Source organism: Triturus cristatus, chromosome 2_2, assembly GCF_964204655.1.
Source record: "Triturus cristatus chromosome 2_2, aTriCri1.1, whole genome shotgun sequence".
NCBI lineage: Eukaryota > Metazoa > Chordata > Amphibia > Caudata > Salamandridae > Triturus > Triturus cristatus.
Window position 1 is genome coordinate 962,405,455 of NC_140582.1, and position 72,089 is coordinate 962,477,543.

The 72,089-nt window shown below is 44.8% G+C and overlaps 1 protein-coding gene and 1 long non-coding RNA gene across 2 annotated transcripts; one reads left to right on the plus strand and one right to left on the minus strand.

Moving 5' to 3' along the window:
* Positions 1–8,653: 8,653 nt before the first annotated feature.
* On the minus strand, positions 8,654–9,799 carry LOC146863001 (lamina-associated polypeptide 2, isoforms alpha/zeta-like). Its single transcript, XM_085643136.1, has one exon. It carries the CDS (start codon positions 9,797–9,799, stop codon positions 8,654–8,656), a length of 1,146 nt encoding a protein of 381 aa, XP_085499262.1.
* A 22,266-nt stretch (positions 9,800–32,065) lies between these two features.
* Positions 32,066–34,254, plus strand: LOC146863002 (uncharacterized). The gene is made up of 4 exons (XR_014978542.1): positions 32,066–32,128; positions 32,221–32,303; positions 32,384–32,486; positions 34,130–34,254. It is a non-coding gene; the product is annotated as an uncharacterized LOC146863002 (long non-coding RNA).
* Positions 34,255–72,089: the final 37,835 nt, after the last annotated feature.

Below are 72,089 nucleotides of genomic sequence, written 5' to 3' on the forward strand. Positions count from 1 at the left end.
CAGTCACCCTGTGTGAAGTAGATTTGCAGCAGAGCCCTGGAATTCATGGATGCAGTCACCATCGACAGAGATACTGCCATAGGGTATCTAGTAGTAGATCTTCAACCACCAGCATAAACAGTTTCCTCAGAAATCCCTCAGGACTAGGCTCTGATAATTTGTATCCCCTTCTCTTAAAAGTATCTCTACCATTGGCAGTGGGGCAGAGGTTCAATTGTTTTCCAATTGACTTCCCTCTGGCCTGATAGGTCTTACAGGAGTGGCAGACCACCTTCACCATGGCTCCCATCTGAGGCCATTAGAAGATGCTCCACAGCAGGTTGTGGTAATTGGTCATATCAACATGCCTAGCCATGGGTATATCATGTGACATCTTCAACAAGAAAGCTCTGAGGCAGTGATGCACTGCTAACCTCCTAGAGGTCCCAGTATCAGGGTCTTTTAGCTCAAATATAGGGCAGCATTCTCTCTCTCCGTTCTCTCTCTTAGCTTGTGCCTCATAACTGTACTGAAGAAGATAGAGGTTCTAGACTTCAAAACTCTCTTTGCACTTTGTAAAAGTAGCCTGGGTCGATCTATCCTGCAGCTTTCAAATCTGTGAGCACAGGTAGATCCTCCATAGCTTGCTTAAAATCCCCCTCGCTCAGGCCGCCCTCCAAGTTAGACTGCTTCTGAACCAGAGAAACTTGGGAATATGGACTGGTTTCTCATGCTACCTTGTACCTTCTTTTTCTCACTCAACATTGGCCTTGTTTTCAGGCTCCACGCTCACCTGACTCCCATGATGGGTTGCTAAAGGTCTTGGGTCTCAAGCACCCACTCAGGGTGTTCCATCATAACTGCATGGGTCATTTCTCAACCTTTGTTTGTGCAGAGTTTTCCAGACTATTTTCTAGTAAACATTACACTTGAACTTTAGGTGTAAAACATCTTTTTAGGCCCCATCAATCCCAATTCTCACTCAAGTGTAAGCATTGTAATGGAATTGAACTATAGCTCATTGTTTGTGCAATCACATAAGGCCCGACGTGCAATGGTAAATATACAAATGTGTATTTACTCCCATGTATACACCCATTTGTAAATCTTCACTTTTTTGATGTTCGCCAGTTTTGAATGGCGATTAAGACTTAGGTGTAGACTTACATTTCTCCTATGAATGTATTTATGACTGTAAAGTTACTACAAGAAACTCTACAACTGTATTTTTATCATTCCGCTTAGTTGGCAGACGTGTTTGGCGGAGACCTCTGCCATGGGTAGATGGAGTCTTCCGCCACGGAGATGGAGACCCCCATCACTCAGGTGGAGATCTCCTTACGAAAAAGTACAGGAAACAATATTAAAGGCTATTATTCTTTAAAAAAATAATAAAACATATCTTAATATATAATAATGTAAATTAATGTAAAATGTTTATCATTAACATGTAACTAATAAAAAAATAAGCAATAAAAATCTATCTTAAATCACATCTATCTATCTATCTATCTATCTATCTATCTATCTATCTATCTATCTATCTATCTATCTATCTATCTATCTATCTATCTATCTATCTATCTATCTATCTATCTGTATAAATATAGGTATAGACACCTGTTTTGATACCTTTAGGGCTGTAGTGTATTTTGTCAATTATAATTGCGTTACCATTTTGTGAGTGTGTGTTTTGTAATAGCATGTTCCTACAAACCTCCATATTTAGTACTAGGGGGCCTATTACGAGGTCTGTTGGAAAGCCTCCGGCCACATGCCGGAGGCTTTCTGACCGACATCACCGGTTTCAATTCTGACCGCCTAATTACAATGTAGGCGGTCGGATTTGAAACCAACTGGTCAATTTGGCTGGATTCCAACGGGCTCAGGGAGCCCGTCTGCCAGTCGGAGACCAGCCTTAATCCCAATGGACACCGTTTCCAGTGTTAGGATTACGATGCTCGGTTTCCGACAGGCTTTCCATGCCAGGCTTTCCGACATGGAAAGCCTGTCAGAAAGGGAGTATGGGGCCCCTAGTAGGGCCCTCTTCTCTTTGCAGCCTCTGTTTGAGGCCACGGGGGCACCTATGGTGTTTCTCTGTTGATCTTTGTACCGTTTGGTGCACGGATGAACACAAACTCCCTTTTCCCTATTTGAGCTTGTGCTCTGGCAGGTTTATGCCACAGCACAGGCTCCCATAGGGAAACGTGAGTATGTGACCACACCATGCACGGTCACATTGTAATTAGGTGGTCGGGACAGTTAACCGGAGGTGGGTTGGTGGTCCTGATTTCACGATGAGGTTGGTCGGAGACAACTCCGACCGACATCATAATCCGCCCTCATTTTCCAGCAACTCCCCCTTGTACCTCCCTCATTTACTACTAAAACATATACCTGCATGTGCAGAGATTTCTCTACAAATATATCGGAGAGCTCCTCGCAGGAATGATAAGAGAAGCGGAGATCTGCAGCTGTAGGTTTGTGAACTGCATTTTGTAGTATGTGAGCAGTAGTAATATTAGTATTACTTTATGTATTACAAAATGCAGTTTGTGAATCAGGCTATGGTGTTGTAAATCAGGGATAATCTACACTGACCGTATCTGACCTTTGTGTCAGTGGTACTTATTCCATACTATAGGTTGTTACTAAAACATTAGATATGACAGGTATAATTCACCATTTTTGCTCTGCTCTACACATGCTCTAGGAGGTGGTTATCAACCTTCTCATGCCCCTAGTCAAATATATTACTCGTCAGAAAATATGGGGGGACGTTTCAAAAACATGCATTTTCTCACATCAAGGGGGTCATTATGATAGGGGGCCCACCAAAATGTACAGTCCGCATAACTTTTTCCCCCGGCCACATTATGATGGCAGGGGGGACCCCGACGGACGGGAAGACCATCCGCCGGTTTTCCACCGGTAGGCAATCCGCCCAATTGCCTACCGGGCGGAAAAGCCATCCATATTATCATCATGGCGGTGAATTGCCTTTCCATGGCGGATACTCCGCCATGGAAAGGCATGCGTTTTTTTGCAACGGGCCCCCTGTGTGTTTGGGGGTGGGGGGTGCACATGGGGGGTACCTATGGTACCCGCCTGCATTTGCAAGCACAAGGCGGCAGGCACCGCGCGGTGCCTGTCACGTTGTGCATTCAAATGCACAACATGCATTTTTCACATTGCGGCGGGTGCTGCTTGCAGCACTGCCCGTCGCAATGTTTAAAATGCAGGATGTGCCCGCCAGCCTGGTGGGCGCATCCTAATGCCACTTTCGGGACCGCAGCGACAATGGCGGGCGGTCCCGTTTCCCGATACAGTGCGCCATCGTAATAGGCTCCTTAGAGTATGAGGTTCAAAGATTTGTACAGGGCAGTGCTCTTGCGTTGGAACTCTAATAGCTTATGCAGCCAAGAAACAAATGGGAGCATTAAATGTGTTTTCTTCCTTCTGGACATCTTTAGAAAGGTCTGGAGCTCTATTCTGGAATCTTCCTGAAAAAGATCACGGTAGCTAGGCATGGCTAAATTATTTCTTTATTACAGTGCCTCCTATCACCTTGGAGCATTCATCTTCTTTACTTGCTTACAGCATTTGTTGGGTGCCCCTTTAGAAATCTAGCTTTTAGCTCATGTTTCCCTTCCAAAGGAGCAAAAGATCTCGTGACATTGGTGGGATAAGTATTGGGCATTACAATCCAGAGATTCTGGGAATCCTGGTGATCCTGAAGAGCTGCAGTCCATGGCTCTTTGTTTATGGTTGTGCCCAATTTGCACTCTGATCTTTTCATTATTGCTCAATTGGGGTGAACATTAAAGGCGGGCGAAGTTCTGCACAGTCCCTCTCACAGTGAAAGGAACAACAGCGTGCTGCAGCACTTTAAGGCCACGGTGCCCTTCGCTTACACTGTTGTGCTGAGGCATTGCAGCCCTGTGATTGTATTCATAACATTACAATTGCTTAAAAAATAAACAAAGGGCAGAAGGTCATAAGAGTGAGACAGGGAGAGGTGGGGACATGTGCGGGAGATGATAGAAGGTACAGAGTAGAGAAGTAGGATGGAAAAGAGAAGTAAGGCGTCTGGTATTTCATTTATTCTACTCTCTTACCAGACATCTGTTCAATACTGTGATGTGTGACATGTGAGGAAGTGTATGAAGGAGCCACGAACCTCCAGCGTTGCAAGAGTGAACCGTTTACCTGCAACGCCACTCTTCAGGCTACCAGTACGTGGAGGCACCAGACAGGCAGGTGATGGACTGCTGCTACCGTTGTGTAGCAATTCACCCGTAATGTTACTTGCCCTTGTTGTTTTATGCTAAATTGTGACTTGCCAGTTGCTTGACACCTAACATACTGTTGCTAGCGTGGAGGAAGGCACAGTGCGAGGTGCGTAATTGTTTCATGAAAGTGTTTTGCGTCCATTTAAAATGTATTCCAAACATAAAATACATGGAAGGCACTACAGCTATATGGGACAGTGTTGTAAAATAAATTGAGAGATGAACTGTAAGAACGTGCTCATTTGGCATCACCAATACAGTCAGCTGCCTTTTCATCAACTCAGTATCAAGGAACGGCAAACTATTGGGAGGTGGGAATAATGGGTAAACCGGACGGTTTATTTATAAAATGTAGTGAAATAATGTTTGGTACAGAAACAGCACGTCTTTTTCCAAATATGAACTATGTGAAAAGTATTAGACAACCCATAAAAATATGATCAGAAAACTTCAAAATGGAAAGAACCTCAAAGAGAGAACGACATGGAAGAACAACTGGGACAGTGGAGAGAAAAGAAAAAAAGACAGGCAAAGAATGGGTCACATAATCAAAAGAAAAACGTGCGTCGTGGACTGCAATGGTATTACCCCACAGACAATCTTTATCCAAGACCAAAGATGCCATAAATCAAAAGAAGAGGGGTAAAATCAATCAATGATGAAATCTTTGTGCCATCTGGGTGGAACTCTAACATTATTCTGGGACTCTTTTCTGGAAGGGCCTTGGATGCAATTTATATCTGGCAGGTCACCCATGGTACTCTGAGACACAAAATTATGTTTGGATACTCTGTCTACATTCCAAATGTGTCTATTACTCAGTTTGACCACATTGCGACCTAGCTGAATAATTCTATGAGGACAGGAGAACTAGCTGCCTTTATTCTTGCAGGTACCAGGCAACTTTATCTTCACTCTATCCCCTACAGCTATAGAGGGATACTTTGCGTAGTTCAAACGGTCATATCACCATTTAAATCTCTCTTGATGCCAATGGATTCTTCTTTTCTGAATCATCTCTCTGTCTATGTCAACTAAGCTTTAATTTTTGCTCCAGGATGGTGTAATGACCGGTTACTCACCGGTAATATTCATTACTCCAAGTCGTAGCCCTCCCCGTCCCAGTCCTAACCAGATGAGCATAGCTCCTCCCACCAGACACTCCCAAGCAACTTGAAACCCATCCATTCCCTCCAGGCCACACCCATACCCTGAGGCATATAACACCGTGACCCGCCACTCCACATCCTGTATCAAACAAGCACAAGAAGCCGAACAGGGATGGAGGGATGGGAACCTGGACTGGGACGGGGAGGGCTACGACTCGGAGTAATGAATATTACCGGTGAGTAACCGGTCATTACCTCCTCGTCAGCCCTCCCCGTCCCAGTCCTAACCAGATGAGCAGATACCAAAGCAATAATCGGCTTCACTCAGTTGAAAATATATACTTCAATAAGCATAGAAAGTCACACCACCGGAGCAGAACGCAACACAGCATCCCCAAACCCAGCAGAATCAGTCCCCCCAACCACCAAACGATAATGGGACATAAACATGTGAGGAGAATTCCAGGTAGCAGCTCTGCAGATCTCGGCCATGGAAGCCCCCTGAAAACAAGCCCAGGAAGCCGCCACCCCCCGAGTCGACCTCCCCTGAACAGAACCAGGAGCCAACGCCCCACAGGCCTCATACGCAGCACCCACTGCCCACCGTAGCCAACGACTGAGAGTAGCCCCAGAAGGCTTCAGACCTTGACCAGCCAGCCCAAAGGTCACAAAAAGGGATTCCACCTTACGAAAAGGTGCAGTACGCAACAAATAGACCTCCAGAGCCCTATGAACGTCCAAACAGTGCAGCCGCACCTCCACCTCCGAAAGAGGATCAGGACAGAAAACAGGCAACACCAGATCCGAAGAGCAGTGAAAAGAGGAAGGGATCTTGGGAACAAAAGAAGGATCAGGCCGCAGAACCACCCGATCAGGAAAAAAACGTAAAAAAGGGGCCGAACAAAGCAAGGAGCCCAACTCCCCAATCCTCCGAGCCGAGGTAATAGCCACAAGGAACAGAACCTTGATAGTCAGAAACCTCAAAGACACCTCATGCAGAGGCTCAAAGGGAGCCACCTGCAAAGCCCCCAAAACCAGAGGCAGATCTCAACTAGGAGCAAAGGCCCGAATGACAGGCTTCTGAAGGAAACAACTCCGCAACAAGCAGGACACCGGGGGAACCACCGGGTCACAGACCGAACCCCGAAAGGCCCGGACAGCAGCCCACAGAGCCCTCAGGGAGGACACAGCGAGACCCAAGTCAAACCCATCCTTCAAAAACTCCAAGACACGCACCGGATCCACCTCCAACGCGGACCACCCACGCGCCTCACACCAAGACCCAAAAGAAACCCAATGCCGGGCATAGGACTTGAGAGTCGAAGGGCGCCTGGACCTCTGAATACATTCCGCCACAGAAGGAGAACACCCCAAAGCCACAAGGTTCACCCTTTCAACAGCCAACCTGCCAATCGCAGGCGGACCAGACACTCCCGAGACAGAGGGGGAAATGACAAGGGACAAGGGACCACCGGCAACCTCCAGCAGGGCCCCACCGCCAACTTCAATAACAGAGGGAACCAAGGCCTCCTGGACCAAACCGGAGCCACCAGGATCACCGAAGCCCAATCCAGCTTGACCTTCAGGAGAACACGCGGAAGCAGAGCAATAGGGGGAAAGGCATACATCAGACCCCCCTCCCACCGGAAGGACAGGGCATCCACCCTCCAAACCGCCGCAGATCGAACCAGAGAACAATACTTCTCCCTCAAGGCGTTCCCCGGAGCGGCAAACAGGTCCACCACCGGGATCCCGAACCGAGCCATTAGGCAACCAAACACCTCCTGAGTCAGGCACATGTCCGACAGGGAGGGAAACACCCTGCTCAGGCGATCCGCCTCCGTGTTCAAAATCCCCGGTAGATGCAAAGCCCTTAGAGACAGCAAGTGAGACTCCGCCCAAAGGCCGATACTTCGCGCCAACAAATTGAGGGAAGCCACCTTCGCGCTCCCCTGGCGGTTGATATAACACACCACCACTGTATTGTCCGACCGCACCATCACATCCCTCTGGAGGATAAAAGGCAGAAAATGAGACAACGCCAACAGAACCGCCTTTAACTCCCTCCAATTCGAGGACATGCCCGCCTCCGGCACAGACCAGAGACCCTGTACCTACTCCTGACCCAAGACCGCACCCCAACCTACTTCGCTGGCATCGGTCGTCAGGACCAACCTCTCCTGGGACACAAATGGCGAGCCCTGTACGAGGTTCCAATCCACCAGCCACCAGGACAACTCTCGGGCGATGGACACACCCCCCGGTATCAATTGTTCGTAATTCAGAGAGGCCGGATCCCAATGCCCCAGAAGATGATTCACCAGGGGGTACAAGTGTAGACGGGTCCAAGGAACAATCATAACAGTAGCTGACATCAGCCCCTGAACACGCAACCACTGGCGAGCCGTGGAAGACTGAGCCCCCAACACCTTCCTCAGCTCGTGCATAAGAGTCAATCTGCGAGGTTCCGACAGGAAGACCTTTCCCAACCGGGTGTTGAACACCCCCCCAATGAACAGTAGATCCTGAGTGGGGTGAAGATGGGATTTCTCCAAGTTCAGAATCCACCCGAACCGTTGAAGGAGACTGCAAACCTCCATGGACTGAGCCTGAGCCTGAAGGAAAGAAGAGGAAGAAATCAACCAATCGTCCAAGTAAGGGAACACCTGAATACCCCGAGCATGCAACAAACCCACCAAGGGAGCTAACACCTTAGTAAACACCCTAGGGGAAGCAGACAGGCCAAACGGTAATACCTGGAACAGGAAATGATCCACCCCCACACAGAAACGCCGGAACCTCTGCGATTCCGCGTGCACAGGCACATGAAAATAAGCGTCCCGGAGATCGAGCGAAGTCAGGAAATCCCCCACCGACAGGAAGGGAAGAATCAACTGAAGAGTCACCATTTTGAAAAACCGATGAGGGATACATAAGTTCACTGCCTTCAGATCCAGCACACGACGGAAGTCCCCATTTGGCTTCTGGATCAAGAACAGGATTGAGTAAACCCCCCGACCCCTTTGACTCACAGGCACCTTCACCACAGCCCTCTTGGACACCAAGTCCCGAACTCCGTCCAACAGAGCACGGCATTTCGCCGGAGACCTGGGAACAGGGGTAGACCTGAACACATCCACCGGAGGAGTTCCAAATTCTATTCTGTAGCCCAGCCGGACCACCTGCAGGACCCACTGGTCCCGAACGAACTCCTCCCAGACAGGAAAAAAAGAAGTGAGGCGACCCCCAACCGGCAACCCCATCATCACATAGTCACGACTTGGAGGGACCTGCAGAAGAGGAAGCACCCTGTTGACCCTGGGACTTGTGGAAGGAAGGGACACCCCGGCCACGTCCCCTACCCCGAAAGGGCTGGGCCGCCATTTTTGACTGAAACGCCTGCCCAAAAGCCCGCTTATAACCCGCAAACTTCCCTTTCTGAGAAGAGCGGACCGGAGCCAACAATTTCTTGTCCTCCGCAGTCTTTTTAATCAAAGCCTCCAACGGCTCACCAAACAGTTTAGAGCCCGTGAAGGGAATCTTCATCACGGCAGCCTTCTGAGTAGCCTCCGCCTTCCAAGACTTAAGCCACAACTGCCTCCTAGCAGCAACCGAGGCACCCGCAGCCGCCGCTGCAGCGCTAAGGGAGTCAAAGTACAAATCTGCCAAGAAACGCAACTGCTGTTCCAACATGGATAAAGACTCCGAGGGATCCTCATCCTGCATGAGCTGCGCAGAAATACCCTGACAGTCCTTAAGAAGTGACTGCACAAGATAGCTGGTGTAAGCCGCGGACCGAACTGCAAGATTAGAGGCAGCAAAGGACTGCTTCAAGGCCCCTTCAACACGCTTGTCCCCAGGATCAGAGGGAACCGCATCCTCAGACACCACCAGGCTCTGAGACGCCATACCAGCAAGCAGGGAATCCACCTTTACCACAGCTGGAAATTCCTCCGTGAAACCCTGCAAGGGATACCTCCTAGCCAGAAACCGGGGAAAGGCATGTTTGTCCACATCCTTCCATTCCCCTTCCAGCACCCTCCGCACAGAAGCATGAATGGGGAGGCTTTCAGGTTCCTTCTTTAGGTAATTAGCGAAGAAGTCTTCAGACTCTCCACCCGCCACGGGATCAGGGAACCCCAAATTGTCCTGAACATGCTGCAGAACACAACGAAGGTCCGACCCCTGGACAAAACGACCCTTCACCTCCTCATCAGAGTCCATGTCTGGATCGACCTCCGCTGAGGCATCCAATTTCTGTTTCTTAGGCCCAATGGGATCACGAGCCACAAAGGCAGCCGCCACCGCCGCCTCAATCATTTTCTGAATATCCATCAAGGAAGGAGCAGTGGAAGACCCAGCGACCACACCCTCATCCACACAGCCGAGCTCACGTACGTCCGCACCTCTACCCTCCATGTTGTGAACATGAGAACAGAGAAACAGACCCCAATAAATACCGAGCCCAACAAGGAGGAAAAAAAAAAAAATTTAGTAAAGGCCAATCAGGGAAAGTTCCACCGATCCCCAGCCAATCCCCCACAGGACTGAAGGCCGGCCCATCAACCGGCCAATCAGAGACTTCCACCCATCCCATAAAAGGAAAGGACAGGACAGGGCCCAACCGTAAGGAAACTAAGAAACCCAGAAGCCCTCGCACCAGGAACCAGTGAACAAGGTAAGAAACACCCCCAAAGCCCACTCAAGAAATCGGTTCTGAACAGAATCAAAGGGTATTTAACCTGTAACCTTGAGAGTCAGAGCTTCAGACATAAATCAAAAGGCCACAGTGACTATTTAGAGCAGCAGGAGATAAGAGCCACAAAAAACCCCATACGACCCCCACCGAATAGAGACAGACATGAGGACAGGGTAAACTCCTCCCCAGGGCTCCCACAACGCAGCATCCCCCAAACAGCAGGAGTATAACACCCAACTCCAAGATCCGAGGAAGCGCGAGCGGACAGCCTTGCAGCAAAACGGTAATTAGTAAACCAAACTGCATATATCACAATCGCCAAACAAACAGGAGACATGCCCCCACTGACGAAAAACAGAGAAGCCAAAACCGCCACACCCTCGGCGCACAGAAAGGCAAGCCGCGCCTCACACACCTCCCCTCCCCCCCGGGGCGATCCCGCTAGAGCAGGGAACAAACCCGGAAGAGAGGAGGCCGCAGCAGGGAGTCACCACCCCACACCAGGTAGTCCTGACCCCCCAACCCCACGGTCCCGCTACAGCAGGGACTCAAAGTAAATGCCTCAATAATTTAAAACGGCACATAAGGGGTTTAAACGGGCGCTAAAACATCCCGTTTCACACTCACCTGACAGGAGGCTTGAAGTCCCAGCACCTCCTGTCCCGTCGAAGTCCACCCGGAAGTGATTCCGCAGAAAAAACAAACAGGATGTGGAGTGGCAGGTCACGGTGTTATATGCCTCAGGGTATGGGTGTGGCCTGGAGGGAAGGGATGGGTTTCAAGTTGCTTGGGAGTGTCTGGTGGGAGGAGCTATGCTCATCTGGTTAGGACTGGGACGGGGAGGGCTGACGAGGAGGTAATAGTTGTTTTGGTATGTCAATCGTTTAGGGATACAAAAGGCGAGAGACCTGTAATCCTATTGGGAGTGGTAAGTTATGCCCAAACAGGTTCTTGTAGAGCTTCTTTAGCAGGGTTTTCCATTACTTCCGCCCGCTGCAAACATTCTTCGAGCATCCTATTGATTCTTTCTACTAACCCACTAGAGCATGGACAATATAAAGCTGTTTTGAGGTGGGGAATGGATGACTTTTTAAAGAAATCTTGCATGGGTCATAAAGTCAATTGAATTTCTGGGGGACCTTCCTCACAGAAAATCTCCCGTAAGAACATTATCAGGACAGCAGTAGTTATATTTGGACACATTTTGTCACCACTTTGTTGAATGGGTCCGATGATATACAATCCTAAATGAAGACAGGGTTCATCAGGGGTTTCAATGGGTGATAAGGAGCCTTTCAGCACAGGCTACACAACTTTTCACTATGCTGTCTATGAACCTATCTATATATACTACATAAAGGTAGGGTGCCTGCAAAAGAGATCAGAGAATCACGAAGAAGACCATGGACTGAGTTATGGGAAAGGTTAGTCAACTACCACTATACTAAGCAGGGTCAGTTTAGAGCGTAAAGGCCATCCTTAATGGAAGAGGATGCCTCACACACATAATAGTGTAATGCTTCATCATCTGCATCCTCTCCCCACCCTGGTAAGATGGTACTATTAGGGTCTTCTACCACCAAAGACTTGGTGGTAGAAGGGAGTTCTTTAATAAAACTACTGGACAAGGCGGGATCTAGAAAATCAAAAAATACCTTAGAGTTCCTTTAGTTATCACTTTTATTAGTGAGGACCCTAGGTATATCTAAAACACTTATATTGATGGGTAACAAGAGTGCAATGGCTTTGACCCGTCTACTATTCGCCAACATGTTTCTGCCATCATTAGTTTTCATGCCTGGTCTGGGGCATTCGTCAGGACTAATGGATCCCTATAGCACTAGCTTAAAAGCCTAGTCTATCCTAAATGGTAATTAAAGTGCATCACCAACCAGTACATGCACCTAGGTGAACCCTACCGAGGCTTCTTATCAAACAAATTTTATATGAAAAACCTATTAGACGAGAAGTTATTAGAGAAAAGATAATACACACATGCGTATGAATACTGGATTCAGTGTAATCCCTCTTACACAATGACTATAGAGGGAGAGGAATTATCAAAGATGACTTCCCAGAACCACCCAACATGTGCATGAGGGCAAAAACGTCTCATTGCATAATGCCATCAGTCAATTAGTGTGGTGGGTGAAAATATGAGTGGGAGGAGCCAATGACTCCACATGTAAACATTAAACGTTATTACAACTGATACTTTTTTTCTTTTCAGCAACTCATTAAGTTGTTTCTATGAGCCAATCAATGCTTGGCCACCAGTACTCAGAACAGACTTTGCTTTTAGTTAAACTGCGACAAGCATACACCTTTGTGCATGATATCATTACGCTACATAAATAAAGGCAAAGTATTTCTGGGGCCGCAATCTTTATACTTCCACGCTTTACCTGGGCTGGCTTCGTTTATCTACAAGCACATGTCCGATAAGCATGCTGGATTTTTATGCGGGTGGTCCTGTAAATTCACAAATTATTTGAGGCCATGCGCTGGTGACCAGCGGAGTTCGCTCGATTGGACCCTACAAACATTCTCTTGTTAGTCTGGATGAGAGATGTGAAAATGCTTGAATGTATGAATGTGAGAGACAGTACACAAAAATCTAGTATATTCATTATATTGTTAATTATATCAAGTGATCATGTATTTTGTACAAAATAATATAATATAGATAGAGTGATATCTCTACCGTTGGATAAAAATAAACAAGATTATTTTTCTATTTTGTGTACCCTTATGTCTCTTTGTTCATCTTAGTATGTGCCTCTTATCTTGTTGTATTAAGTCATAGTTGCCCTAGTTTTTTCTTACATTCACTTCCCAAAATTTCAGTACGGAATTTGGTAGATCACAACATGAACTGGGCCAACACTCTAAAATGTAAGTCTTCAAAGATTCCAATTCTTTGTCTTTCTTCATGTGTTTTTCCCCATTCCTCTTTATTCACCCCAGCCCTACTTATTGCTAGGACAAACTCATCTAAGCCCCCTTTGTCAGCGCACATGTCTTTGTTGAACGGCCTCCTTGATAAACAATTGTCAACAACATTCTTATTGCCTGGCACATTGGTTAAAGAGCAACGATTAGAGGTTTATGGTCAGTACGTATCATGAATGGTATGCCCCATAGAAAGAGCGTAAAGTGTTTTGCCACCCAAAAAGATCCTAAAGCTTCATGCTCCACAACCGAATATTGCAGTACATGACCTTTAAGGGAGCGAGAGGCATAATCAACAACGTGTTCACTTTCACCCAATTGATTGAGAGCTGTGCCTTAAACCAACACTGCTTGCATCAGTGGCAAGGAACGTGGGTTTGTTGGTATCCAATTTCCCTAAGGAAATGGCTTTACTGATGGATGATTTTATCAATTTAAAGACCGCCTGACATTTTGGTTCCCATGTGAAATATTTCTGTTCTTTAAGAGAGAGCACAAAGGTTCATTAATGCTGGCAAAACTTCTAACGAACTTTGAATAGAACTCTGTGAGTCCTAAAAAGGACTTGAGTTCATCTTTGTTCGAGGGTACAGGTGCTTTGACAATGGCTTCCACCAGATCTAATTTAGGTTTATTGCCATTGTGAAAGATGGTATATCCAAGGTATTCTACAGACTCCACACCTATGCTATATTTCTCTCTCTTGATGGTGAACCCAGCTTGTCTAAGTCTTCTCAATGCTTCTCCCAATGCACAGTTGTGGTTTTCTTCCTCTTTTCCAAATACAAGAATATCGTTCTGGAAGCATAGGACATTGCCTAACCCATTAAAAATGTATTGCATGATGCATTGAAATGCCGTTGCCATGGAGGCTAGCCCGAACAGCATTCTGACATAAAAGTATGTTCCTAAAGGTGTAACAAATGACATAAAATGACATGAAGATGGGTGTAACTCTACCTGATAATAGGCCGACGATAAGTCAAGCAAGCTGAATAAGGATGTATCACTGATCAAAGGTAGGATTCTGTGAATACAGGGAAGTGTGTGCCTTTCAACCCAAATATTGGCATTTAAATTGTGTAGATCAACGCTTAGTCAAATAACTTTCTCCCCGCTTTAGTGGCTATGACTACTGGTGCTAGTCACTCAGAATGTTCTATGTGCTCTATTATATCTTGTTCCAACAATTTAGCTATTCCTTTCCTTAGCGGGGTCTGTATTAGTTGTGGAATGGGTCATAATTTGTGGATTACCAGTTTGGCATTGGTTTTTCATTTGATTCAATGTTGATAATCTATTAAGAGACCTAATTTATTGGTAAAGACTCCAGGGAACTTTTGGCACACTTTTTCTTTGCAAAGTGAGGGGTCAACTAGTAGACTAGGGTCCTTACTATTGGGTCAAGCTTGATGCCCAATTCTTTTTGATGCCTCCAGCTAAGTAAATTGAAGACCTTTTTTGTAATGTACACCTTACCTACTGTAGATCTGCCTTTAATGTTGATGTGTATTCTCACCATGCCCCCCCAATGCAATTATGTCACCACCATGATCCCCAGGTTTGATGACAACATTGTTTTTTTCTGAGAAAAGTATCTATAAGGATGCAAGGGGAACATGAATCTGCAAAAACGGTGACAGGTACGTCATCCAATAAGATTTCACATTCAGGAGAATTAAGGTCATTGTTTCACTCAGATAGTGGAGTGATTATTTTTAATCCACAGTATTAACTAAATTCTTAGAAGTTTCCTGGCAAAATCTAGAGTAGCATCCCTTTTTCCCATAATTGCGGCATGTGACACATCTTGCTTAGCATTTTACAGTTGGCTAGATGACCATTATTTCCACAATAATGGGGCAGTTCAACCTTTCATTAGAAAATGGCAACACTGTCTGTCCTGGAGTTCAGGTCTTTGTTCTTTTTGTTGTTTCATTCTTAGTAATGATGTTGACTTCAGTTTGTGACTCCATTGTACCTTTCGTTTCATTAAAACAATCAGCAGCATGTTCACTGTCATTGATATGGCATCTTTCAAATCAGAGTTCTCAGGTAATAGTCTTTCCTGAATTTTAAGATTCTTTGATAACGTATCAGGGAGTCCGAGAGACCCAAAATCATGTGTTTGAGAGGCCCCTTAAAGCTGCAATATATGCAGTAATTTTTTCCCCCTGAAAAATGTGTGCATACCGTTCAGAAATGGCAGAGGATGTGATACACTGGCTGCAGCCATATTTCCACTACATACAAATGTTTGAATAAATATGGAAAGGAATCTAGTAGAAGGTGAATGCGGTCAATGCAAATAGGATTACTTTATTAAAGATGCACAGTCCAGTTTTTTATTGGTTGAGGTGTGTACTTAGGGAAAGTCCTGTTTTTTTGTCTGGTGAAGATGTCCTGCAGAGGAGGGAACCACCCCCTGCAATGCAAGTTGGCAGGCGAACCGCCTCATCGGAGGAGAATGATGGATTAATCAAGCAGATGAGGACCCAGGGAAAGACTAATGCCAAAGTATCTGAAACACTCCACCACTTGTGCCGGCAGAGTGCCATGGAATACCGCAGACCGCTGTTAGGCTGCAGAGCAACTCTGGTTCTGGGTGGGCGAAGGAGGGGCATTTACACCATGCTGTGCAATGTATGTAGTTCTCAGCGTTGCACCATAGAGCCTTCTCACAGTTCCTGTGATATTAGAAATTAAATGTGGGCGCATCACTCAGAGCGGGCAGCAGGAGCGTCTCCTATTCAAGCAGCAAAGAAAGGAGAATATGGAAATGTCACGTTTCTGCACAAAGGTGTAGCGAAGGGGCCCATGGTTTCACAGCGGCTAGTCAGTATACCAATGAATTACCAGAGAAGAATCTGCTGGCTGGACACTCAGTGGTGGGTGATGCCTCCTCCATTGTCACACGGATAATCACAATTGTTGTAAAATAAAATACGAGATGAATAGTATGTAAGAACTTGTTTATTTGGAATTAGCTGCTATTTCATCAACTCTAATACAATGTTCCAGGTGACAGTGACAGTTGACAGCTGTCTGTAACGTATCTGGGAACGGCAAGATGAGGGAGTTGAAAATAACGATGCATGGGAATAACGGGTACCCCCTACTGTATACCAAGCTGAGACTTTTCAAATTCTTAGAGTTCCCACCTTGTTTAAGGGTTCAGGGTGACTTATGTATGCTCCCAACCACCCAATGTATTGTCCAAACGTTGAGGGTAATAATAATTTCACACAAGGACAATAAAATGCTGCCATGGTGCCAAACATGGCTAAGGGTGGGGACAGTTGCCATGCCATGCCCAAAGGTGTATATAAAAACCTTATGTCTCAAAGGGTCGAGCCTACAGCGCAAAGAAGACAGAGGAGTATCCCTAAGCACCACATCAGAACATCCCAACCACAGATTACCAACAATACATTATATGTATTGTATGCTGCTCCAGGGGCTATGAAACTGAGGTGGAGTCCAGTGCGAAGCTGGGCTCACAGACAGAGGTGCACCAACAGGACCCTGTGGGGCAAGAGACCCGAGTAGAACATCGGGTCTCAGACAGCAGCCAAACTGCATTCCATGGCAGCACTACGAGAGACTGGCAGTTTTTGAATGTCACAATACTCTGCTCCCTGGAGGCGGTGACCAGAACAGGAGGGCAGGCGATGAGGAAAGTGCTCCAGATGGCAGGGACTTAATGAAGACTGCCACAACCAACAGGCAGTAAAAAAAGGTGAATATAGAATTGAATGGTGCAGTGAGTATATTGGTAGTGATGGTCATCAAAGACAAAGCAATGAGCACTCAAACTATTGCAGCCCCTGTGGACAAATTAAGGAGAGTATAAAAGAGGCAATAACTATTGTGTGAGAGCTTCTGAATGCTTGTATGTAAGGCCTCTTCAACACATAAAGTCCTAAACCTAATTGTCAAATGGCATCTCCTAGAGGTGTTTAGAGGTATATAACCTCAACTATACTGAATACAGGAAATGCAGGAGTGAATAAAAGGAAATGCACATGAAATTCTTGAACCCTATTAGTAATTACTAGTGGTGTGCAAGAACTAAATTGGAAAGAAGTACCATTATAACCACCTGTACTCTAATGGATAAATAAGGCTGGCCAACTGAGATCGTACATACTCACCTAACTAGATAAAGTGTTAGTAGAGATAAACTGTTAGCAGACGGATGAGCCCACAGTCCAATGAATAGTGCAGAATCCTGAAGCAGGATACCCCAAGATGAGCACTTGTTGGTAACATCACCTTAGTCCTCCTGTGACTCTAATGCATAGAGTTTCATTATCTAATGAAAGCACATTAGGGCATTATCCTTTTCGAGATCTCCACTGATATCCAAACCAGTGAGACAATTACTGTTTACAGGAGTAAAAACTGGTTGACCGAACAAACCTGCAAAATCTCCTAACTCCATGACACAAGACAGAACTCTGGAGACGATCCTGAAAGAGCTCACAGCACTCAAGACCTCTGTGTTCACTATAGTGGAAAACACATTGAAAACTTTGTCTGAAATTGTGTCTCTCAGGATGGCTATAGATACCTTTAACTTCTGTCTGAAGGCAAAAGAGGACAGACTGGGAAAGGTAGAACAAATGTGTGCCATAGCAGTTGACTGGGAGCATGACCACTGGAATATGCGAGCTAAACTCATGGACATGTAGGAAAGAAATCAAAGATAAAATCGGTGCTTCTCAAGGGTCTCTGAAAAATCTGAAAAAGCAGAATACGATACCCTTTCAGAAAAAGGTTCTTGCCCAAAATACACACAAAAGATGATGGGAGAAATGCTTGCAATAAGTCTAACTACTGGCAATTATAGGGGCCAACAATCCAATCTATAATTTTTTTACCCAACATGCCATCTTAGTTTGACCCAGTTAGTCAGGTTAGCTAGTCAGTTAGTGTCAGGCTTGACACTACTCAGCTGGACAGTAGGAAAAGTCCCTCTGGAACTGCCAGGCCAAGTGCTCCCTGAACCAGATTACAAGCAACCCAAGACTAGTTGCACCCTGATTGGAGCTCTTCAGTTGGGTGTGGCTTGATTTCAGTGGCACAGTGAGCTTGGGCCCCATGTCTGCACATACCCCTGCCCATTTATGGTTTTACATCAAACACACAGAAGGTGATGAGTGGAATGCTTGCAATAAGGGACCAACCACTGGCAAATGTTTGTACCGGAAGTCTTGGAAGCACATTGGGTGACCTGGAGAAGCTGTTCCAAAGAGTAGAAAAAGTTGGAAGTTAGAAAATGTTTGACCTCCAAAGGTCTTGGACCAACTGCCAAGACCATTTGAAATAGAGTAGCTGTTTTGGGAAAGTAAACCAGGTTTGGGCCACTTGGAGTTTTTTGCTCCCCAGATAAAGGCATCATCGGATCCTTGCTGCAAAGGTACTGGGTTTTGATGCATCCTATCTGGCTATGGCTCCCTAGCAGCTGAGGTTGAGTTAAAAAAAAAAGACAAAGTGTCTGATTTAGAGATTGGCAGATATCCCATCCTCCTTATTACAAGTCCCTTATACCCTAAGGCACTTGAAGTAAGATGGGAAAGATATCTGTCACTCTGAGATAGAGTAACCCATCTGTCAATATGTAAATCTGTCCCTAAGTTCTAATGTAGAGATTAAGACCAAGGGATGCAGATCCAGAGATCCGACTGGGGAGAGGACTTTATTGGCACAACATTTTAATTTTCTCGCTCTTAGCTTTTTCTGCCAAAACCAACAGATTCATAAAGACCTCATCTGGCATGTATCTGACTTGGAGAGAACTATATTAGATACAGCCTTGCCCCACTGGTGGATTTTTAGCTCCAGGAAAATGACTATGGCCCTCATTTATAAAAAGTTTGTGCTGTCTCAGGCTGATGTAAAGTCACACAAATTGACGCAAATTGACATGTTGGTATTTACTGTCCATTGCCAAAGATATTTTGTGCTGTAAAATGCCCTTTTTCAGCTCTGACACCCCTTTGAGTTGCTTTGTGTCACTTTGTGTCAAGGCGGCATAACCGTGGTGTTAGCGCAAAGCCTCACCGGTTTTGACACAAAGCCATTTCAACTAATATACCACCCGGACTGGAATGTCCGCACTCAGGACGGCCGAACACAACGCAGTGAAATAACAGAGCAAACATTGATATATGTTGTAACACATATGCCTAGATTCCCACATCATGAGATATAAACAACATCTAGTCATTCAACCAACGTAGTATAAAATGCCTCACTTAAAATTGAAAACAGCTATATGTAGGCACTGTGCTGTTACATATGTGTATGTGCATGTAGGTAACAATAGTGTATGACAACATATTACTTAACATTTGATTTCACATTAAGTGATGGACACGTTACTTGGAGATGAAAAAATATTACCTTGTGATAGTTTGTATCGGAATTGATAACAATCCCAGTGACCAAAAAAAATTCAAATGTGATTTGGTACAACATCAAGCACTGCACGTTTTACGGATGACAAATTGAAGTACCGCCCACAAAAAGGTTGTGTTATAGAGCTTGTGGTATCACAGACACTAATATTATTAATGAATGAAAGGGCTGCATTTTAAAATAGCGTAGCATTGTAAAGAGGTCAAAATGGACTGAGCCACATTAGAAAGTAGCATCCAGGAAGAACTACAACAGTTTGACTAAATTGTGGGCAGTGTTCCCACTGTGGTATTTATTTAACCCATGTGTTTGCTGCCTCATTAGTATGAGGCTGCACGTTTATACCTCTGCCTTTTGCACTGAACCTAAGTGATAGGGGAAACCCTGTCTGACAGGGACATTACAACATAGAAAGGTATAAGTCAGTTAGAAAGGGTTGAGTAAACGGCCATGTCAGGACACTGTCAGGTGAATGAGGCTTGAGCTCCAGTATTTGCCACTGTGATTAAAAACCTATTGGACAACACAAGTGCTGTTTCACTATAGTGACAGAAAACGAAATGTACTATGACTGCATGTGGAATACGTCCTTGTTATTTACAAATGTGTTAACTTAAAGTAGGAGTGGGTAGGCTGTTCAGCAGACCACGTCAGGTACCCCTTTACATGTCTAAAAATGGATAAGCCAGGTTAAAAAAAAAAAAGATATTAAGACTGAGTTTAAGGTCTTTTGTGTGTGGAGGGAGACAACAATGTTTCTAATGGAGCATTGTATATTCATTTTTTTCTATTAATTTTGCTGTTTTTATTTTTAGTCTTGTGGGCATGTGTTTCATGCAGAATAGCAATGTGTGGGCAGAAGCTTTATCTCTTCTGAGACTGAAGCGAAGATTTAACAACATCTTCTGTTGGTTCTGACAGAGGACTTATATTTACACAATCTTTTCAAATCAGATTTAGAAAATGGGCCATTTTTCACAAATCTCGGTGAACTAGCCAAATGTGTATCAAATACCTATGCATGAGAGAAACTTTTCCCCAATTGACCTAATCACTAAGGGTGTGATTTACAAAGGTAATGTTAGACCAAAAGTCTAACTTAGACCTTTACTACTTTCAGTATTTATAAAGGGACTTACGAGTGGTATCTTTATGCCTGCTGAGGTTCTGGACTCAGGAAGGAGGTTCCGCATTCGAAGTGGAATCTCCATCCTGAGTGTTTAATCTCTGGACTTGTGGCAGAATCTCCACACTCTGGGAGGTACACAACACAGTGGAAAAATAGGGCAAACATGGATGTATGCCGCAAAATATATTCCTAGATTCACACAGCATGAGATATACGACATCTAGTTGTACAGTCAAAATAGCACATAATGCCTCACTTAAAATTGGAAACAGCAATATCTAGACAATGGGCTGTTACATATGTGTAGGACATGGGCATGTACAACATGTTACTATACATTGGATTACACAATGAGTGAGGGACATGCATTACTTCGAGGTGAATAAAAAAATGCTTTTGAACAAATGTGTTGGGAGAAGGACCAGTTATCTCTTACGGGGAGAAAAGAAGGAAATTCAAACCTGGGTTATATGGGTGTAAATGTCCCACAGTGGTTGGACATACACAAAGGTGTTTAAATACCCCTCACACACCAAGAATGACCAGTGGTGTCATGCTTCATCATAGGGGTCTTCCCGCCCCGCTGCGGGACGGGGCGTGCTACGACCTACGAATACGTGGGAGCACTGATAATAAAGTGCTATGTGTAGTGCAGTGGGAGGGTCTGGGATAGGTGTGAATGTGAGTTAAAAAGGACCTGGCCCCTAGGACAAAAATTTTTTAATAAGTCGGAGGGGGCTGGTACTAGTAAAAGGGTGGTGCGGAGACTTCCTACTCAATGTGTGGTGTTCTCCTAGTATGTTGTCGACATGTTTCGATGCTAGGCATCTTCTTCAGGACAGGGTTAAGATCCCTCCTATGTGCGCATATTGGTACTCATGATAAGTTTATCAATGTAAGAGAAAACATGCGTGAGTATACAGTACCTAATGGTATTCGTATTTAATTTTAAGTGTATGTGAGGTATTGCCTCATGGACCTTAGGGTTGATGGAAAAACAATAAGGAGCCTCAATGGTATCCTTTAGCAGCCAATCGCTACATGTGCATCCATCCCGATGTCCGGTCGTACATCGGGATGGATGCACATGTAGCGATTGGCTGCTAAAGGATACCATTGAGGCTCCTTATTGTTTTTCCATCAACCCTAAGGTCCATGAGGCAATACCTCACATACACTTAAAATTAAATACGAATACCATTAGGTACTGTATACTCACGCATGTTTTCTCTTACATTGATAAACTTATCATGAGTACCAATATGCGCACATAGGAGGGATCTTAACCCTGTCCTGAAGAAGATGCCTAGCATCGAAACATGTCGACAACATACTAGGAGAACACCACACATTGAGTAGGAAGTCTCCGCACCACCCTTTTACTAGTACCAGCCCCCTCCGACTTATTAAAAATTTTTTGTCCTAGGGGCCAGGTCCTTTTTAACTCACATTCACACCTATCCCAGACCCTCCCACTGCACTACACATAGCACTTTATTATCAGTGCTCCCACGTATTCGTAGGTCGTAGCACGCCCCGTCCCGCAGCGGGGCGGGAAGACCCCTATGATGAAGCATGACACCACTGGTCATTCTTGGTGTGTGAGGGGTATTTAAACACCTTTGTGTATGTCCAACCACTGTGGGACATTTACACCCATATAACCCAGGTTTGAATTTCCTTCTTTTCTCCCCTTAAGAGATGGATCTTTTTGTTAAGTAAATAATTTGAAGTGGAGGACGCATCCATCTCTAAAGCCCATGAAGGGCCATCCCTCTACACTCCCCAATCTTGTTACTAGTAGCTAGAAGGACCAGTTAGCCATAAAGGGGGTGTATTGGAGCCGTAATTGTGATGGCCAACACACATCTCTACAACAGTGTTGATATATCAAGTATGATACAATGCCATAATCCTATTCATGTGACCCTTCAAAAGGCAACAAGGACATCACAAGTATATTTGCTACAACATCACTTCTAGAGTTGCATATTTAACGCTTATGAAGCCTCCATGTAGTGGCTTCCACAAGAAGTACAAATGTGAATGCTATACACAAGTCAAAATCTCTAATCAAACTTCTGATTTCCAAGTTTCTCTAAAACACTACACACACACACATGTGTCTGTGCTAACCCCTCACACACCCAGTTCCACCAGAATGCTGTTAGCCCAACAGCCAATCACAGTCTGGCTGCATACAGGAAAAATATGAACAGCCACAAACAAAACCTTTCAGACCTTATAATCAATGTGTCTCTGAATATGTTTGTCAATTTGTCCCTTGTAATAAGACAGAATAATTTGAGGTGGAGGGGGAGGAGGAGACCTGAGAGGATCTTCATTCAAAGGATCAACACACGTTTGGAATGCGAGCAGGGAGCTACGTTGGACGGGACCGTAAATGAAAGCTTATCAGACTTCCTGGGGGCTTGGGACTTGGGCTCTTCCACCACGGCCAAGTGTCGATTTTGTGGAGAGCCAAAGGGGAGTTAGGCAGACCGGCAGACCAATCAGGGGCCAGCCCCTGCGAGCCGGAGGGCGGAGCCAGGAGCCCGCGCTTCCCCCCCTATTTATTCCAATGTGCTGGCCGAGGCGCAGCGGACGTGCGCAGCGGGCGCGTCAATGGCGCGCTGAAGGTACGACTAAGGTAAGCCCGTCTGCGCCCGTCCGCGACCAGCCGGGACCAGGGGCCATACCCCCTGCTGATTTCATTCGAAACTTGTCCACGCCCATCCGCTACTCTCGTAGCGAGTTGCTAGCCTATGCTGATAAAAAGGGCAATAATGAAAGGCTATGTATTCAAACGGGCCCAGAATCATCCTATGGACCTATTTCCTGCCTCGCTTGTCGTTGGTCTAGCATGGATCAATCTCCTTTAGGCCATCACACAATCCATGTTAACAATCACATGAACCTCAACTGTTTATTTCTCAATGCCAGATCCCTACCTAGACATGCTCTGGATATTTGGGACTTACTTACATCCAAGACCCCGGACCTGGTTTTCATTACTGAAACCTGGCTGTCCGATACTAATGCCCCGGATCTAGCTAACGCCCTCCCCTTTAATTATAAAATTATTACGCAAGATAGATCTAGTAAAAGAGGAGGGGGGGTCGCTGTGTTATTTAGGGAGCATTTAGCATGCTTTGCGGAACCAATAGTTGCCCACAACGAACATCAGATCTTACCTTTTAGAGTACTCCATGAGGGTCTCACCATCTTAGCTGGAGCAGTAATATACAACCCCCCTGGACAAAAAGCCAATCTTGGCGCTAAATTACTCAACCAACTCCTGCCACTCTGTTTAAAATATAAAAACTACCTAATTGTTGGCGATTTCAATATTCACTATGAGAAAATGGATGCTCTGGGAGCTTCCCAATTGGAATATGATATGGAGATCCTTAACCGTAAGCAGTGGGTAGTGGGCCCCAGTCACACAGCTGGCCACACACTGGACCTACTTTTTACCAACATTGAATCCACTAACATACGTGAGGTCCAGCCTCTTTCCTGGACGGACCATTCCCTTACATCTTTCTCACTCGACCTTCTCTGCAAGTCTGTGAAACCCAAGGCAGTCCCCCAGATCTCTAAACAAGCCTGGAGGTCAGTTAATGAACCTAATTTCGATAAATATTTTCAAGAGGCCAATTTTAAATTCCCGGAGGATTCCTCTGTCTGTACTGATGTCACCTTACTAGACGCTGGAATACTGCAAATATTAAACAAACTAGCCCCGATGCGGGAACCTAGGAAAAAAGCTATAACGGAGAAATGGTACACCCCCCATTTAAAAAATCTTAAAAGTGAATGTCAAAAACTTGAACATCTTTGGAGACAGTCCAAGGATAGTGTAGCCAGATTAAATTATGTCTTTAATCAGAAACTGTATACCCTTGCCATAAAAAATGCAAAGAAAGATTGTTTTACCCAGCGCATTCAAGAAAACAGTAACTCAGCTAAGGAACTGTTCAAAATAGTGAAGGAGCTTAGCAAACCATCTAGCATTTCTCAAACACTCACTCTTTCGGTTGAGGCCTGTGACCGTATTAGCACCTTCTTTGCTGAGAAAATTAAGATAATCTACTCTACTTTCACCCCCCAACATGCTCACAGTAACACAGATTAACCCCCCAATACTGCGATCATAACAGAAGCACCAACAGCCCCGCCAGACTCGGGAACTACACCCATTTTAACTGGCTTTGAACCACTCTCAGTGGACGAGGTCTTAGCAGCCATGAACACAGTCAAATCCGGTTCCCCCTTGGACCCCTGCCCCCATTTCAACCCAGAGAAATATAGACCCATCTCCCAGCTTCCCTATCTCTCCAAAGTTCTGGAGAAACTGGTCAATGTTCAACTGACAAGGTACCTGGAAACCAACCTCCTCCTGGATCCCTCCCAGACGGGCTTCAGAGCTAACAACAGCACCGAGGCAACGTTGCTGGCAGTGTCGGACAGTGTCAGATCCTCCACCGATCAAGGTGGGGCAGAGGCACTGATACTTCTTGACCTGTCAGCAGCGTTTGACACGGTATCCCACAATTGCCTGTTGGACATACTTCGGAGCAAGGGAGTTCAATCCACTGCATTGAGCTGGCTGCACTCTTTTTTGAGCAACCGCACTCAGGCAGTACATATGGGTCAGTTCCATTCCAGGCCGAACTCCATCGGCTGCGGGGTCCCCCAGGGTGCCTCATTGAGCCCCACTCTTTTCAATGTCTATATGTCATCTCTCGCCGACAAGGAAGTGGGGCATTGGCATCTGCTCCTATGCGGATGACACGCAGCTGATGGTGGCCTTGGATGAGAAGCCTGATATCACTAAAACCAAATTACATGACTGCCTCTCAGAAATGGCCCAGTGGATGCATTCACACTGCCTGAAGTTGAATGCAGGAAAATCTGAGATTCTTCTGTTTGGTGGCGCCAAACGGTGTGGGATGCCTCATGGTGGCCACCCTCATTGGGTCTGGCCCCCACTCCAAAACAACATGCCAGGAACCTGGGGATCATCATGGATGACGCCTTGTCCATGAAGAAGCACGTGCGATCCCTCTGTGGCAAAGGTTTCGCCATCCTAAAACTTCTTGCTAGGTTATTTCCCTGGATACCTCTGGACTGTAGACGTTAGGTCACACAGGCCCTATTGGTTAGTCGTTTAGACTATGACAATGCACTGTTTGTAGGGATGAATGAACATCTGTTCTCTCGCCTACAGGTATTGCAGAATTCGGCGGCCACACTTATTTGCAACAAAGGCAAGCTAGACTCGGCATCGGAATGTTTGAAGAAACTTCATTGGCTTCCGATGCGCAGAGGGCTGCCTTTAAATTGCTCAGCCATGCTCATAGGGCTCTGCATAAGACTGGTCCCACTATTCTTCAAGGGAAGATCGAATTTTATGTCCCTACTAGGAACCTACGATCACTTCAGTCGGCATTGGTTAGGACTAAACGTATTTATAAAGTTAGAACAGGTGGCCGTTCCTTTTCTTACTTGGCAGCAAAGAGGTGGAATGAGCTTCCTATCGACTTAAGACATTCCACAAATTATCTCCTGTTCTGAAAAAAGCTGAAAACCCACCTCTTCCCCACTTTCTAAACGTTTCAGTATAAGTCATTAGTAGTTTCTGCTTGGTATAAGCGCCGTGATATCCCATGGGATGAGTGTTGCGCTCTACAAAAACCGCAAATAAATAAACGGCAAATAAATAAACTACTCGTCCATAGACACTGAGGTCTTTTGGCCTACTCGTTCGTACTAGTGATCATCTGGGACTCCATATTCCTATGACCTTAGTTGGAATTGAGTAGCATTTCAATCCACTATATTTGATTATGATGATGATGGTCATGTTGATGATACATACCGCTGGACTTTGCGTTTGAGCCTTGAAAAAGTCATATAACGACGAAACACGTGTCGGCTGTAATTTTGCTTTACCTACGTGTCAATTTGCCTTAAGATCCACCTATGATCAAGATCATGTCATACCTACTGCTATTCATTTGAAAATAAGCTGATTACTGACAACGTTTTAGTCAGTTGGAACTTTTAATGTGCTGTGCTCTGCTCTTTGAATCTTAACATCTTTGGGGTGTCAAGCCACGATGCTACTTCCAGATTCCATTTTCCCCTGATGTCATCTTGGAGATAATTAGTGAGTGGGAGCAGAATCGTGACACTGAGACATGCCCCTCCCATGCCATCCCATACTATGTCAAGATCCTACATTTCCTTGCTACTGAGAAATTCCAGAGGGTGTCAAGTGACTTTGTGGGCATTTTCTCAGGCAAGCCAGTCCCGATGCTTGTGCCAGGTTCTGAGCTGCATAATAGGAGAGAACATCTCTACATAGGTATGCCACATACACTGACAGTAAGCAAAGGGTTGCTAGGGATTTGTACGTCTTTTCCCACTTCCCGTGTGTGACAAGTGCAGTTGATTGCACTCATGTGGCACTTCAGCCACCTCGCCACAATGCATACATCTTCTGCAACAGACACAGTTGGCACTCTGTCAATGTCCAGGGTGTGTGAGATGCCAGTGGCTACTTAATTGATGTGCATGCAGTGTTCCCAGGCACACGTTACAGCTACATATTCCGCAGGTCACCTCTTGCCCTATGGCTGGCAGCAGGAGAATTTGGCAACATATGGCTTCTGGATAAGTACTCAAGCACCACATAAGTCTGATATGTGACGCTAGTCAGAATCAATCAACTCCTGAAATATGTAGGTTGGGACTGTTTAAAGCTGGAAGGCCATCCTTAATGGGAGAGGATGCCTCACACACCTAATAGTGTCATGCTTCATCACCAGGGTTTGAATATACACAACCAGTACAAATGGCTAATTCTCATGACACATACATGGCCCCAAAACACACTGAATGTACCATTTCATTCTTTATAAACTCTAAGATACAAGACAAACATGTACAAATATTTCCTCATTATCCTCCTCAGGTGATGCTCCATATGCACTTTCTCCTCATCTCATACCATACAGATATGCAATCACTGTACCTCAGCTGACATTTGTACATGAGCCATCAGAGTGCAGTTCTGGTCTCTTAAAATCGCGATTCAGATGTCTTGACCAAGGGGGAGATGGGAGTATTGCTGTTCTCACCTGACGTTGGGTGCAAGATAAAAGTAGTCTGTTGTGTCTCACACAATATAGCCAACTAATGGTAACCAATGAATGGGCATTAAGCCCTCTATAAGTATATATTAAACACTCTGTCCATAAATTCCATCCTGAGACTACTCTACAAGCCATACATAATGTATGTAAACAACAGCCATTGTCAAGATTCAAAAGATAGGCCATGCAACACATTTCCTGCATATGATAGTAATTAATGTGGGCAAAGTCACAAAGGGCTCCATTGCCCTACGGACGGGAGTAAATGTCACCGCATGTGTGAGATCTACCCAGGCAGTGGACATCTGAAAATTTGCCTGCACCCAATGTCGCAATGAGTCATGGCTATGCAAAGAATCAGTGAGAGTTGGCATTGTGTAAAATATTGAAATCTACAGGTATATGTGAAGCAGATGAGATTAAAAATAGATGTAATCTTTTGATTTTTGGGTTACACATACTACAAATAACCATGCCTTACCCATGGTTTATATGTGGCTTGCTGTGTGGCACACTGTACTTTGAACAATGGCCCTGACTAACATATGTTACATGGGGGTCTCAGGCAGTGATGAAAACTTATTGGTCCACTCACTATACTTAGGGACAACTAATGATCAAAATGTAGCAAACTACATACTGTTACTTTTTAAGTTAATGTCAGTGTTGGTGACACAGTAGTTGTGGTGCTGTTCTAGTGAGGCTAGGAATATTTGAAAATTTGGTGGGCATGATTTATTTTTGACCAACGTTGTATCATGATGGATAATATGATGCTATAGTAACATACTACACACTCATTCAATCTCCATGATGCATATGTAATGTACTCAGTCAGTACTGAATGCATAATGGTAATTATCGGTGTGGAGTTGTGATTAGGAATCAAAACACATGTATGTACAGGTAGGGAAATATATATTGTATTTATGAGTGCTGCTATTCATGTAGCTGTATGTTGGCAATGCATACACCATGCTGCAAATGTACCTGTGTAATGACCTGGATTGTCTCTCCTCAGAAAGGGAGGGCCCGATTCACAGAACTAACTGAAGACAAAATCCTAAACGTACTACCATTTTGGTATTCACAGAAGGCACTTACTCATTTTGGTATTCACAGAAGGCCCTTACTCATCAATGAGTAAGGGCCCTCTGTGAATACGAAAATGAGTAACACTTAGTACCACAGCTAAGCAACACAATAAATCCGAAAAACTAATTATATTGCATACAAAACATATCCGCACAGAATTGCATGGTCAGTTTTTGTTAGAACACTTAAAAGTCAATACCATTCCCTGGGGCCTCCAAATTAAAAACATCCCTGTAATACTCACAGACGACCCCGAGTACAAAAAGGGCTTCAGTTTTATTAGTACAAAGTGTAGCCGTGACATCATGGTCCACACCATAGAGACCGCCCAACGGTTGTGTCAGAAAGAGGCGGAAAAACTAGATAGTTTGATTCAAGCCATCAAGGACAATCATACTGTAACTGAGGCTAAAGCCTTATTGGAAAAAATAGACAAGGAAATACAAACATTCAAGGATAGCACAATCAATTTTAATACTAAGAAATTTAAAACAGACTCTAAAACGTTTAAGATTGAAAGTGCGCAGCCCTACTTGAAAGAGGATTATTATACTGAGGAGGAATCACATAGAGCCCTATCGGAGTATCAGGGCCGATTAAGAAACCGATTTACAATGTTTTCAGAATCATCATACTCTGACTCAGCAGGGGACTTGGATCCAAGAAAAGGCCCCTCTAAACGACAAAGTTCTTTTTTAGAGAAGGAAGAACCCAGAAACCGAGTAAGGTTCAAGCAACAACAACCATGGGAAATGCGGACTCGCAGACATTTTTACAAAACATGAAGAACACCTCTGTTATAAATCTCTCTACTCAACAATTGACTGAAGCACAGGAATCAGTTTTAAATTTGGGAGTGAAATTTGTCCCCAACCAACGCACTGACTTCACCAATTTGAAAATAGAAGCACTTCAATTCATTTGCAAGATAAAATTAAAGGTTTTCTTCCATGGAAAATAAATTAAAGGAAATACGGAACCATCAGAATTAACCAACAGACCCTGTTTTATTCTACCACCATAGAATTTACCCAAACAAATATCAGCTTTTGAGCAGGCAGTTTTGTCGTCAATTAGTCAACTAGAAAAGAAAAACCAATACATTAAAAGAATATCTCTTCTCAGCAACAGAAAGCCATCCAAGAATTACAAAAAGACAAAAATATAATTCTCAAGCCTGCAGATAAGGGCGGAGTCCTAGTTATTTAGCCCAAAGACATGCATATAACATAAGCCAAGAGCCAGATCCACAACATAGAATGGTACCGACAACTGAAGGAGGATTCAACTAAGCAAATACAAGCAGAGATTTCAATGATATTAAAATCTGGATTAGAGGAAGGAATACTGGGTCCCAAAGAATTTGAGTTCAAAAACAAAAGTCATCCGAGAATTCCTGTAATCTATTTTCTGCCTAAAATACACAAATGTCTCACACAACCGCCTGGCCGACCGATAGTCTCTGGCTGCGATTCAGTGCTGGAGCCTATTGCCAAATATGTGGGCGTGTTCCTAAAGCAATTTATGCAACAAGTCCCATCGTATCTACGAGATACAACAGATTTTATAACCAAAATTGAAGAACATCCATTTGACAGTGATCTCCAATGGATGGTATCTCTTGACGTCATTTCACTTTCTACCCAAATTCCCTAGGATGAAGCCATGCAGTCCATGGAGCAATTTCTAGAAACAAGAAACAGGCCCCATATAGTACCCACGGAATATATACAGAAGCTAGCAGAAATCGCTTTCAAGAGGGGACTGCAATGGGGTGTACCTTCGCCCCTGAAATGGCAGTTCTGTTTATGTCCTGTTTTGAGGACAGATTTATTTTTAGCAACAACCCATGCAAAGAAAAAATTCAGCGATGGTATAGATATATCGATGACGTGTGGTGATGACGTGTGGTTCCTCTGGAGTGGCACAGAGGCTCAAGTTCAATCCTGTCATGAATGGCTGAACAACCGCCATCAAGATATAAAACCTGACTTTCTTAGATGTGGAAGTAATACTCTATGAACAAAAGCTAACAACTACACTACACCGGAAACCTACAGATCGAAAAATGATCTTACATTACCAAAGCTCCCACCTGAGGAGTTTAAGGGACAACCTCCCATATGGTCAACTATTACGTATACAACGCAGTTGTGCCAGAAAAGAGGGTTTCATGATACATACGGCTGCACTATGTGACCAACTTTAAGAAAGAGGTTACCCACATAAATTGTTAAAGCATGCTACTAAACGGGCCTGCTACACACCAAGAGAGGACTTACTTACCAAAACAATTAGGAAACCACTCGAAAAACTAGTGTGCGTGACAACGTTTGGCCCACACACGAATACATATCGACAGGTAATCTTACAAAATTGGCACCTTCTCTCGGACTGGGAAAGCCATTAGAAAAACCATTATTCACCATGAAAAAAGGCAAAAGTATCAGCCAAAGTATTATTCGAGCAGATATGGCACAAAAATCAATGAAGAAAGATTTACGAGCATAGTGGAATATGCCACCTATAATAGGGCACCACAAATGCGGAAATTGCTCGGCCTGTTCCAGCACAGTCGAGGGCACAGAATTTACACATGATGCCATCAAATGGACACACACCGAGCATGCAAACTGCAAAATAAAAAACGCGATTTATGTGATCAGATACCCGTGCCCCAAAATATATGTTGGGAAAACAATACAACAAGTGAATCAAAGAATAGTGCAACACAGATCCAGAATCAAAAAACAAGTCTTAGCTGCACCAATGGTCTCACACTTTTTGGAGAAAAATCACACAGAACATGAATTCACTTGGCCTATATTAACAGCACTTAAACAGTCACCAAGAGGAGGCAACATTGAAACCCAATTACTCAAAAAGGAGGCATATTTAATTTTTAAGTTTAACAGTGCCCAAACGGGGATAAATGAGATGACTGAATTAAAAAAAATTCCCATTGAGTGAATATTGAATTCAGAAAATGAACTACAATACCCAGAATGCATTTGTCCATAACTAACGAGACCTGTTGTGTTCCATCAGACAGAACAAGTCTTTTATACCCTAAGTTTTCAAACTGAGATGGTTGCCACTTGAAATGTTTGTGAACGTAGGAAACAAAATATTTTTGACCGATTAAATGGCAAACATCTGCAGTCAAAACCACATGACCATTTTTTACAAAGAGACCGTCGCGGACCGGAAAAGGACTGAACAGCATCCGGAAACCTTGCAGAGATGAGACTAAGCCTTTTATCTGTGTAGCTGCAGCCCACTACGAAGTAAGTGTGCCGATATTTTCTCTAAAAACTCGTGCAAAACAGTTTCAACTTGAACTGAATATTAATAGAAGCATGCCCTTTCTTGCTTTTAGATCAATAACGGTTTCGATGAAATCGACAGCGTACAGCCTTCATTAACTAAACTTGAAACAACGTAGCAAACAACAAAGTAAAAGTAAGTTGGCTCAAAACAGTTATTCAGTAGCGACTTTTAATTGATAACAGAATTACTAATCCGCTTGTTCATCTTTTCAGAAACGGCGAAAGTTGTGAAATGCTGACAGCGCGCCATTAGACCACTAAGCAAGTACATCACAGTGAAAGGCAATGGGTCCCTGCAGCCCCAACTCCCCCAAGAGTAAGCGGTTTTAGTATAATGCACGTTTGCAAACATTGAAGTAAAATCAGTCCTATACAAAAATCATAACTTTTTTTGTTTCAGAACCACAAACAAGTTTACCAGATGAAGCTCTAAAAATACACCTACGAGCGACAGCTCAGTTATTTCTATTTTTCACAAACAGTTTAGTCAAACAATAATGTTATGTGCAGAAAAGGCCTTAATCACTATTTTCATTCTATTGTTAATTTTTTAGATTACACCGAGTCAATTGGCCCTGAAGAAAATCCCTTTAATAACACAGGGATTTGAAACGCATCGGCACTTTTCCTCACAAAGTTCCATGAGGGAGTAACATGAAATGTAGCCCATAGGCATTATAGGGATAAAAGAGTTACATTTATATCCCATGAAAACCTAGAGCGTAGCCACATGGAGTAAGGAACGCTACAGAATTAAACAAACAGTTGTCACAAACAGAGTTCCTATAAGACATTGAGTTTTGACAAATTACAGGTGTAATGTGATTTTTGCGACTATTGTACTTAAAGTAATGTTTTGAGTTGTTATGATTATCAAATGTTTTGATTTGTTTTGATTATTAAGTGTATCGCTTGCTGTTCAGGCAATTATTTGAATGTTGTATAATTAAAATAAAGATGCGATACATTGAAGTAATGGCAAAGAAAAAGCCAGGGCCAATATAAAGAAATATTGGTATTGGCCCTTAATCTGCTGAAATAAAAAGCAGGAAACTAAAAAAGGTGGTCAGATCTTCTTTTTATAAAAAAACTTATCTCACGCCCCATCTGGCGACAAAAATTGGGCATAACCCCCTCATTATAATAACATTGTTGATATGTTAGCATTTGTGTGTTACAGGTTGTATCATTCACGCTTTTTGTGTGGGTTGTTTGTCATAATTAATAAAATTTATTGTAAAATAAAGTAAAGGCTGACATTGTGTCACTTGTCTCACTCAAAATGATCTATATTCTAAACAGTGGCATTTATGTAATTTCCAATTTATATGTAGCTGTACTGAGTAAGCAGATATAATTTGCAGTGTACAGCACAAACAAAGCAGTATTGTAATGCAAAATGTGTCTCTTGCCTTATACAGTGTCTAATATTTCCGAAGAATACCCAAAACATATGACTCATATCTTTACAAAGGATATCTCCTAGGCCTTGTTTGCATATGTACAACAAATTTAGTATATATAGTATGTTTTGATATGACAGTTTTTAGTAAGTGTAAGATTGTTGAGACTGCAGATTAGTGGATGAAAACTCCACACATAAAAGGATAAACCTGGATCCACTTTTAGGTGTGGAGATCTCCATCCTTACTGTGAACTATCTCCACTTGTAAAATAAAATCTGAAGATTACTGTGTGAAAATGTCAGCAACCTTACATTGCACTGAGTCTGAAGGTGAGGTTAGTAAATACTGAAAATGACACTGATCTAAGTTTAGCATTTTTTTGTTAAATTAATTTCACGACATTACAGTGTCTTGTACACCTACTTTTGGATTCAAACCACATATTATTGGTGAGTGATATCAAGGAACTACAATGTCAACACTTGCTTTATGTTTTCTTCACCTTTATTAGAAATTGTACACCACATACATAATTGTTTGTTTTAATTTTCAGTGGACCGAACTGGCCAAGGGGTATCTGGACAGATCCAGGGGCAGAACATGACATCCTCGGCGACATGTATGTCCTCTGGATACCACGAGCGAGGAGGAGGAGGGCGACCAAGCAACAAGCAGAGGTAGTACGCCCACCCAGATGGAGACATTCCATCTACATCAACAGCTTGGTGGAGGATGAAAGGGGGGCATTAAGAGATACATCACCAGCCAGGGGGATGATAAATGTGGGTCTCCCCCTGGCCCACAAGAACTAAAAATGGAGATGATGTCCCTGAGCAGGCCGTAAAACCATCTTTGCCAGCCAAGCCCCTTCCCTAACTCTTGACGCTCCCATTTCATTGGGGCCTCCAGCTGCACCCCCTGTCACTACTCCCCCTCCCAGTAAGTAATACATTTATTTTGGTTAAGATAACCTTAATAGCAGTGGTAGGTGGCATACAAGGAGAGTGGTAGTGCGGGGGTGGGACAAAAAAGTTAAAAAAATGAATAAAGAAAAAATAATCCCACTTACCTTTTATGTGCAACGTCCTCCTTCCGCTCTAGTCTTCTCCAGGCAGACAGGCTCCAGTCAATTACAGTAATCAATCCTGGCGCTGCTCTCATGCTTCATGAGAACAGCATCAGGATTGGAAGGAGTAGCCGCTCTCGCTGCTCCCGAGGGCACTGGAGCCCTATACAGTCTCTAACCCGGCTGTCTAACACAGCTTGTAATATTCCTTAGTTAGGCCCATGTAGCGAAGCAGCTTATTTCTTACATTATCCTCACAAATAAAATTTTCAGCCATGACCTTTTGCACATATTTGCGTGCACGACAATGTTTGATTAGTTTCCCTGAAATTAAACTTGTTTATACATCTAGCTTTCCACAACATTATCACAACGCCCTTTAAACATCCTGTACAAGGTCTCGTTTCGCACTATGTACAAATGACATCACTATCTTCATCCACGGGGCTACAGGGCTATCTACATATCCATAACATCACTAATCTATACACACATCTCAAGGCTGCTTTCTATTGTAAAGGATGAGCATCCCGATAGATTAGAAAAGGAGGCACTTCCGCTGACAATGAGGTCCTTGCATCCTGAGAAATCATCATGCAGCAGTCTCACATCTTGTGCGGGGTGTCCAGTTTGTGACCAAGACGGGGTCCTTAATTTTATCCCATCAGGTAATGGGGTTGGATCATCCTTTGGATGGATTCTTGGCTTTTACATCTACACACACTTTAGGTACACTTAGAGTTGGGTTAGCATCGTAGGAGTACACTTGATTACTGCATTGTTTTAAATGCCTGCATGTATAAATTGATTTAGCACCATGGTATATCAACTATTTATGCAAGAATAACGTTGGTTCAATAAATTTATTGAAAACACCCCATTGTGTATTCTCTGTATATTTCTCTGAGAATAAGTTAGCACGAGTAACTGAGAGAAAGGTTTTGTACTGTTTCCACGATACGTAACGGGACAGAGTTGTCAAGCTCAAAGGTTGCCAAAAATCGTTTGCTTCCTGGTGAGGATAGGGGGGCTTACGGTGGGACTGTGAGTTATCCGGCCCATAGGCCAATATATCCTGCAGTGTGTCCGGAATCTGTCTTGGCCCCAAGCCCATAGTTTATTTTGTCCAAACAATGCGCAGATCCTATGGATTAGTAGGAACTAAATGACAAGCTGGATTACAGAGGTTTAAACTATGCAGGTCTGGCTGGCCGTCGCAAGAGAGCCGGCCAAAAAGACATGCACACTTTAAACTTCAGTGCCCTGCCTCTCACTGCTTTCTGCTACTGCAGCAGAAAGCCCCGCCCATGTCCAGATGCTCGGGATGGGTTTTTTGAAAAAAAAGTGGTAATCAATTACCCTTTTATGTTTTTATACTTGGAAGCATTTTTTTAGTGGGATGACGCTCCTCCACCTTAACGGAGCAGCCACCCCTGCTTAAAAGTGCACAGGACAAATACACAAACCAATACCGAAATTGCAAAATAAAATTAAAACACAGTACTAGATAGATAAGTTCACAAGTGTATAAGTGCAAGTTCAATGGGCAAATTAGCTAATATATTATCAAAAAGAAACACTGGATGCACAGACGAGCTGTAAGGAAAAGTGAACCATACCAACTTTCCTTGATGCCTACAAAATAAATATACACCCCACCTCAAGCCTACATCAACTTTAAAAAAAAATAAAAGGGCCTAAGTTAGATACAACATAATGGTAGCTCGAGATCACAATAGTGCATGGACTTAAATTGCATCAACCTAGCCTAAAGTGCAGAATGTCATGTCATCAGTTTCCTTACTGCAAAGTCGAAAATCCCTTCTTGGGCAGTATGGACCCACCTGTTATACTATCTAAATGAGCTCCCACTATCGAAAAAACAGAAACAGAACTACCCAATAAATGTATCCAACTGCTTTGGCTCCAGTTCCAATGCCAACATTTGGCTTTGCCACAGACTATAGCTTATTTGGTCTCGGCACGCAGCACTGTCTGGTTCCAAGGTGCCTTCAAATTTTGTCCTTGGCCTCTCATATCCTGACCAGAAGAATGAGATGTACTATAGTTTCATCTGCCTACTAGCTTACTGCAGATGCTTGCTCATCTCGGTGGTGACTTTCCATTTTGAACAAAAGCAATTGATGTGTAGGATCTAATGCCGGAACTAAATATATAGTTATTTGGCTGTTGGGGCCGCGATAAAGTCAAGGAAATGCTCAAACTTACAATAATTTTTAAAATCAATCAAATCTGAGGTGAGAGATCCTTAATTTTTATTGCTAAATTCCAACCCCTATTTGTGAGCCCAAAAGGCATTTCTCAATGCGGTCCCTAGTAAGGGGTTTCTGGTGTATCCCACCTTACCAGTGCTTTTCAAATCCTGGTTGCATTAAGGTTCCTTTTATGTTTAGCAGCGACTGTATTTTCTTATCCTTACCTAGAGCTACTATTTCTTTGAAAGCACTATAGTAAGCTCCAAGGGCAGGGGTATTCTTCAATTTTTACCAATACAGAGCTTAGCCTTGTGTGTGATGGATTTCATGCCAGTGTTCCACAGCAAGGGGAGCAGGAGAGTGCTCCTGGGCAAGATCCAGAAGGAACCTAAAAAAATATTTTCAGAGATTGCCAATGCAGTCAACCTTGAAAATCCCCACAGCTCAGTTCTGTAAAGCCTACTGCCTTTCTTTGAAGATGCTTAGAGCTGGTGATACCTGTTTCACTTTAATGGTGTTATATAGCCTCAATATCCATGAGGCTGGATGGTAAAGGTTCAGGCTGCTTTTTTTACCTTGTGAAATCCATGACATATTAAATGTTAATCGGATTCCCAAATAGTCTAAATCGTATACCCTAACCAAACTACAGCATCCTTGCTTAATGGATCCTATCACTGTTTTGTGGGAATTTATGGACATCAATTTAGTTTTGGCTTGATTATTTCTAGTCCCCTATCTATACAGAATGCTGCAAATTGGTCCACCAGTTTCTGGAGGCCCCCAGTGTTTTTGGCATCAACAAGGTGTCATCCACAAATAAGAGGAGCGGTATCTTCCGGCCAACGATCTTTGATGCATCATTCCTACAATCCTCAATTTGGATGACCAAATCATTTAAATAGAGAGAAAAGAGGGTTGGAGCTAGTAATAAACCTTGCTGTACACCATTTTGCACCCCTATGCCGTGTGTTAACTCCCCTTAATGCCTCCAGCATACTTGTGCATAGGTGTCTTCATGTAATCTAATTAAAAGGTCTAGCAAATCTGGAGGAACCCCATTTTGTTGCGATACCTCCCATAACTTTCTGTGAGGAAGCAGGTTGAAGGCAGGTTTTAAATCCATGAAAACTACATATAAGTGAGATTTCCAAAGAACCACTGTCTTCCAGTGTATTATTAAAATCGCACTTGATTGGTGGTACTGACATGTTTCCTGAATCCTACTTGCAGTTATGATAAGGCATTAAAATCTTCCTTCCATAATTCAAATGTATCCAACATCTGCCTATAGAACACCTTCTGGGTAGCATCTATAATGCTTATCAGTCTGTAGTTCGCTGCTGTGTCCATGGCGCCCTTTTTGTAAATTGGGACAAGCTCTGCTGCTTTCCAATGCTTTGGGGCTATCAGCTCCCTCAAGTATCACATTTGTTAATGTTTCCATAATTAGCCCAACTCTCTAGATCTGAGAGGAAGAGATCCCCTGGGATCCCATCTGGACCTGCGACTTTGCCAGGAACAATGCACTTAATAGCACATAGGGTGTCCTTATATTGTTGACCAAATACATTGGTGTTTCCCTCCAGTGCTGATATCTCAGTGCTTGCACCAAACCTGCGGCTGAATGGAATTTGCTATGAGACATTTTTTGATTCTGCCCCCCATTAGCCACTATGTGCCAGAATTTTTTGGCATCTTTTACTTTCGCTGCTTCATATAAATCCTCCCAAAGCTGGTTATCCCAAAGTGTTTGTGCCTCAGCCTGCACTGTTTTCTATTGCTTCCTCTTCAATCTAATGAGGTCAGGATTGGCACTTTTCAATGCTTGGAGTAACTCTTTTTTGGCACCCATGCAATCATTATTGAACCGTGCTCTAATTGTATTTATGGCTGCTGGGCCCCTAGAATGATACTGATGGAAACATTCATCCACAGTAGCATAAAATTTCCCATGGATGGGCCGAATGGAGGAACGGTTGGACTTGGCAATCTAAATATGCTATTGCAGCACAGAGAGCCTTTTTATTGTAGCTGTAGTCTCAGGTTGTACCAATACTCTTGCTTCCTAAATAGTTACAGCAGCACAACCTCAGGATGATTTATTATGTCTATCAATGTGCAATGAATGACATTGTGGTCACTATCACTTCTTGTAACTACCTACAAGTCTAATATGAATTTTCAAAGAGCCAAAGATACCAAAATATAATCAATCCCACTAGTTGGTCCTGGATGATTGTAAGTGTCGAGGGCTTGCAAATCTGACCTAGTCCTCCCATTTCATTCCCTCAGGCCATTGGTCAGTGTTAATGAAAATAATTAAAAAGCAGCCTTCATCCATCATTTCAATGGCACTGTCTCTATGCCAGGAATATCCCATTCTTCGTTCTCAGCCTCAGTAAGAGAGTATGCCCGTAGTTATCAATGGGTTCAATGGTTGTGTTCAAATTGCCTACTATTATCAGAGAGTCATGGGTATAAAATTTCTCCCTATGGGTCATAAGATGTTTCAGAGTTGGTGTCCCCCCCCCCCCCAACCCTTCCATTATAAACATTATACACATAAAGTGACATCTTTGTTGCCAATGGTCATACCCTGTATGTTGGTTGAGGCAGCATCAAAAGAACCTATTTCAGCATTTAACAACATTATTAAGCCACCAAAAGGCTGATAGTTTCCTTTTTACTTGGATCGGATGCAGAAATTTAAACAGGATCAAGACCCCATGTTTCGTGAAATAGACAGAGATCGAATTGGTCAACGAATGAGCCCCATGTAGGATCACCAAGTTTGGATTTTAGATGCGCTATATTCCAGGACAGGATGCTGATGATGTTTTGGGCCCATTTGTGCTTCAGGCTGCACTACCTCTGCGGGCTGAATTTCCAGAACCCTATCAGGTATATCATGACTCCTGGGTCCATGTCAGTCAGTCATGGAAGCCCCTTGATTCTCCCTTAGATTAGGTTTAACAGGTGGGGAGTTTGGTGAGTGAGGTTGGACACACAGGGGCCTATATCTGAACTGGATGTCACTACATGGCGGTGGGGCTTTTGCATAATCCTAGTTCCAGTAGGCCATCCGCCTAATAATTATGCTTGCCCCTTAGTACAGATAGATCATGAAATCTTATCACTTGAACAATATCTGAACAAATTAGGCATTAACACTTATGCACATATCTTATCAAATAAATGTATTTGTTTTTAAGAGTGTCCTCCCCATCTCTTGCCCCAGAGTTCAGTTTGAACACTCTAACCATATAAACACAACCTAGCTTTCCATCATCCACATTTGCCCCCTCACAATTACAACCCTTCCCCTTGGACTCAAAGGGTGAGGGGCCCTTTAAGAATTAGTGGTCTGTATCCTCTCACTATGGTCCTTAAACCCCATGGCCATTCCCTGGGGAGGAAGGATTCATTGACTGTGGCATGTGTGTATTGATCTCTGGATCTTACTCTTTCTGGACCTTGCGGCCCACGCCATGATGGTTTCTCTCCCTGTCCAGTTGCTCCTCAGACCTACTAACATGCGCTGCGTAGGGGGGAATCAGTTGACATTCTAGCTTCAGCTGGACTCACAAGGTGGTTATTAATTTATAGTTTTTCTACAAGTGCCATTAGATCTTTTAATTTTTCCCTTAAATCACCTATCTCGAACTGGAGCCTAATAACTGTTGCAATAATATTAGCTGGTGATTTGTGTAATAAAGTCGCCACACTGGATATTGATGAAGATAAGGAGAGAAGGAGAGAAGCTTTATTATAAAACCCCATCCATCGGTGTCTTCCGCCAGCTGCCAAGGTAAGAACATTCTCATTCAACACTCCATGTTCTAACATGGTACAACACTACATCACAATTTGCTCTCGCTTGCTCCCTCACTTCGATTCCACATGAATGAAACCCCCTCGTTTGCAATCCTTGCTGGCTCTCCCTAGTTTTTCTTCAGGGACATCACACATTTGGTCATGTACAATTTGTGCATAATATTTTAGGTTCTAGGAGAACAGAAGTACAAATAACAGGCTTGGCGGTAATTGCATACTTTATATCGACCTTTTGGGATGGAATAGATGCTATATCAGCTTGGGACATTGGTCTCTGATTTCCAGTCCTAGATTTGCTCTTTCATTTTCTCCCAAATATAGGCAGAATAATGGGGAGAGATTTTTCTTTTTTCTGCCCTTTGGTGTTTGTCCCCCCTCAGCAGGGATTCTACCTCCTCAATTAATGTATCTATGTTCTCCAGCACAATGTTAGTTTGTGGCTTTGCAGAAGAGTCAGCAGGCATTAGTTTAGTACTCTTATTCCTTTTGCCTTTGAGCGACTCTGCAGCTTTGCACTTACCCATTGAGTCAAATGAAGTAGAATAGCTGCCAAAACAGAGGCGTAATTATTGCTGGAGAAGAATAAACTCAGAAAAGTTACGTGAAATGTCACCCTTGTAGCAAGTGGGTAAGGATGCTTCATGAACAAGTGTAAGGGGGATTGCCCAGCATCTTCCAAGCTCTGAACGGCACAGACGGGTTTGTTTTTTGCCTGGTCTTTTCCTTAGCAGTGCCTGGGCTCATCCCGTGTGCTTCCTGCTTGTGTTCCATGTGTGGGAGGCTACCTTGTTCTTTGAAGCACTATCCAAATGGCTCCTGCTTCTCCTGTGAGGGCAGGAGATGTGGAATATGGAGTCTGTCAACCAAGGAGAGCCGCACAGATGTCTCGCATGTGGGAGGTTGCCTAACGCTTTATATTGCTATCCCTCACAGCACTTCCTCCTGTGGGGCTGGGGATTGTGGAATATGGAGTCCATGAGCCAAACAGACCTGCACAGATGTCCCCCTCCAAGTGCCTGCCAAGAAGAGCTGAGGGTAACATCTGCCCCTGACAACCCACATCCCTCATGTTCGACCCAAACCCATCCATATGTGGTTGCTTCCCATGGCTTGATGGTGGCAGATGATGTTCTCTCTGGGCTTACAGGAGGTCAGGGATGAGCTCCTTTTGTTCTGAGAGTCAGTCTCCATCACTTCCTTGGGCGCAGCCATATTGTCTTTGTTCTTCCAAATAGCAGGTCCTGTGCCAGCTCTCTTTGCAGTTGCCCCAGGTCTTCTTCAGACTCCTGCAGAGTCGTGAACCCTGCCCTCTTCGCCACCAATCCCGCCCACTTGCTACTGCCTTTACCATGGTGTGCCTGCCGGAGTTTGCATGCATAGTCAGCCAGTAATTTCCTGCCCAGTTAGCCTGTGTGCCTAACCTGACTTGTGCGCCCTTGTAGCCATTATAGCTGCTTTCACTGTTGTCCAGGTAGTCTTTATTTTCTGTTTCAGCCACTGTATTTGTCTATCATTGTATTTGCCTGCCTGTATTTTACACCGCCTCACTGAGTGCTTTTCCCACTGTTCTCTCTTTTCTTCCACTTCTCACCTCCTAGCCACCCTCACTCCCCAGGAGCTACTTGATGGAGGCCACAGCACAACCCCATTGAGCAGGCCCTGTGCCAGCTCTTCTCGCAGTCTCCCTAGGTCTCCTGCCGAGTATGTGCCTACCTGCTTGTATCTTCCGCTGCCTCCTTTGCCATGATTCCCACCCGCCTGCTATTGCCACTGCCTTTACTCTTGGGTGCCTGCCCGAGTTTGGGTGCCTTGTCAGCCATTTATTTCCTTTCCAGTTAGTCTGCGTGCCTTGCCTAACTTGTGTTCCCTCATAGCCTTTCATTTTCTGTATAGCTGCTTTAACTGTTGCTCAGGTAGCATTTATTTTCAGTTTTAGTTACTGCATTTGCCTGCAATTGTATTTGCCTGTCCGCATTTTCTGACGCCTCACCTGGTGCTTTTCCAGCCATTCTCTCTTTCCTCCTGCCTCTGGCTTCCGGCCACCTAGTGCCCCTCCCTCCCCAGGACCTACTTAGTGGAGGCCGCAGTGCGACCCCAATGAGCAGGTGATGTGCCAGTTCTCCTCGCAGTTTCCAACGGACTCCTACCAAGTTGGTGAGCCCTGCTCCCTTTGACACAGATCCCAGCCCAACTTCTACTGCTGTTGCCTTTACCCTGGTGTGCCTGCACGAGTTTGCATGCCTAGACAGCCATTTACTTTCTGTCCAGTTAGCCTGTGTGCCTTGCATGACTTGTGTGCCCTCATAGCATTCTAATTCCTGTATTACTGCTTTCACTGTTGCTCAGGTAGCCTTTATAATTCAGTTTAATCCACTGTATTTGCCTGTCATTGTAAGTGCCTGCCTGTATCTTGCGCTGCCTCGCCTGGCGATTTTCCTGCCGCTCTCTCTTTTCTCCCACCTCCCGCTGCCTAGCAGCCCTTCTTCCATATGACCTACCTGATGGAGGCTGCAGCGTGACCCGCTAAGTAGGTCCTGTGCCAGCTCTCCTCATAGTCTCCCCATGTTTCCTTTGGGCTCCTGCTGAGTCAGTGAGCCCCTTAGCCTCTGATCCCCACCTGCCTGCTACTGCCACTGCCTTTACCATGGTGTGCCCACCCGAGTTTGTGTGCCTTGTCAGCCATTTATATCCTGTCTAGTTAGCCTGAACACCTTGACTGACTTGTGTGACCTCTTAGCCTTTCATTTCCTGTATAGCTGCTTTCACTGTTGCTCAGGCAGCCTTTATTTTCCATTTTAGCCACTGTATTTGCCTTCCATTGTATGTGCCTGGCTGTATCTTCCATCGCCTCGCCGGGCACTTTTCTCACCATTCTCTCTTACCTTCTGCCTCCCCCTTCCCACTGCCTAACGCCCCTTATTCCCCAGGATGTAAATATTGGAGGCCGCAGTGCAGACAGGCTGCCAGTGCGCCAAAGGCAAGCCCGTCAGCGTCCGTCCGCGCCTAGGCAGTGCCCAGCTACAGAATCCTGGCCTTCTGACCACCCACTGTTACACCTCCACCGAGCTCCGCACCCTGGACCCCAGATGCTACAATATCAACTGCTGGATTACTTCTCCCCAATCTATTGATGGATCCTTCACCTGCCCCCGCTGTTGCTTCACCTGCAAATCTGGAGCATCAGACCACACACAGGCACCTCGCCACACCCACCCGGGAAACCACAAACACCTCAGAATTACTCCAATGCACTCTGCTCAAAGCCCTGCCCTTCTGCAGAAACACCAAGGAAATCTGGGACACCATCACAACCCTCCCCCAACGTGATCTTCATCACTGAAACCTGGCTCAACCCTGACTTAACCGGGCTCAACTCTTCCTCAACCGTCAATATCACCCACACAACAGTCAACGGTACACCGGAACCATGCCAACAAACACAGAGTAGGCATCACAATTTGTCCACAAGGAAACCATCTGATGCACCACCACGATGACTACACCACATCAGTCATAAAACACCTCAACTACATACTGCTGGGACCATGACCTGTGTTCTTCTACGCCATCGCTGAATTCATCGCCACTCTAGCTGTCGACTCCAAGCACTACATCCTACTCGATGACTTAAACTTCCACCTTGAAGACCACAACAACGTCAAGTCCACCAACCTCCTAGAAAGCTTGAGCACCATCGAACTCACCCAGCTGATCACTGAGCCCACACACAAAGCAAGACACACGCTGGACCTGATCTTCATATCCAGTGACAGAGTCAAATACAGCCCAATCACTGAACTCACCTGGACTGACCATGTCATCACCCACTTCACCATCAAAGGCTTCCTGCATGCCACAACCAAACCCCTGACCTCCTCCCATAGCAGCTGGAATAAAGTAACCAGGACCCAGTGGACAGAATTCCTCAACACCAGCCAGACAGCACATCAAACCTCGAACAGGCACTCCAGAATTTCTCTGATTGGATAACCAAATGCGTGGACAGAGGCGCCACAATGAAGCAAACCAAACCCTGTAGACTTTCAAAACAAACCAGCTGGTTCTACTCAAAACCATCAAGCGTAACTGCAGACGACTGGAAAAGCAATGGCACTCCACCAAAGCCCCGCCGACCAAGCCGCATTCAAATCAACCCTCAACAAGTACCGCCAACACATCAAGGACACAAACGAAACTCCCTCACAGACCGCATCCAAATAAATAACAACCACACTAAGGAACTCTTCAAAATCATCAGCGAATTCTCATGCCTGGCAGCCACTGAGAGCACCGTCTGCTCTTCCCAAGAACTCTTGACTCCCTGTTGGACTACTTCCACAGCAAGATAACCACCATCTAAAACAACTTTGGCCCCCCACCCACCCACTTTAACCCCAAACAACATCCGTCCTTCCATGGACACCAACCACCCTATCACCGCTTGCAGCCCACTCACCTCACAGACCACCACAGCCATCATGCCCTCCATCCACTCCGGGGCAGCCTCGGAACCCTGCCCCCCATCTCTTCAACCTCAGGACAAAAGAAATCAGTGCAGAACTCACCAACATCCTCAACACCTCTATCACCACTGTGATCTTTCCCAACAAATGGAAACACGCAGAGGTCAGACCTCTACCGCAGAAACCATGGGCTGACCCCAGCAAACTCAAAAATGACTGCCCCATCTCACTGCTTCTGTTCCCTGCCAAAATTCTTGAGAAGGCCATCAGCCACCAGCTCACCAAACACCTAGAATAAAACAACCTGCTAGACGCCTCCCAATTCAGCTTCTGCTCCAACCACAGCACAGAGACCGCCCTGGTAGCCGCCACCGACGACATCAAATCCATAAGTGAAACAGCAGCCCTGATCCTTCTCGACCTTTCAGTGCCATTCAACAACGTATCCCACCACACCCTCATCGACTGACTTGATCGCATTGGCGTCCAGGGAGACACCCTGAAATGGATCACATCCTTCCCCACTGGACGAACTCAGAGAATCCGCCTACCACCCTTCACCTCAAAACCCATGAGCATCATCTGCAGCGTAAAGCAAGGATCAGTCCTCAGCCCCACCCTGATCAACACCTACATGACACCCCTCGCCAACATTGTCAGAACCCATGGATTCAACATCATATCCTACACAGATGACACCCAAGTCATCCTCTTGTTCACCAAAGACCCATCCACCACCAGAACTAAGGTACGCAGCGTCATGACCAGGGTTGCCGACTTGAGGGGAACCAAATGCCTAAAGCTCAACACTGACAAGATGGAAGTGCTGACGTTCGGGAAGATCACCTTACCGTGGGATAACTCCTGATGGCCCAAGAGCTTGGACCCACATCCACACCAACAGACCTGTGAAACCTCAGCACCAGAATACCCTCAGGGGTGGAGTGCAGCGCTTTATAAATTACTGATTGATTGAACTACCCACCCACCCAGGCCACTGTTGTTATGTCCCCAAGTGTGTCTTCCCTCTCTGTTTCCCGTGCTACCCATTGTGCATTATGCTTCCCTGTAGTGTCTGGTCCTGCATCGGCCAGCCACAGTGTGTCCACAGGTGTGGAGGATCTGGATATAGTCATCAAAGAGTACAGTGAGGATGGCCATTGACTGTGTACCTGCTAGCGTAGACACTCGTAGAGAAGCTATATGTGGCTTGCAGGGCTAACATAATTTTTTATGCTGACCATGGATTCTTCTGTTAAGACAATTTTTTGACTGTGGACTTCATTTTATTTAATCCTTGTACAGAGACTGGTTCCCCTGACGCTTCCTGACGTGTTTTTATTATGTTGCCCAAACCCCTTCAAGTTCTCATGCCCGTTCTGCTTGAAGAATACATTTGTTTCCTTTCTCCCTTTCAATTGGATAGTATTTATAAAAAATTGTTTTTTTAAGGATTCATTTTACAACTAAGATGTTGCATTCAAAGTAGTGACGTTTACATCTGTAGGTGTTTTGCAATGCTTTCAACATGACTCCTTGTAACACAGATGGTACTTCAAATCAACATGTAGTAGACACACACATTTATAGTCACATATATGTCCTACAACCAAAGACCATTTGAACATAATCAAATATTAATCAACTCAGAATAGAAGTATTGATATGTGCAAAATATTACGGTTATTTACATACCTTTTGAGTATTTACATATTTGTAGTGGTCATGGTGACCTCTCTTGCCACTTCGCAAATGTGGTGGTGAGGATCTCTGTGAGTTAGTGCACATTCTGGGTTGGTGCACATGGGTGGGTGGCATCTTCTTGTGCAGGTGGGTTAGTTTGCTCATCTTGAGGAGGGTGGAGCCTGTACAGTTGGTGGGGGTGTCTGTACAGGGGGTACCTTTACAGGTAGGGGATATGCTTATATAGGTGGAGGGGCCTGCATAAGTGGGGTAATGAATGTTCAGTGGGGTGCCTGTACAGGGGAGGCACCTGTTTAGGGAGGGTGCCTGTACAGGTGGGGAGGGCTTGTACATGGAAGATACGTGCCTGCACAGGTGGGGGGGTGTCTGTGGTGGGTGCCTGTGCAGGCTGTGGTACAGGTTGCTGGTTGGGATGTGTTAACCTTGAAGGAAGACTTTCAAACATTTTCAACATGCCCTCCATCATCTTAATGGCCAAGGCATGGTGTCTTGCACTCTCTTCCCTATAGATTGATATTTGGCCATGGTGCATCCTTGACATGTCTAGGCAACATTTCACAGTACTGTCCAAGACCCGAGTCTGCCTGTTGATCGTCCAATTTATCCCCTGCTTTCAATACTGTCAACCATGTGAACCTCCTTCGTACTCAATAACAATGCATGGGATGTGGAGGCACTGCCGTCAACTCGTTCTCCTCATAAAGATCAAACCGTTCCCAAATTGTGAAAATGGGCAAATCCTTCTGTAGATCTACAGTGCTTAATTTGAGCTGGTGGTTTCCGGTGTTCAGCAACGGCACTTAAAATTGTCAACACCGGCTTGTGACAGTATGCCACAAGGTGGCAATGTCTGGCTAACTTAGAAATGACCACAATAACAGTTAGTTATTTATTCAATATACATTAAAAATGTGTATTACCTGCCACCCAAGCCATCCTTATAGCTTTGGGGGCCTGAAATAGTCAGAACTGTCACACTTGTAGGAGGGTGATGGTTAGAAGTTGTGTTGTTACTTTGATTGGCAGTATGACAGGGGCGATGTGTGGTGCAAGCTGCAGTGACCTCCCAATGAGGGACCTGGCACTTATTATTTTTGCAAATTAAGTACTGTAGACCAGTCAGCGTTCACTAAGGAGTTCCTCAAGGTTTGATCCTCTTCCCAACCCACTTTAACCTCTACCTAGAACCACTATGAGTGATTCTCATAAACTCTAGGATTCTCTTCCATCTCTAAGCCGATGACACCCAAATATGCATGACAATCTCATCCCCAGAAGATGTTGTCCTGCTTTCAAAAGCACTCTTAAAGATTTAAAACTGGATGTGTAACCACAATTCAAAACTCAACCCAACTAAAACAGAATTTGTTTTGATCTCACCTCCGGAAGCAAAAACTCCAGTACAAAAATGGAAGGCTGACCTTCCCTCCCTGAATGGCTGCCCCGCAGTGGTCCAGATTGTCAGATCACTCACTTGATAATCATCTCAATCTTCACAGCCACCTTGCAGCCATGGCCAACGGCACACACGACCAACTGAGGCAACTTTGGGGCATCAGGCAATTGATTCCAGAACAAGACCTAAATAAAGTGGTGCAGTCTCTTGTTCTCTTGGGGCTAGACTATGGAATTGACCTCCCCTCAGGCATTCCCAAAGTTTATCTATGCCCAATAAGAGCAATACTACAAGGTGCTGCATGCTTCGTTTTAGGTCTCGGGAAATGTAACCACATTTTCCCTGCCCTGCTTATCCTCCAATGGCTTTCTTATTGAAGCAAGGGCCCAATTCAAAATCGCTTGCATTACTCACAGAGCTCTGAAATACTCTTCACCCGCCTATCTAAATAAGAAACCAAAAATCTCCGGAGCAAATAAGGGTTCCAGAAATGCCCAATCCCTGCTTGTGGAACCCGCCCACCTTCAGTCGAGGACGATAAATGAACCAGTCTTTCTCTGGTAATGGCACTAGAATCTGGAAATCTCTGTCTCCCTCCCTCCAACTAACTATCAGACTAATCACCTTCAGAAAAGACCTCAAGCTCCACCTATTTGACAGACATCTTGGTTAATCACCCTCGACCAGTCTTCGTTATATAACCCCCACCATCTAAATCGATGCTTTAACTGTATATGCCCTCTGCCTAACTGCTGTAACAGTCTCAGGTGTTAACTCCTGCACGCATTCACTGATGTAAACATCTGAGTTCAATTGCTATGACTGTGACCCACCGTTACTCATGTATCCTGCTTGTTGTAAAGCACTCTGATGCCTTCGGGCCATGCCCGGCTTTATAAAATAAAAAATAAAGTAAATAAAGCTGAGGGATTTCCTGTAGTGAGCCTGAAATGTGATACAGAGTAGCCCCTATTTCACGAATGCCCTGCCTCATCTCAGACTGTTGGAAAAAGCTTCCTCCCACTAGCCAACATGAGCATCTGCCAACCCCGACACATGAGACGCCTTCTGATGTGACCTGCAAGTCTACCAGCACGAGGAAGGGTGGCTCATGGGAGGCTGTGGGGAGGAGATTCCTGTCTATGGGATTCCTGCTTCTCACCAGGGGTGTTATGTCCTACAGGTCCTTGAAAGTAGGCCTGGAATGCATTGTCATGGGAGGAATGTGTAGGAGAATCAACACACCGACCTCTGATGTGAAGGCTGTGATGAGGTGATGGTTATGTTGGGGTACGTGAACTGTGTTGACTGACTGTTGGGAGTGGACAAACCTTGGAAGGGAAGTGGGAGGTTCAATGCTGGCTGAACTAATCTTTCCTTCAATCATTTGACCAGTGTGCCAACAATGCACTCCCCCTCATGAATGTACCCTCATGAATGTCCACCTCCGCAACCAGCACCTGCTCATCCTCTTCCTCCTCATCTTGTTAGGCAGTGCTGATGGCTGACATTGCTGCTCCGATGAGGATTGGGTTCTATCCTCAGATTGCTCACCACCCTCCACTGGCGGGTAATTCAGCTTCATCAAACGACTCATTGTTCTCAGCACTGGAAATACAGAGGTAGCAACATATAAAGTATTTGCTATAGTATAACGTGCTACCACACAACAGTTTGAATAATTCTTCTTTGCATCTATCTGAAGTTCCACATGTGATCTGGTTTGTGTAAACGTACATGTGACAGCTCACACTGTAGTACTGAGGTGTTAAATGAAGATGTGCAATGCAAAATCACACTCACCAGCTCCAGTCACAGATATGTGTGGTATTGACATTCACGGTTATGTCACCTTCTGAACCCGGCTCCTTAATTGTATGGATGAAGGCTTGATGCTCGATCCAGCAGCTACGGAAGGAAGTGACATCCTATTTAATGTTTAGCATGAATAATAAGTGAACGTTAGAAATATACACAGACATAACCGATTATGTTGAAACATATTACACACCAAAAGAAGATCCTTTAAAAAAGTGTCTGAAATAAATTGGCAATTGTGGACTCTTTGGTTAATAATACTTTACAACACTGACGGATGAATGCTAATGGGTCTGGCTGCTTCAGCCAGAAGGTCTCCCAAATCAATGGATGAGGTACTTTGGATGACTGAGGTACTTCTGACAGCAGCTGTAATGAAACAAACATAGCCGTATTACAATACAAAGGACGATGTGTATGTTACATGTACATACACTTTCAACACAGTTAGTGCTACTCATCTTTAGATGAGACAATAGAGGCAAAGAGGTACATGCTTTATTATTTCAATTTCACTTTAGAGTCATACTTCCATAAGCCAACAAGTTATGAAGTAGCATACTCTTATGAACTATATCTGAGACAAGACCGAAGTCCTCATTCTGGGCTCCTGTGCCTAGGACAACTCTTGGTGACCCGCAGCACCAGGGGTGTAACTCAGAATCCCCCCACACCCAAGGACCACTCACAAAACCTCAGCATTATCCTGGACTCTTTGCTCTCAATGAACCACCAAATCAACACTGTTTCGTCCTCCTGCTTCAACACGCTCTGCCTCTTTCGTAAGGTCTTCAAGTGGATCCCCACAAGTCCAGGGAAATGCTCACGTATGCACTTATCAGCAGTAGACTCGACTAGTGCAACAAACTCTATGCTGGCGTCACCCAGAAGCAAAAAAAATACCTGCAGACCGTCCAGAACGCCGCAGCCAGATTCATCCTGAACATCCCACGCTGCAACCACATCACCGGCCACCGGAGAGATCTTCACTGGCTACCTGCCAACATAAGAATCACTTTCAAGCTTCTCATGCATGCATACAAAGCTCTCCACAACGCTGGACCTCTATATCTCAAATAACGCCTCTCCTTATACACTCCCACCCGACAGATTCGCTCCACCCAACAGGCCCTGGCTACCATCATACGGATCAGCAAGGACCATGGTTGGAAGAAGAACCTTCTCCTACGTCGCTGCCAACACCTGGAACCTGCACCTAAGGCAATCACCATCACTGCCACAACTCAGGAAGGACTCTTCAACTGGCTCTTCAACTGAACTGCAGAGTAGTCGGGCTTTATAGGATTACTGGGTGATTGATTTATTGAGTGTATGGAGATGGGTGACAACAGGAATATTTGACTCACACCACATGCTGCTAATATGTCATCCAATATATTAGACTAAGAGCGTTATATAAAGTTATATGTAAGTGACCTTACCAGGGTCCACCATCTGCCCAGTGTGTGGTGCCTGACCATTTGTCACACCTGTATGTGGATCAGAGGTCACTGTAGTGTGTGTTGTCCTGACCAACGTCACAGGGCCTAAAAGGATATGAGTATAATTGTATTATTATTCTAATTAACAGATGTTAAAACCAACATATAATAGTTAGGATCACACGTGTGAAACAAATAATGGCATTTAAGAAACATATTTATAGGTTGTCTGATAATACTGTAGTATAGGAGACCCATTTCTGGGCAAATTTACACACCAGTTTGTGCCAGTGGTAGTGGTTGATCTGCCCCATGATGTTGCCTTCTTGCAAGTGAATGAATCTCGTGCTTTACAATGCAACTATGATGTTTACTAATCATGCACAATTTCACGTGCCAGTTACAAAACTTAATTGGTCAACTGATTCTGAAGAAGAAATTGGAAATTAAACTTTTCAGTACTTTGGATTCTTGAACTTGTATTGTGATAAACAAAATGATGAACATGAGAGTAGAATTCACCATGAACGTTTGCACAAACATAAAGTGACTTCCATAGTCACATTTGCACTTCATATTAAAAAACATTCTAATAAAGTAATTGGGCCTGAATTACAAACAGCCTCTGCAGTCGTGGTGGAATCTTTGCACTGGAGTTGTTCCATTGCAGAGATTCTGCCACGAGTGCGGAGGCTGCTTGTGAATTGGGCCCATTCTTAAACCATCCCATCCTACCTAACACCCCAATAAGGTCGTCAGTCACAGGCAGCCCATGCAGCAGGTGGGGGTGCATGATGGAGAGGACTACCTTCTCGATTGGGAATGAAATCGAAACAGGTTCTAGTTTGTCCACCAGGGAGAGCTCTGGCCACCTCTATCCTGGTGAACTTCTCCTTCACCCATCTCCTCTCATCCTGCCACTTTTTTTATGTCTGTGATGGTCCAGATCTCCTCCCCCAATGCACTGACTGTATTAGCCAACTGCTGCCATAGGGCTGCCTTCTGTGTTGCACTGCTAGACCATGGAGCTTTTTAAGTTCTCCACTGAAGATTTGACTATCATTATGGTAGCCACCTCTGTGAAGTTTTTCTTCCTTCTCACATTCAACATACTGACACTTGTCAAGTGGGCATGACAAGGCAAGGCACAGAGCAGCCAGGTCAAGAATGTGTTTGGAAAAAAAAGAGCCTTGGATGCGTGCTGCTTTTATGTGGTTTATAGTGCATGGGTTGCAGGTGGCATTAAATGCCTAAAGGTGTATGTAATTACACGTTCCTGCACCTGGTCATATCTTCCATCCCGAGTGCAGGAGTTACGTCCCGAGTGCGGAACCTCCGCCCCAAGTCCCGAACCTCCGCCCCGAGTTTGGAACCTCCACAGGTGGACTCCCGTAAGTCCCTTTGTGAGTACCGAAAAGTAGCGAATTTAGCATTTTTTCGTCTAACCTTACCTTTGTGAATTGGGCCCTAAAAGTGTATTATACACATTTCTGAAAATGTATCGGTGTGGTCTGATCCAAAAAATACTGGTCAGTATTAGCTTCAATGAGCAACATAGGTGGAGGAGGGACCAGGCCTGCTGTTGTCAGGAGGCCCCCATTCGATCACTGTCCTCACCCATATGAAATGCACATCCATGAAGGGGGGTATAAAGCATTAAATACTTCCATTTCCCCTCCTAGATTATTATTGTTATGCATTTCCACCAAAGTGCCCGGTGTATGCGCTCACAACGTTCCAATCGCTAGCTCTGCACTGCGGCAAGTTACACCATGCAGCTCACACCTCTCTCTCCTTTAATGACAAGAAAGTGGAGGCAGACACTCAGGTGTGTGTTATACCATAACATAGCTATATAATCTATAAAAATTCAATCAAGGAATCTAAGGCAGTAACACTCATCCGTGATATGAAAATCAAGTAAATGCATCACATAGATTGTAAAACTAGTGATACTTTAAAATATGTAAGATCAAGATACATTCCTCCATGACTCAGCAGTGGTAAACAGTTCAATACTGTGGATCAACTTCCCCAGCTGCATGCTCCTACCGATGGTCATCTTCTATTTACATCCCCCACCGGAGCAGGCACCTCGTGTCAACAATTCCACTCTGCACCAAGAGTCATAGACAAATAACGCCATCAACATTCACTTGTACAATTTCCACCCTTGACTGGGTGAAGGACAAAAAATGACATACAAATGAATACAAACTGACATGGCACCATGGCACCACATAATGGACCGTCCCTGCCAGGGCACCTGTGGCCTGACCAGTCTCAAAGTGATTTTTTTAATCAATAATAAATAATTCCAGGCAGCCCAGAGTAGGGCTGAAAGCTCCTAAATAACCATCAGGTCAGTCCCCTAACCCCCCCCCCCCCAGCCTGCCCCGAGCCCCAACTCATTACTCATCACCCCATCAAGGGGGGCAAACCAAAAAAGTAGAAAAAATTGTTTGTTATCCTCCTTTTTCTGTGAACATTTCCACCTCTTGCTCCAGGTGCGGGGTGTTTCGCAAAGCGTCTCCCAGCCACCAGATAGGTGTGTCTGGATCCTCTATCTGTCCAGTCATGTGGCCGAAGAACACAGATGCTGCTACCTAATCCTGTGATGTTTTAAGCTTCATTGTGGAATTGAGGTCACGCCTTGTACCTGTATGGGGAGCGCAAAGTCTCGCACCCTGTGAGAACTGAATGACTGGATGGCTGATTCCCTCACCCCTTGGGCAGAACCATGACGGCCCCACTGATCTGGCCTGTGGAGCGACTAAAGACAACCTTTTGCTAGATACAGAGGTCGCCATCTCACAAGCAGTGATAGCAGGTGACACCAGTCTTCTGTGAGTATTTCCATTTGCAGATCTTCTACCAAGCAGATACAGGAGTCGCCATCTCACAAGCAGTGATAGCAGGTGACACCAGCCTTCTATGAGTATTTACCTCTGCCAGTCTTCTAACAAGCAGGGCAGGCATATTGAAAAGGGATGTGTGGCAGATGCATACTGGGTATCTCTTTCTATATAAGAGATGTAGTAATACACATACCTGCCGCAACGTTGACTCTTCGCCAGCAAACTTTTTGCAACTGGTGCAATGCAAGTGGGGCATTCGTGGCACATTCCTACATGTTCAAAATGTGTGTTATTACATTTTGCACCTGAATAGATGTGTAGACGTTTTGAAGGATCTATGTTCCAGGGTACTTTAAAAAAATTGTGTACATCCTTCTCCCTATTTTTTTGCCATCCATTCCTATTGAAATTATACTCACACCCCTTCCTAGCTTTAACTCAATTTAACCAGGTCAATTACGTGAAAGTGAAGCGCTTTCTGAAGTGTAGCAAGTGCCTTGCCATTTTTTTATTCACTATTTCGGTGAGCATGTGGTTTATGTTCCCAGACCACTTCATTGGCTTTGCTCTTTTTTCATGCTAGCACAACGAGGAACATTTCAACGTGCAATCTTCAACTGTTTCAGTCATGCAATAATTTTGAATAAAATTCACGAGTACCTGAGATCATATTTCACACCATCATTACATAAAGGTTTCTGGTTGCGCACATGGCACATAAAGTGCCTGTGCTTAATTTGAAAAAGAATAGGTGGAGCTGTCTAAGATTTTTCTCAGAAACGCGCTACCCGCACTCAGGAGTGGCTCTTCTGCTAAGGAGGAGGAGCGTCGCCCCACTAAGCAGGCCAAAAAGGAAAAAAATAAAATGATAATAACTCATTGCTTTTCTCATTTTATTTTTCCATCCTTTCTCAGCTGGGTAGGGGCGGAGCTGCTCTGCTCACAGAGCAGGGCAGGAGAGGAGGGGTTTGCCCACTCTAAGCGCGCATGAGGCTTTGGCTGGCAGTCTCGGGCCGGCCAAACAATAATGCGCACTTTGCATGTTTTCTACACAGGCTGCATTACAGCCTGGGTGGAAAACATGCCCAGGCTCCCATTCCCCGGCTGAGCGCCGAAACACAGCACTCAGACTAATCACAACATTGTATTGGAAAACAGCCATTACACTGCATGCGTTACAAAGCATTCAATTACAACGCGGTCGTTGTAACGACCTCGTTGTTACATCGCAGTACATTACAAAGCAAGTTGTTATATCGACTTGCTGTAGGGGGTGCGCTAACCTAAGGAATAGTATAATTTACTATTCCAACAGCTTCCCTACTGTTGCGCACACTGGAGTTGCAATAGTAAATTATACTATTCCTAAGTCCAGCGCGCCTCCTACAGCAAGTCGATGTAATGACTTGCGTCGTAATATACTGCGATGTAACAACGAGGTCGTTGTAATGACTCAGTTGTAATCGCATGTAATCGCATGCGTTGTAAACGCATGCGATGTAAGGTGCTACATTTGTTGTATTGCAGCATTGTGATTGGCTATGGGGAGCCTGGAAGCCGGGTGCTTCCCGCTTCCTGCCCTGGAGTTCTGGAAGCAGGCAAAGAGGTCCGAGAGTCAGTGGCGGCAGCACACAAGTAAATGTTTCATTTTTCTTTTTATTCCCTCCCCTCTGTCACCTGCCCCCCACCGCTGTTAAATACCAGCCTCAACTGCCCGCACTATTGAATGTCAGGGTGCCGAATATCAAGGTTGCATATTTTTTAATCCAACCCAGGTCTCTGTAATCCACCACCAGACACTCCACGACCCTTTAACTCACTCCTAAAAGCAATTGTTCATCCTTAGGTGCTTATTTACAAGTCCCTTGTGCCATCGGTACGTCACTTTTTTCCATGTTAAAAGTGACCCGCTGGTGGCGCAAGGAGCTTGTAAATAAGCCTCTTGGTTTCTCCCGTTGTTTCTTTTTTACCATCTGTCTCATCCACATTCTTTTTCCCTTTTGTGTATTTCAGGAAAAAGTAGTGACGCCCCACAAAATGAGTGGCAGTGTACCCCACCTGCAAAAAACGGCTCAAATTCAGCACTGTAAAGTACTTGTCCGTAAACAAAGATTTAATTGGAAAGTTTGACTTAAATGTGGAAGAAACTAGGAAAATGTGAAATTACATTTTTTTAAACATAAACTTCAAATTAAAACAGAAGCACTTCATAAGTTCCTAGTAAGAATCAATATGACCCACTGTGGCCTTAGATGTCTGCAATATACATTTCACAAGTCACAAAAATAGTCATGGCATTCCCTGATTCGTCCCAAAAGGCTGTTTATGCTGATTAAGCTACAATCGAATAACACTCCTATTCAATCACCTCTCATCTTCTGCCCTCAGCCAAACTGCGATGACTTTGCCGACTTCTTCCTTGAAAAGGCGAGCAAGATTGAATCTGATCTAAGGTCTGCCCTGATCGATCTATCACTCTCTCCTGACTCCTCCTAACCCTCGCTCCTTCTTATTGTGCCCTGTCTCTCCCCTAAAAACAATGCCTCTTGGAGTCAATTCACACCCCTCAACACACATCCATCTTCAATATTCTCTCGACCCTGAAACCTTCAAATCACTTCAATGATCCCCTCCCCCCAACTTCTTTTAAAAAATGATAAGATCACTAGTTCCACTCTGGACCAAAATTATCAATGCTTCTCTCCTTCAAGGTGAGATCCCTGACTGCAGTGGTCGGGCTGGTTCTGCCTATTCTAAAAAAAAACGATGGCTGACCCAGAAGAGCTGAATAGTTTTTGACCAATGACAAATATTCCTACTCTGGCAAAACTCTTTGAGAACTGTGTTTATGAACAACTGTGCATCCACATTGAGAAATTCCAACTTCTCGATCTATTCCAGTCGGGATTCCATACCGGCCACAACACCAAAACTGCCATCACTCATATAGTTGACGACACTCTCACAATGCTTGACCAGAACGAGTCTTGTCTACTAATACTACTCGACCTCTCATCTGCATTTGCACTGTGAAACATGACAATCTACTGAGCCTCTGGAATGCAGGATGGGGCTCTCAGGCACTGTACTAAAATGGTTTGCCTGTTTTCTCAGTAACAGAACGCAGAGTGTCAAATCCAATCGAACTCTATCCAATTCCAGTTCCTGCAGTCTGGGGGTGCCCCAAGGGTCCTCGCTCTCCCCCACGCTTTTCACCCTGTTCATTGAACCTCTTACTCTAATCCCCATAGCATCTAACATCCAATATCACATGTATGCGGATGACACCCAATTGTACATGAAAATCTCGTCCCCTGAAGATATCAAGATACTTAACGGAACCCTGCACAAAACCCAAAAGTGGTTCACCTCCAACCACCTCAAACTAAACGCTCTTAAAGCGGAATTCCTCCTCATCCCACTGAACAAGTAAACCCCCATTGTGGAGAAATATTTGAAAAACCTCTCCACTCTAAACTGCACACCACATGTCATAGACTCTATGAAATCACTGGGAATAGTTCTGGATAAGAACCTAAACATGCAGGATCACATCAGCGCATCTACCAAAGGAGCGAACTCAAACCCTACCTTCCCCAAGATGACTTCCAATCTGTGGTGCAAGCGTTCGTTTTCTCATGGCTGGAATGCAGCAGTACTACTCTCTGCGGGCTACCGCAGTGCTTAATTTGTAAACAACTTAGTGCCGGGCTCTTGACAGGAAGACACTAGAGCTTGCACCATCTGTTGCCCATGGCAGCACTGCCAATGACAGCACCAACACAATACTAATCATCACACTCCTAAAAGTGTGACAATTTATATTATTACGGGCCCCCAAAGCTATAAGAATGACTTTGGAGGCAAATACCCATAATTGGAAATTGAAATTGATATAATGAATATAAAGTTGTTGTGCTCGTACCTAAATTGGCAGACACCACTATCATATGGCAGACAGTCATAAGCCCTGGTGCTGGCAACTAAGTGCTGGTGCTGAGCACCGAAAAGCACCAGCACAAATTAAGCAGTGGGATACGGAGACACAGATCAGCCCCCTCAGAGCATCTCTGAATGCGGTGGCTAGGCTCATTACTGGCCCCAAGAAAACCAACCACATTTCTTCGGACTTGAAATCTCTTAACTGGCTTCCATTTGAGGCAAGGATTCAATTTAAACTTGCATGTATGACCCATAGAGCACTGCATTTCAACACTCCTCTGTACCTGACAAATAAGCTTGAACTGTTGGGTGGCTCCCGTTCCTCAAAGAGCTCCAGTACCTAGCTGCTCAAGCCAAAGAAAAAAAGAAAAAATGAAAACCTACAATCGTACATTCTCAGGTATTGCCACGTGAATCTGGAACTCACTTCCTGTGGAAACGAGACTGATTCCTTCAACACTTGCCTTCAAAAGGGAAGTGAAAGCTTTACTGATGAGCATGGCGCTGAGCTAGAAGCTTTTCTCTTTTTGTCTCCAATCGTGTACAGCTGATTAATTTGCAACTTGGCAATTGTACTGCCCCAATGCCAGCCTCTATTATGTCATTTTGTACTTGATATTATTTCTATATATCATTAATTTCCTCTCACAATTATCTACCTGTGTTTTCCGCAACTTGTATCTAAAGCGCTCTGATACCCACTAGGTTCATGTTCGCGCTATATAAAACTTTTAAAATAAAATAAATAAATACATTTAAAGCATTCGATAACATTATTATTGGGCACTGAATAAGGGACAGTAATATATTTTCTCACAGTGAACTTTACTTCAGTTTAACGCTGTTTCCCGTTTTGTTTCAGTGAAAAAAAGAACGTGTATGTTTTAATTAGAGTAACACAACAAAAGGAGACCACCTCTCCAGCGACAACTTTAATTATGCGATTTCTTTTTTTTTATGAGGCGGATATTATTTAAATGAATCTATTTTCTTATCAAATGTGACTCGGGTGAACTCTGTGCAATATTGAACTCCATTGTATTTTCCCAGGTATAAATGTGTGCTCTTGTTATAATTATAAGTAAGGATTTATTTTCATAACCGCACTAACCTTCCTTGGTAAAAACCTGTCAACAAGCAGTAATATTACATGAAGGCAGTGTACAAAACCACCAGGCTTCTGACGTCAGATAGTGAGAGGTCAGGGAGATCCTAGACCAAGATGGAGCTCCCGCCCTGGTCCTGTTAGACCTCTCTCTGGCTTTCAACACTGTTTCCCATGCCGGGAAACAGCCTTTACCACGAAGGCTATTCTACGCATTACGTTTACAACGGTAAAAATGCGTGATAAAGGAAAAATCGAGGTAAAGTATATGCGTAGAAAAATCATTCCGTTGTAACGCATGCGTGGTAAAGGCATGCGTTGCAACGGAATGCGTAGTAACGACATATATTCTCCCATGCCATACTGCTTGATATATCACAGGATTGTGGAACTGCAAAAACATCTCTAGATTGACCTAAAGTATTTCTGGAAAATAAAGTCAATGTGCAGCATCTTCCCTTAATGAGTCACTGCTCTTTTTCCTCTGGTTTTGGGTGTCGTCTGGAGCATCACTCAGTCCTATTTTATTTGACAAGTTTATGCTTCCATTAGCTAAACTTTATAATAGCTCATGGGCTGAGTTTGATATCATATGCTGATGACACCCAAATAGTGGTGCCCATTTACCAAAAATAAGATGTTTACATCGGACTACCCCAAAAGAGGTCCAGGTTTTCAGCACTGCTATATGGGCCCTAAGTGGAGTTCCCTTTAAACTCTGGCTCATAGGAATTGCTCCCATTGAGAAATCTGTGCAATCCAAGCCTTTTAAACAAACTATTTAGACAACGTAAGATCAATGGTTCTAGTCTGTTTCATGTTACTTTCTTTCCTTACTTATAAAACATTCTCATCTGTAGTCTTCTCCTTTCCATTTTTTAATCATACTGCCTCTTTCATCTTCTACTTCCTTCTTCTCGCTCATCCTATTAATGAGGTATTAATAGATAAGGATGTTATCAGTGTGAACTGATCAGGAAGGGTTGATATATCATCCGACCCCCAAATTTAAAGGCTCTGCATCTCAAAATATGCAGTATATTGCAATATGCATTGTGCACAGCATTCATGCGCACATCTCCCATGAGGCACTATGTAACTTTACTACAAATCACCAAATGTGTTCCAAAGTCAGTAGGTGAATGATCTCTGTGGCAAACTTTTAAATATGCACACATTTATTTGATTCTCTCATAGTGCACTACTTTTCTATTGTAACTGTCAAGCATTATGTGTCAGAGTGCCTTCATTACTGTTCCAAGCAATTTATTTGAGTAAGCCAGGTGGCAAGTGTTCCCAGGGCACAGAGCTGGCTGGCTTGGCCATTAGGTCTAGCTCTGCAATACGGCATGTGACACTCACTCAAAGTCTGCACAAATACTCGCACATATTACTGATGACCAGCCTGTGTGGCTAGACCCTATACACACCACTTTTAGGTGTTTAGGGGCAAGATGTATGAATATCCGTTTTACGATTTCCTAATTCCAATTCGCAATTAGGATTTCGCAAAAAACAGTGAATGGAAGCTGGCCGGGGCCAAATTGTGACTTTGAAACAAGTCGCTTTGCAAAATAGGAAATTGCTATATGCCATCACCAATTCGTTCGTAAATAGGGAATGGGGCCGCATAAAGCGAACACATTGAAAAAATAGCGATACTTCTTCCTGGTGCAGGGAGATGGCCCCTGAAAGAGGTAGTGCAGGATTCCAGCAGCCAGGAAGGGAGAAAGAGAGAGGCTGCAGAGCCCAGGTAGTAACCTGAGGACCCCAAATACCAGTCACCCAACACCACAAATGGACAGTCAGGAGCAGTGGAAGGAGATGGGGAGGAACAGAAAATTGAAGGTCTCAGGGCAGGAACTTACCATTATCACTGAGGTGTGTTGCAACAACCACAACCTCTTGTTTGGCTGGGCATCCTTGACTGTGCCAGAGACACAGAAGTGCAAGATATAGAAGGGCATGCAGCAGAGGATAAATGCTGTGGGTGTGGCACAGCTATCTGCCGAAGAGATTCACAATAGGCGGTACGACCTCCATTCACGCACGAAGGAAAAGGTTGTAACATGCCAAAGTGAGCTCCGTGCCTCAGGAGGAGGACCATCAATTGTACCTCCACTCACAACACTGCAGGCAATGTTGGAGTCCACCCTAGAGCCAGAAGCTTTCATTAGTTTTTCCAACCAGGACACGTCTGGGCCTGTACCATTGCAAAGTAATCTCAGAACTTTAATTATGGCAACATTTCTGAGCTTGGGCCTGGTGTCCAGGAGCATGTAAAAGAAACTTAAAGATACATATCAGTATGGTATTATCCCATGTCTGAAATAGACTACATGGTGCATTATGGGACTTGTAGTCCTAGACAAAAACAGTGTAGTTCGTGTCAGACATTTGTAGAATAAATTTGTACAACCAATGAGAATGTGTTCCACACATAACAGTTTATTGGCATCTCAATTATCCAATTAGATGCACCTGGGGAAGACATTGAAGGCCCAAAAGATGAGGGTGAAGAGCCGGCACATATAGGGGAAGAAGAAGCAGAAGTGCAAGAGAGTCTGCCCACTACACCTCATGGCCTCTCCAGCAGGGCCGGACTGGGAACCACAACCGGCCCTGGCAAAGTGCTGGACCGCCCCCCCCCCCTCCTCCAGGGGGTTGGGTGTGCCACCGAGCTCTTTGCCAGGGCCGGTTTTGGGCCGATTTTGAAAACGGCCCTGTAACACAAACGACCCCCACCCGTGCGGCGCACCGGGGGATTGCCCGGTGCCCACTACGGCCAGTCCGGCCCTGCTCTCCAGCAGTGTGTCCTTCTCCCCACAGCCACCATCAGTAGAGGGTGAGGATGCTGTACAGCTGCCCACTCCAACCCAGCAGCCAGTCATCAGGTCCTGACAGCATTGCTCCACTGTGCATGCCTGTAGGTGTCATCCCATATCAGAGGCTTCTGGGTCTCAGGCGACTGCCGAGCAACAGGCCGTGTATGGTGGGCTTAAGGTGTTGACGCTGCAGGTTCAGCGCCTGCAGCACAAACAGATGAGAATGGTCATAAGAAGGCTGCAGTCAATGCAACAGTCCATGACAGTGGGTTTCAGCACAGTGCCCAATCAGTTGGGAAACAATCAGGCCCGTATGGACACAAAAATGGACAAACTTACAAGTGCCCTTGAAAAACACTGCACTGAGATGTCAGAGAACAGGAACACTCAAGGCACAGGAAGAGGAGCAGTGCTGTGCACATGGAGGCCATGAGCAGGTCCACCACTACACCGTCAAAGTGTACTGTGAAGCTACAGGGGGAGATGGGCCACTTCAGTGGGGGCGTCTCAAGGGCCTTGGACAGATAACTGTTGCAGTGGAGGCAATACAAGCTTCACAAAATGCAAGTTGTGTTGGTGCATCGGCTCCTGACCGTGAGTTGTACAGTGTCAGTAGCATCACTGCCACAGATGCACGTGTGCTACGATGCAGTAGCAGCCGCACTTGTGCAACTCAACATGGTTGCCCTTCACATGCTGTGTAGCTCCTAGGAATACCCAAGACCTGCTCGTTTTGGATGACCTAAACTGAGGGCTTGGTGTCCAACCGCATCTGGACACCCCGACAGGATATGTCATCCGTTAGACCAGCTAGCTCTACAGTGCCACTACCACCCCCCTGTATCCTATAGTGGTGTAGGTAGTTTCTGGCAACCACTGAACGTGACAACCCTGATTCCTCAGGGATCTTAGAAAACAGTAAAGTACTTCTGGCTCAGTCACTTGTGCTTACTTATTCTCAGAAAATACACAGGCTGGCAGTTAGGATGTTTCAATACTTATTTATTGGTCCAGTGCCAGTCTTGTGTAAAACATATTTTTTGCAACAATCAGGAGACAGAAGCAAATGAAAGAAATCGAAGGTACCAATATAGTAAACAGTAGATACATTTCTACCATAGTGCTAAGAAGATGAACATATAGAGTTCAGATAAGACTGTAGCACTTGCATACTCCTATAATGTGTGCCCTATGTAATTTGCCTGAATGTACCTAGCCTAGATATGTAGTTGTAGCATGTATATGTGTATAGATATATATGCATATAGCCAAGAATCCACTAGGGAAGAACCAACACCCTCACCTGATGGTAGAGAATGAAGGACCCCATCTCTGCTTCGAGGATGACACCCTGCAAGGGATGTCACACTGCTGCGTGTTGAAGATTCAGCATGCAGGGCCCCGTGTTAGTGTGGAAGGAATTCTCCTCTAATTTTCAGGGGAAAATAAGGGTCTTATATACTAGAGTGGTCACTCCAGGGTTTCTTCTAGAATCGATTGTTTTGAAACCAATCATAAATGTTTGGAAAACAATGATAAATGTTTTTCCAAACAAAAGCGATCATGCACAGTGGGCCTGTTGGTCAAGGATGAAAAAAGTGGTGACCCTTATACAGAATAATTATGCAGTGCCTGAGGACATGTTTATGTGTGTCAGGTACAGGGATTATGATAAACTACTAAGAGGCTGGTGTTGAAGAGACAGAGACAAACTACTAGGTAAAAGGTAACCTATTCTGAACCATTGTGTGGATGGGGCAATGTATGTAAAAGGGGGCATACACGACAGGACCATCCTAAAGGACATGACACACATACCGGATGCACTCCCAAAAAATAATCGAGGGGCACTTATCAGAGAGTGGCTATATTTGTTTTTCCTTTTGTTGTTGATGCTATAACTCACCTACATGTTGATTTCATGGTGTCAGAATTATTGGGAATGACAGTGTGTCTGTCAACTGTTTAGTAACACCTGCCAATAAAGGTAGCATTAATCTCAGTAATTGATCAAGTGTGGTGGCATTTTGTTACAGTATTGTGGATATGAGAAGGTCTTACATTGTGAAGTAATATGCAGCAATGTGGTGTTTGCTCCTTCACCCCCTCCTCCTCCACTGCTCTGCTCTCCTCTGTTGGTTGTAAAAAGGTGTACCAGTATCCATCTCCTCTGATTCAGATTCGGACACCGCAATGTGTAGGCCTCTCCCGTAGCCAATATTGTGTAGGATGGCACACCTTGCTACAATTTTACAGGGGGTGTCTGGTATATATTGCAAGCCCCCCCCCCCCCTCTTATGGAGGCAGCGAAAACGGGATTTGAGAAGTCCAAATGTCTGCTCAATCACAGTCCTGGTGCAACGATGTTCAGTGATGTTTTGGAAGGTGGGAAAATGTAGGGTGTGAGGATCCTGGGACATTGGACGTACGCGCTGTCACCTGAAACACATATGTAAATGTGAGACAACATACATTTTGTGAGAATTAGGCACTTACATATCAGCATTTACATCAATTGTCAGTCAGTACTTAATAAGTCTTCTGTATATTTCACTGTGCCTGAACATGTAGGAGTCATGGGTGCTCCCTGGATAGTGTGATACAATGTCTGTTATTATATAGTGGGCATTGCAAACCACTTGTATATTAAGCAATTGCATGTTTTCCCTTTCACAAAAAGGTATTCAAGATGGAATGGGGGACATATGGGCACATGTGTCCCATCTCTACACCATATGACCTAGGGAAATTTTGCAATACTGTAAAATCGCAATTTGGAAATATGCATTTCCTCATCATTCTTGGGCATGTATATGTGGTGGTGGATGTTGAGAAGCATGGCATTGAGAAATGAGTGGAAGAAACGTGAAAGCAAATCGTACTTTGCGACACACCAGCTGCAACAGGTACCACATTCTGGTAACTGCCAATGGCTAATAGGTGTAATGAGCACAACACCTGGACATGGGTGGGTATGGAATTGCTGAGTAGAGTACTGATTTCTAGAGGTGGCACTTAAAACTTTCCACCTTCCTCACAGGACAGGAAAAATTGGGAGAGAAGGAAAAAAGACGACGGCTAGCATCAGTCCTGCAGCATGTGTAACTAAACATAACGCTTTAACAATCGGAGGACCAACTGTCAATCTTATGCACCTCCTACCGCGAGAATCCCATTGCAGTCGCTTCAGTGGCCGCCCCAATCCCGAAAGAGTGTGAACCGAACTCCTTGTGATCAAATCCCATTGCCCTGTGAGTCAACTCAAGGACCTTGGAGAACTGAAACCTCGTCAAGGGGGACCCATCGGCATGCACTAGGAGGGGGCTCCTCGCCCCACTAGACCTATGGGCCATAGAAAATTCAAGGTTACCCACAGGGCAGCAGGAATTGCCGGGTGCCCCATGCAAGATGATGTGGTCACCCCTGCCGCCCTAGTCTGTCTTGGAGCACAGCAGTATAATAGTCAAGGCACCCTCCAAACATTGCACATGGGCCAGTTGCAGCCCCCCATGCATGTCCTTCTTGTTTCCAGCCACCAACTTGCCCAACCTGAAAGCCCCATAGAAAGCAAGCATAAATGCTGCCCTGAACAAGCGAGCCTCTTGTGGGGTCCTACAGATATTACCCAGGACGCCCCGGATTGCCGCCAGCTTGCCGATGTCAATGGTGCACCTGGCATCTGGCTTGGTCCCCAGTAAATCCTGCCATCCCCTCAAGGCCCTCTGCACTAGGAACGATCTGGTTAAGCCTGTGTGGTCAAACGTTCTAGAAAAGAAGGAGATTTCGCACATATGGCGTCATGCACAAGCAACAGAGCGCCCCATAACCCTTAGGGCTACGAAGAGCAACAGGACGGGGGAAGATAAAAGCCAAGCCCTTTGCCCCCCAGTCCCCACAAAAGTACCGTAAGCACTGAATGCCCCTTATAGGTAAGCCTAATCCTGGGTGCTAAACTTGCGGCTACGAGGTTTGGAAGTATTGGGCATCCAGTTGCCACAGATGGTCATGTTACATCAGTTGCAAAACAAGAGAAAGGTGTCAGAAATTCTGCTGCTTCTGGGTGGTAAGGCCTGAAAATCTGCCTTCTGAAACAAGATAAAGCATCATCAGCTTTGTTCAACTCCCCCGGAACATGCTTGGCCCTAAACAATACATTAAGTTTCAAACATTGTTGCACAATCTCCTTCAGTAACGTGAGCATCATCTTACATTTGGCTGCTTGTTGATTAATGCATTCCACCACTGTCATATTATCTGACCCAAATATGATCGACTGGTTGCGGAACTGGTCTGGCCAAATGGACAAAGCCACCACGATGGGAAAGAACTCCAGGAAACCAATGTTGGTAACCAGCCCATATTTCACCCTGGCAGTGGGCCAGCATTGCATGCGCCAGGCCGAGCCCAAGATGGCACCTAAACCTTCACTGCCTGTGGTGTCTGTGAAGAGACCGAGCTCCTGGCTGGACCTGGCAGGGCTGAGCCAGACCACTGTGCCATTGAAGTCCTCAGAAATGCCTGCAAGAGGCCCATGTCCTGCTGAACCTCACTTGACAACCTAGTGTGGTGGTGCTTCTCTCTCAGGGTAGACATTGCCTGGGCAATGGATCATGAGAATAGGAGAACCTTTGGGATGATCGTTAAAGTGAAATTGAGCTGCCCAACCACCTTCTGCAACTGATGTAACATGAACCTCTTTGCACCCAAACAATCATGCAAGGCCTGGGAAAAGGTGGAAACCTTGTTCCCTGGGGATGAGTACCGCACCAAACTCTAAATCCAATTCCATCCCAAGGAACTCAATGACCGTTGCTGGCTCCACAGACTTGCCTATTGCTGATGGAACCCCAAATTCCTTCATCAAAGCACAGGAGGACTGCATCGCATTGCTACATTCCTGCAAACCAGGAGAAACAAAGAAGTGGAATACGTCCAGACATGCAAGACCCACCTGTGTCCTTTCCTCTACCTAAATGACCATTCGGAAAATGAACTGAACATCTCGAAATAGGAGCAGGAGAACAAGCAACCCAGAGGCATGCATTTATCAAAATAGGATGTTCCCTCAAACTGGATACCTAACAGGTGATAATCCTGCAGGTGCACTGGGCGTAGTCGAAATGTTGACTCTATGTCTGACTTTGCAAGGAGGGTGCCCGGCCCCAACTACTGGATCATAACAATTGCCTGGTCCAAGGAGGCATACTTGACAGAACATAAGGTCCCATCAATCGCTTTGTTTACTGACTGACTCCTGGGAGCAAAAAAGTTATATATTAATCTAAACTTCCCAGGATTCTTCTTGGGCACCACCCCCAGGGGAGCGCAGACAAAACCTTCCAGGGGTACTGAATCAAACGGCTGACCACTCTCCCCAGGCTCACCTACTTGACAATCTTTGCAGAAGCTAATTCTCAATTGGACCTCAGGGACTGCTAATTCTTGCAATAGGACACGCCCACACATCACTGGGCTGATATCTGGAAACACTCTCTAAAACCTTCTAAACAAAGCCCTGGGCTGCCACCGGGTTACTGTACACATGAAGCCATGGGACCATTGCCAATCAATTGACCGGGGATGGAGCCTTGACTCAGAGTGGGTTATCAATCCTGTTTTTTGCCCCCTTTATCCTTGGGCTTCCTGAAACACTTTGACTCGGGATAGGAGGACAAGCCGCAGAAGTAGCAAGCATGATTGAATTTGCATGTGCCATGAGGCTTGGAACACAAACCCTTGTTGAAATCCCAACATGTCCCAATACTGTCCAGGGCTGCTAAAGGAACCTTAGCGAAAGGGCCGACCGGGGGAAGCTTCCGGGCATTGATGGTTCATGTGGTGCAGTCATAGGGTAACACCAACCTGATCCCACTCCAAAGTGGGGCGAGTGGCCTTAACTCTCCTCAACTCCCTGTAATACTCTTTCTAGCCCACACCTCCATATACGCTGGGAGCGCATGCAATCCTATTCTGATAGCATGCCAACTGCGCGTCCAAATTATTAAAGTGCTCAGCCAGGATCAACTGATAAATCGAGAACCTTTTTATCCAGTTCACTAGTGTTTTCTCCACCCTCTTTTTATATGGTCAGTGGTCACAGTCCCTGGAATGTGCACACTCCTTGTACCGCTTTGCCTTTTCCCTATCTGGTTTATCCAGGAGTAAGTCACAAATGTCAACATATGTCCCTCTCCAAGTGTTTTCTTTCACCTCAGCTTTGACACACCAGCCTAGCTGGTCATGCCCTGACCGTACCACTCCTAAACCTAAAGTCAGCAACAGAGTTGTTGTGCCTGCATTCTGATGATCCTGGGCCTTTGGAGTCATCCCCATCACTACTGCACTGCCCTGCGCCGCCATAGAAACCCCGGTGACCTGATTCCCCACTAAGACCCCGGGTGGAATGCCCAGTACTCCTGCCGATGCAAGCGTGCCAGTTTGCGCAACTTGAGCCCCTGAACCCTCAAGGTGTACAACCAACCTCCTTGCCTTTTGCAAATCATTGCCCTCAGTGGCAAGAGCCCTCTCTCCAATTCAGGGCAGATAACATCCCAAACTTTGAAAGCCACGGCAGAACACTGGCCAGATTGGTCACAAAATCTGGCTGGCTGTGAGCCCCAGCCAGAAACACCCCTTCTGCCAAACACCTATTGCCACTCTGCACAGTCTCCTTCTGGGCTGCTGTACCCATCACGGCTGAGACATTACCTTGCACCAACACCGGGATCTGCGTCACCTGGCCCCGAGAGCAAGTCTCTCACAGACGCATCCAACGGCACCCCCTCACTCCACCCATAGGGACTAGCTACCTCCTCTTCAGGACGCGCCTCAGAGGTCCTCTCTACCCCATTTGTGTTAGCCTGCCACTAGCTTTCTTCAGTACTAAGGAGAATGCTGCCTTAGGGGCCACTCCTACTCACCTAGGCCTCTCCTCTGATGCCTCCGACGCCCCCTGCCTCTCCGCAGGAAGACGGTCCCTTAACCCCACCAGGGTCTCATCCATGGCATCAATTCTGGGCATCATAGCTTCCATAAGCACATCAATGCGTATGTGCTCTCCACCCATGAGCGCTCTATCAGACATCTCTGCACACACAGAGGACCAAACGGTGGCCAACAAACTCCCCAAGAACAACGGTGCTCTCTAAAATGCATGTGTGCAGGAAATGCAACAAGCCTTACCACTCACCAGCCACTGAAACCTATGTTGCCCCTGTAGCCAAAGCAAAAACACACCCACCACGCGACAGTGCAGCATAGGGAAACAAGCATTTGCAATGCAATCAGTCTCCCTTTGGGACCTTATATGTATTTAGCTATGCAGCACATTAGCCTGGGTGCTGAAACATCTACTGTTCTTTAACATGGAGGGAAAGTAAGCACCAAACTGCGTGACATGCCAGGTATGGGAGCACATGTAGAGTAATATTGCCTTTCAACGGGAAATGGTATAGTCCAAAGCTCTGTTTTTAATATAAAATCAGGTCCTCCGGTGGTCATATCACTGAAAATACAAGATTTGAAAAAAATATTATTGTCTACTAGTGCTCGAGAAAGACAATTTCTATGGACTGGAATCTAGAGAATGATAAAGTGATTCTGGTATTTTACTAACCTCTGTTGGTCGTTTTCTATCAAGAAAGTTAAATAGAGGCAGTTACCAGAAAAAGAAAAAAAAGAAAGTCTCAGCAGAAAGCAATTCTGGTGTTTTTCTGATCTCTGCTGGTCGTTTTCTATCAAGACAGTTAAATAGTAGCATATGAACAGAAAACGAAGTCCCTAAGCAGAAGCAGACAAGTCCTAGGGCTGATCTCCAGAGCCCACAAAGTACATATACATATAGGTATATACTAAAGTATATACAAGAGATCTCGAATGTTCGACCTAAGAATACCTTTCTTCATCTTCTTGATACCCCAGAAAGGGGTGTACCAGCAAGCAGAAAATAAACCGCTTTGCTGCTCCCCAGTCCCTTTTATGGGCAGGATTGGGCGGTAATAGGAAACCCCGCTACCCGGAAGCGCTTAGTCCGCTTTCGGGTTGTTGTGTGCCTAAGACCCAATCCCGGGCACCTTTATTGGCAACATCATATGCTGCCACCCTCAGCCTCCCCTGCTGTCCCCGACACGACCGCCATAGGAGCGGCTCCCCCGATTTGTGGGTGCCTTGTCAAAAGTAACGCAGGGAAGCAATAGGTGCAGCTTTGCATATGTTGCGTTACTTTGTATTTACTAAAGCACGCAAAGTAGCTTTGCGTGGCTTAGCAAAAGCCCAAATGATTTTGCAACTGGGCTGTGCAACAAATGTGACGCATCCTCAAATCAAAATTCAGCTTAAATCGTCGCCATTGTGTTTAGGCCACTAGAATATTTTGATTTGCAGGGCTTTAGATCGCTTTACATGAGCATGAAATTGCATTACATAAGGTCAGACTTATATGTTTTGGCACGGGGAGATTAAATGTTTTGCTCCGAGCACAGGATGTTGAGTTAAGGTTGGGATTCGAACTTGGATTCTCCATTACAAGCTCCAACTGTTAGGCCACGTTTCCATTAATTGGGTCATTATTCCAAAGTTATTGCGCAATTATGAATAAAATTGCAACATGGGATGCATGAATGCGCTAGTAAACAATAGTGAATGAAGCAGCTACGTGAATGCACTGCTAAACAATAGTGACAGGGGCAGCATGAAGCGCAACTGTATTTACTGCTATCAATATTAATTACATTATATGGATTGAAAGCTCACCCTAAAGTGAATACTAATTATTAGTATTGTGCTGCCTAAATGACATGCGCTCGCTTGATTAAGCTAATGTACCAGCTCTCCAGAGCTTTATTGACATTTGTACCTTATTTAAATATGAATCAATGCTAATTGCCATTGGACTTGCTTTCCTCTTTTTCGGTCTTCTTCCCTTTGGCTCACCTTTGCCTTCGCCGCCAAAATCTTTCTTTTTTCACCCCTCCCCTCCACAGTCCCTTGCTGCCTTTTATTTTTGTTGTCATCAATTTTTTCTGTCTTAAGTTAATATTTACCATTTTTAACGAGGCCGCATTTCACTGTTATTTGTGAAAATACTACTCGCCCCTGTCGAGACAACAGAGCGTAAATCTAACCGCTGTAGTAATAATATTCAGTATAATAATACTTAATGACAATCGCAATATTAGTAACAGAGCTTATAATATGAGAAAATAAAAAATAAAAATAAAAGTACCTGATGTTGTGTAGCCCTTCAGTGCGCACTTGCGCTGTTTCTTAGCGCTGAATATAACACTTGTTTCTGCTGCCCTTTTCCAGGAGTGTAGCTTGTTCGGTAAGATTGAGGGGGCGGGGGGGGGGGGGGGGGGAGGGTGTTGGTGTGAGCTTCATATGGTAAAAATACATTATACGAGAAGGAGGGCAGGAGGAGGGCTTCAAGGGCAGTAGGAAGGGAGCGCGGAATTTGAGGGGTACTTAAACCTCAATATTTGGTGAAATAACCATGTTTTGAGACCTTTAAAAACAGACCAATCTGAGCGTGTTGTGTGTGGTTTTCTGTATCTGTATGTAAAAATGCCAAGTGAAATCTGACAAACACCTCACCGTACCGACTTAAAGCACCTGTATCCAACTATTTATTACAGATTACATATATAAGGGGGGTGCAACACCCCAACACCCCTGCCCCCCGAACCTACGCCCCTGCCCAGGTTAATGGTTACACGTATTCAAGTGCATGCTCGTAATGCCCCACTCAACTGTCTAAGCCTCTGCGCACTTCAAGTGGTAGTAATGTCTGTGTGAATTAATACACTTGTGACACACAGAAGCAAAAATATATCTTCCTCTTTGT

Bases quoted from the DNA above. Each gene is read 5' to 3' on its own strand.
- LOC146863001 (XM_085643136.1), bottom strand. From the start codon at position 9,799: ATGGAGGGTAGAGGTGCGGACGTACGTGAGCTCGGCTGTGTGGATGAG.